The 61,456-nt window shown below is 48.5% G+C and overlaps 1 protein-coding gene across 1 annotated transcript; it reads left to right on the plus strand.

The window, feature by feature from the left end:
* The first annotated feature begins 551 nt into the window (after positions 1–551).
* On the plus strand, positions 552–52,336 carry LHX4 (LIM homeobox 4). The gene is made up of 6 exons (XM_067535173.1): positions 552–627; positions 19,186–19,357; positions 38,996–39,198; positions 48,913–49,067; positions 49,738–49,909; positions 51,883–52,336. The coding sequence occupies exons 1-6, from the start codon at positions 552–554 to the stop codon at positions 52,275–52,277; spliced, it is 1,173 nt and encodes a 390-aa protein (XP_067391274.1). The 3' UTR covers positions 52,278–52,336.
* The last annotated feature ends 9,120 nt before the right edge of the window (positions 52,337–61,456 follow it).

Genomic DNA, 61,456 nt, shown 5'->3' on the forward strand with positions numbered 1-61,456 from the left:
CGCTGTGCAAAGGCAGCTCCGACCGAGCCACCTGCTGCCGCCGCTTGTCTTTATAGCCCTCGGAGCGCAGGGGAGGAGCGGAGTGCCCGGCTCCTAGAAAAGGGCAGGTAGCCACGCCCATAACAGCACAGGCCGCGCCCACTCCGCCTGGTGGCCCCGCCCCTACATTCTTTACCTGGGCTCAAGCCTGTTGCAGTCCCCGCCCCGGCTTCCGACCTGATGTAAGGGGATTGGCTGGAGGGGGCGGGGCCTCCCTGCGGAAACTTACGTCACGCTCACTCCCTGCAGTGTGAATGAATCAAACCTGCCTTCAGGGGACCAGCATTCCAGCGAAAAGAGCTGCTGCAGCATCGCTTTAACCCAGGATACACTACCCCAGGACAGCAGGATCACAGGGATCTGAAGCAGACCAGGGCTAAAGCAGGGCCACGCCAGTCCTCCTGCACATGCAGAAGGATCAGCCCTGCTTGTCCGTTAACTTCATGCTTTGTTTTATTTTTATAGCGAGCTAAAATAGATCCGTTTATTTCATTTTTTTCGATTTAAATAAAATGATGCAAAGCTCAGCACTCACTACAGAAGGTTCTGTCAAGGGGCTTCCAGAGATCCTTGGTGTGCCAATGCAACGTAAGGAGTTTTTTTCCCTCATTGATTTAATAATAAAGAAAACCGGCAATGACAGAAGCCTAAATGGTGCAGGGAGGGTGGTTAACTGCGCTCTGAGATGGGGAGAGGCCAAAAAAAAAAAAAATTATGGACTTCAGAAATGTGAGGCGGGTGGGTATTTTCGTGGGAGGCGAATTCCTGCGAAGGGGGTGGATGGGGTTGTTTGCTTTCTTTTAAAAATAATCATGATATAGAGAGAATTAATAACCTCCACTAGGGAAGGAGAGCTTAGCAGAGGGTATGTGCAGGATGATTGTGCTGATTGGGGAAGTAAGGGGAGCCGCCAGGCAGCTAATGGGAAGTAAACAATCTTTCCAGATGAGAGCAAAATACTGATCCGGCAACCGGATCAACTTTAAACCGTCGTGCAAGAAGTTGGGAAACCCCCTTGTAGCTGCATGCTAAGGCAGAAGGAAGGGGGAACGCTCCGGAAAGTTCACACGTGTAGGGAATTTGTTGCGAGAAATGGGGAGCCCTCAATGCAAATACAGGTGGGGAAGCAGCCCCCCTACCCGGCCTCTCCTTGGGGATTGTTTTAGCATTGGTTTGTCAGAGTGGAATTCAGGGGAGCGTGGCTCAGAATAAGTTGTGAAATCGAATTCAGGAATATTTGGATATACGATATGCATATGTATGTTTATACACGTGTGTGTGTATATAAAATGTACTTGCGTGTGTGGTATATAATATTATAACGTGTGTGTGTGTACTGATATATACTGTATATATGTTTCTGTGCATGCATATACACTGATCTATACTATATAATATATATACTACTATATATAATAGCTATCTATATTATATTGGATGTATAACATAGACATTCATATTCCATAATATTCTTTGCTTGTCTTATGACACTGTATTTCTTGCTCTGTCCCCAATGCGGAGCAGGCTGAAGCTCCAGCCGTAGGTGCTCTGGCAAAGGGCTGGCTCCCTGCTCCGGTTTGAATGCGGCGTCTCTCTTCCGCACTCGCAGTCAGGGTGTTTTGATTAGAGAACGGATCTGGGGCACTTTCCCCTCGCGTGTCCGAGCCGGGTCAGACTCAGAGATGCCGCATTTGGCTTTGCCTGACTGTGCTTTGATAGGTTTCCAGGGAAGTCTCTGTGTGTGTCAGCTGAAATCCGGTTTCTTGAAATCAACCGGGCGCTAGGAAATGACAGGGGAACCAGTTCACGAGTTTTCTGCAAATGCGGCCACAGGTATCTGGTTCGCCGGCTGTCTAAGGGAGCGGGGAACCTTTCACACGGTGTGTGCGTGTTGTTATCCAGAACACTGTGTTGCTTGGCGTTGCATTGAGAAACCCCGCCTTGTGCTTTGAAGGATTTCGCTCGGAGATCCTTTTCCTTTTGCTAATTCACTCCAGGCCCGCGTCGCGTGTGCAGCAGTGAATGGCTGTGGTCACCCTGGGACTCCCCGGCAATCCCGGCCCCCCAGGTTAGCTCCTCTCGGCCGAGAGCTATCTGGAAAGTGAATGGAGCAGGCTGGAGAAGTGATAGGAAAAGTTAGGGACCTTGCTGGACTCTGAAGTCTTTGCTACGGGCTGAAGTGAAACCAAGCAGACGGCAAAGGGGGGTTAGTTTCCTGCGACAGCCAACAGGACACAAAAGGGGTGGTAAAAATGTCCGGGTATGATCGTGGGCGACGGAATAAGAAGCACGGGCTTTCAGCGCCTGGCCTTTTCCTTTATTTCTGTTGGATTCCTGGTGACCTTTCCAGATGTGGCTTTCTACCTGTGCTTCCCTCTCCGCCGCTAGAAAACGGGGGATTTCTTCAAATGCTGTGCAAAGCCCGGGCGGCCTCATTTGATTCCCCTTTTATGATCCAGTGGGGACATTTCCTCCTCTTGCTACTGAGTCTTAAAATCCAACTCTCCAACCCAATCTCCCGCATCCGAGAGAATTAGCTGGACCCGGCCATTCTCCCCGAGACAGAGCTGTCGGTCCGAAATAGGGGCCAACCTGTGTGCCCCGCATGTATAGCTCGGCTCAAGGGGTCTGTATGTATAATGAAGAGTCCGTTGGTTTAGTTCAAATACGGCGAGGTTATATTTAAAAAATCCCCCCTTGCATCCGCCTGTCCAAACACTGCGATCCAGATCTGGACATCTGGTTACTTACGCATGGACACAAATCTCCCTCATGTACAGATAGAAATACACAAACAGCTGGTTCGGCCTGGACACACAACGATTTGTATATCTGTATAGAGATTTGTCTCGATACGTAATTAAATACCTGCCTGGATCGATACCGTTATCTGTATAAGCACACAAATTGTTCTCCGTTTCTTTGCATACCCGTCCCGATGGTGTATGGAGATAGATGCGATATAGCCAGAGATACAAATGTATGTGTGGCTACAGATCTCGCTCTGGGTGTCTTCTTCTACAAATCTGGCTGTAAAACATCCGTGTATTGCCAGAGAGCGAGCCATACGCGCTCCGGGTAGATTCCCTTTGATCAGTTAATTCCCTTTCGATCACTTCCCATCTCTTTGTATTTTTGTTGCCTGCACTGTCCATGCCTCGGGTCAGTGGCTGGCAGAGCTGAAATTCCTGACCCCCGGCAGGCAGAAGATGCTATTTGCTACCCTCCGCCTGTCCAGCGGTTGTACTTGTGCATGGGGGTTGCTCCGGACCTGTAGATGGGGAAGGGCTCTGTGTCGGGGGGATGGGGGTGGGTGAGGGAGTGTCTCACCTGCTGCCCATTTTCTAAGGTCCAGCCCCTCTCTGCTGGGACAGGTCTTTAGGCAGCTCCTGGAACCCACCCCCCCTCCGCAGCTCCCCACTGGGCACTGGGGCGCAGGTGAAGGAGTGGGGGCTGCAGGACGCTCTGCTCCTGGAGGGGGCATTTAGGCCAGATTCTGGGGGATTCTGGCTTAGGCTGAATCTTGCTACTTCTCCGGCAGGAATCCCTCCATTCGGTCTGCACAAGGAAAGGAGGAGCGCTCCATGCCCTGAGCTCCCGGATTCTCTTTATTTGCAACAATAACGCCCCTCATGTTCCCCCCTCCTCCCAAAAAACCCCACCCCTCTTGCTTTGGAAATGTATCCAGAATAGCCCCGACACGGCGGCTGAATGGAGAGTCTGTGTCCAAGGTCTCCAAAGAGAGGAGTGCAGTCAGGCAGAGATCTGGCCGGCCGCTCTCCCCCTCCTGCTCTTGTCTCTCTTTTTTACCTTTGGAGGCGAGCAGGTGTGTTTGGGTTGGGTTTGGTTAAATAAACGCAAAAGCCGTGCGGAAAACCCCCTGGGCAGGGAGGAAAGATCTCTGCTGTCTTCACGCGAAAAGGAGGCGTGAGAAGCGGGTACCAATTCCAGCAGCTCGCGTTCTCCGTGTCGGCTGTAGACTGTTCACCTCTCACCTGTGTGCTTTGGTTACCGGCCCCAGGTTTTTTAGTTGCTCCTGGCTAGCGATATTATTTTTTTCTATCAGTGAGAAACCGAGTCCGATACCGATCTGCTTCGCTTTCTTTCGCTTCAGGGTGACTCTCCTGTTTTCTGTTTCCTCCAGACAGCGAAATAATAACAGGTTGTAGGCAATCGTCACCCTTGGTAATTGTGTTTTAAATCGGACTAAACAGGTACTAACCCATAACGAATAGGAGTGTTTGGTCGTGTCACCGTCCCCGCCGCCGCTCTCCCAGCACGGCTGAGAGAGGATGTTACAATTCCTTTCGATTCGAATTCAAGGAACCACCTGGCGCAGGAAGGAATTTCACTTCTCAGAGAGAAAAATCCTCCTTAACGGGCTGTAGGAGACACGGGGGCTGAGAACAGCGGAGGCCTCCGTGTGGGGTCTGATTCCTCTCTATGGCGGAGGCCCAGGACCTCCAGCGTCCCGGGCAATAGGGAAAATCACCCTGTGCTGTTTATGCCCGCTTTGTCCTGACCTGTGGCCAAACCCCAGGACGCCCCGGTCCTGTGCGCTGTCCCCTTTCCCTAGAGTCTTCACCAGCCCTGGCCTCCCGGTGCTGGCTGGGAGCTAATTTTAGCAGCTTTGTAGTTAAACTCCCATCTCTAGCTACCCGGGGCCCTTTTACACTGTGACACTAATCCGGCGGGGCAAGGAGGCAGGTCTTTTCCGGGTCTGGAAACCCGGGCTCCAGGATTGATTGACACCTTGAATTGCCCCATATGCAGCCCACCCGGAGCCACTCAGTGCTGGGGTCAAGGCCAAAGGAAAGGGCATTGCCCTACCTGCTTCCCAGCAGAGGGAACCTCCCCCCGTCTGTCCCTCGCCCACAGCCTTTCCATACCTGGGGCATGGGTTTCGTTCCTCCTGTTTGCGCAGAAGGACATTCCGCTCCGGCGGCAAGCGGGGTGAGTGGGTACTTAGCCGGGAGGGGAATCGACTGGCATGAGAAGAAAATCCGGGCATTAAGACCTTCGTTAGTTGATTGCGACGGGAGACCGAGATCAACAATTCCAGCAATATCTGTCTCCCCACAGAGAGCCAGACAGCTAGAGAAGCTATTTCTCTCTATAGATCTAATTGGGATTATTGAACCGATTTATCTCCTCACACGCACACAAATGTCATTGTTTTTATAGCCGGATCCGTGCAAAGAAAGAGAGTATTTGAATTGGAGATGCCTGGATAGGGTTTGTATCTATAGTCCTGCGTGTGTCTGTCGCTGCATCGTTCACCGGGCGGAGTGAATCGATATAAATGTAGAATTTGTGGTCTACAGACACACAAACTGCAGCTGGGTCGATGTGTATCGGTGCACGCCGGGCGAATTCTCCGTCCAGAAGAATGAACACAGATGAACTGCGTAATTTGCGAGACGCGCTGTGAAGGAAACCTCGTTATGCGCGTCCGGCTCTAGCCTGGTATCTGGGAAGTAGCGTTTAAAAGGCTAAACCGGTTGGTCTGGTTGGTAAAAGTCTTTATTCGCCGCCTTTAAAATCGTGCTGCCCCTGGTCAGCGCCTCAATCCGAACCGCCCCCGCCTGTGGGGTCAGCTCAGCTGCGGGAAGTCTTTGCACCGCGGAAACCTTCCTCTGCGTTTTGGGACAAGGCCGCGCCCCCCGGCCCCCGCCCGGGTTGCCTCGTGTTAATTTCGCGATTATCCCAGCGGGCTCACACCCTTCCCCCCTCCCCAGTCAGTCCTGTGGCCGGGAGGTTATCGACCGCAAAATCCCCTTTTCAAAGGGGAGGAAAGAAACGAAACCTGCAGGATTTCGGGAAGGGGGGAATGATTCCGCTCTGGCAATCTCCCGCCCGCCCCCACCCAGCCCGCTCGAGTTATTCTGTAGGAAGCAGCTCCCTGGCCCCCACTGCAGGGTGGATGGGGAAAGCCCCACGCCGAAGCGCTTTTCTGGGGTTGTGGAGTTTCGCCCTCGTATGTTTCCTTTCTCGCCCTCCGATCTCGCATGGCCCCGGCTCTTTCGGGCTGAGAGAAGAACCCCGCGTTTATTTCCTACCAACCCTCGGACCCGGATTTCGCCCCGGCAGCTGGAGAACAGGAATTGCCGGGCCCCCCACCCTAGAGGCGTGGGATTCCCCTCTCCTAGGCGTGCGCCGCCCCGCTTGCTCGTCGCGTGTCTTGATCGAGTTCCAGTTTAGTTCCAGAGGAGCCGGGCGCCGCGGGGCAGTTTTTAGGGCTATTGCTAAGGGCTCGATCCCGCGCGCGCTCGCTGCAGCACCTGAACAGGGGAAGCGTTTTGTAGCAGCAGGGACTGTTCTGCTCCGCAGTGACTTCCCCTGGAGTGGAGCCGGATCGGCCCCGAATTTGCCCCCAGCCCACCCGCAGCCGCGGCTGTGCTTCGCTTCGCTTCCTTCCAGCCCAATGCTGTCCCTTCCTCACCCGGACGAATAAACACAACTCGGGCTCCGGCTGATCTTGAGAGAGCAGAAAACCCACAGGGCACCAGAAAGTCCTTGTGTCAGTGTCAGGGCTGGGGTCAGACTCCCAGCTCCCTCCGCCTCCCCCGGGGAAGCTCCCCCTCGATCTATTTCCCTCTCCAAGGCTGCCTTTGCTACCTTCCCTGCCTTGCTGGCCGGCAGCTGTTCAGGGAGCCTCCCGCCCAGAAAAGGGCTCCCCGGCCGAAGGGCTGAGAGCGGCTAAAGAGGGAGACAAGCACGGGGCGCTGTGCAGCGCGGCTCTCTGCAGAGCGCTCAGGTCAGTGTCTGCTCACGGCCAGACCTGGGCGCTCACTGACGTTATTCCTCCACCTCCTCCCCGAAAACAAACTTTAACCAAACCGCGGGGCTGGGGCTAAGGGAAACGTCCCCAGCCGTTACTCTACATGTCCGCGATTAGCTCCCAGCCCGCACACACTCGTTCCCCGCCCCGTCTGCGCCCAAACATCGCGGCACTGAGAACCCGAGAAAACTGCCACAGACTGAGGGGAAGCGTCTGCACTGGTGCCGCTGGCCCAGCTGAGAGGAGTGGGAAGTCACTGCGGGGCTGAAATCGTTTTCAGTCGGTTTTTCCGGGAGGAGAAGAGCGGATTCGATGCGTTTATTCCGCACCGAAATGCGATCATCGCCGAGCGCATTTGAAGTGGCGCGTGATCCGAAGCTGAGCAAAACAGGCGCATCAGCTGTGTCTGACTTCTCCTTCTCGCACCTGCTCAGACCCAGGTCTGCTGCAGGCGTTGGCTGGTAAATTACCCAGTGTGGCCGTCCCGAGAGCCTGGGGGCTAAACTGGGGGCCAGTTTTTACTCCGGATTGCCTGGCTTTCGCCGTCTGTCTCGTTCACTTTATCTTTGGTTTACGGGAGGTTTTTTGGCTTTAACAATTGTGATGAGTCTCATTTTCCCGGGCGGGGGAGGCCGAGGTACTTGAGTTCACGGGCAGATCCCGGGACTAGCGATCAGGAGACTTGGATGTTCCTGACTTTGCAACTCCCTCATTCTTCGGGATTGGGAAAGTCACGTCAAAGCCAGATTGGCTCACCCCGCTCCGGGCTGCAGAGTGCGTTATTGGCCGTTTGCACGGCCGGCCCCAGGGCCAGGGTGGCAAAGCGTGGCCGGAACCCCTGGGAAGCGCCTGCAATCCCGGGGTGACAAGTGCTCCGTCGATGCAAAGCCGCTGCGGAATGTTCTGCTCCTGCCTCCGCTTCACTCCCTGCCGCGGGACGGGTCCAGCCGGGCTGAGACTCGGGGGCGCCTCGGCACGGATTGAAACCGGTCCGTGAACGCGCGTATCGTCAGCCCCGGGCCTCCTCGGGTGTGAGGTCAAAGGAAGGAGCGGGTGTGAGTCGGAGTGAGCGCGGCGCGGGGACAAAGCGAAGCACCAACGCGCCTTCGGACTCGGCCGGATTGTGGGTGTGTGTGTGTGTGTGTGTGGGTGGGTGTGTATGTATGCGTGTGCTCGGCGAGACGCGAAGCGGGCCGCAGGGCAGGTGAGGCGCGCCTAAAAAATAACGCCGAGTTGTTACTGCCCCACCCCGAGTGACTGGCGCAGCGATCCGGATTCCTGCGCTCCGGTCCGGTCCGCTTCGCTTCAGGGGCGCTACTGACGGAATGTGAATTCTCGGCCCCCGGAGACAGTATCGGTTTGACCCGTGTGAACACGGCGCTTTTCCCGTTCTCGTTAAAGGGTCAGAACGATCCGATTCTGAACGAACCGTTTCCACGGCTCTATCCTGGGAAGAGAATCGGGGGGCAAGGGGGCTGTTAGTTTAACTGCAAATTAAACCAAGCACAACACCATTTTCTTCTAATTTCGGGAAAGCAGAGGACTAATAAAGACCCAGCTGATTTAAACCCAATGTTCTTTTAATTGCTTTCAGCCTGTGAACTTCTAGCCGGAGATGACATTTTTAGGGTTGAATTATGAACCTCTCAGTAATGGAAATACTGACACCATCTTAACTAGCGAGGCACCCCTGCTCCTGCTCTGATAAATGGATACTAGGGCTGGGCTCTGACGTGCCGTCATTTCACGCAGAGCCCGTGGCAGCTTTGCGATCAAAGCGGTGGCAGCATTTGGCCCATTCTAGCTGAGGAAGTGGCTGGCAGCGCCTCTGCTTTTACCAGATCTGAATTTGTCCCTCTCTCTTTGCCCCCCCGCCACTAGTTTTTCATTCTATTTATCTTCTAGTCTCAGTCTTGGGGACAGCATCGGTGGGGCCTGATCCTGTGAAGTGGCGGGTGCACTCAGCTCCCCCCCCCCGGCTCTCACTGAAGGGGACTCAGCACCTTGGAAGAGAGGCGTTTTTCAGCCTGATCCAAACCCGATTGAAGGCAATGGAAAGAGTCCCGGTGACTTAAAGGAGGTTGGATCATGCCCTTTATATGGAATAGCTGAACAAACTGACTGTTGTTATATGATGTCTTAGGGGAACATGATACAAGTGCAAAAATACATGAAGAAGGTAAATAATGAGTAAAAATATGTTTAGGCTGGTGCCAAGGACATAGCCTGATGGTGTAGGGTGGGGTAATAGGATGACTCTAACAAAGGGGAAATTAAGGGTGAATCTCAAGAGAAAATCCTGCTTCTGAGATCTGTTAGGCTGTGAAATAGCCTCCCATGGGAAGTGCTCGAAGCCCCATCATTTGGAACTTAGGCTAAACCACAGTCCTGCACTGGTCCCCAGGGAATAGATTAGCTGGTCTTTTCTAATCCTCTTTTCTATTACTCTAGTTAAAAACTCAGCCTCCCCCAGATAAAAAGCGAGTGAAAGTGAGCACTATCTGGGCAATGTGTGATCTCAAATAGTTAAAGACAAAACACAGTTCTCAGCGTTATTAGACTAAAGCAAAAATTAGAATGAGAGAGGCCCTAAATCCTGGCAGCACTGGATTCCTATTCCAGCCCTAGAGGGAGGTGCTGAATGATGCAGAGAGAAGTCAAAGGAAAGGAGATGCACTGTTAATTGACCGATGATGTTGTCTACCACTGTGAGTGACCCTCAGACTAGTTCAGGGCTGGAGTCTGGAATCCAAATCAGTGTTTTGAGGAAATTTTCCTCTCCTTTAGACTGGAGTAACCCCACTGGGCAGAATTTGGGCCTTTCAGAAATTCATTCAGGCTGGCAGCGCTTCTAATGGGTCATCTGGTACAACCCTCTTCAACACGGCAAGACTGAAACAGTCTCCTCTCTGAATATGCAGGAGCATAGCTCCTGGACACCAGAAGCAATCCTAGTTTCTTCTGAGAGATTCCCATTTCCTCTTGGGAGAGCTTGCACAAAATCCATTGCTTCTGTGAAAGTTCCTTTCTCCACACCTATCTTACCAATACTCCCAGTGCTTAGGGGAACCCGGAATTGTCCATCTGCATGGCTTTTTGTAGGTTCAGGAATTCCAACTGGTTTTCAAAATCCTGGATGGTGAGACTCAGACCATATCCTAGTTAGACAAGGGTTATGAAATTTATTGTAACCAGACAGTTAAACCTCATCTATTTATCTACCTATCTAAACATTTTTGTAGATGGGCAGATATGAATATATACAACTGACTGTATGATAGATCATATTTTAATGTTTATTTAGGGTTGCTGAGAACAACAAGCCATGAAATGAACCTCAAACCCTTTGTGCATATCACCAAGATGCCCCAAGAGATAGCAGCCACATGCTATGAACAATACTATGCTATGGTCACCAAATGTACAATTTTAATTTGTATTTAATGATGTTAGTAGAGTGCAGAGCAATAGCTGTAACACACATCCCACCTTTCTTTCCAAATATTGTTTTTTGGGGTATTTTATCACCAAAGTTGAAGTCAATTCCATCTTAAAACACCCTACTTGGGCCAAGGGCAGCATACCAATCAGCGAACGAGAAACCAGTTGTATGGGATTCCTTCTGTCTTTTTTTTTTTTTTTCTCTTAGTGTCGTTTTCACTGTATAAAATTTTCCTTTCTGCTCTCCAGTCTGATTAATGAATCTGGGACTATCTGAAGACATTTTACTGCAGTACAGCACCTGAAATTCCTTTAAAAAAAATTAGGCCAGATCCTGAGCTAGTGTAAATGGGCATAGCTCCATTGACATTGGTGTAACTACTCCAGTGGAGCCAAGCTGAGGATCGGCCCATTCACTCTGTTTCTGACCTTATCTCATGTAACAATACAGAGCTTAATCTTGCAGTCCTCACTCAGGCAAAACTCCCATACACTTCATTCAGTACTTCTGGATGTCCCTAAATTCCATCCTTAGAAATTACATCACTGTTTCCGTAGTAACTAAGGCACTTCAAGAAGGAAAGAGCAGAGCAGCATTGTATTTTATTTTATTTTTTTTTTTCAAAAAAGGACAAAAATTAGAGGCCTAAACAAAATATGTGGGGGCGGTGCTGCTGCAGTAAAGTTTTCATTGCTGCTTATGCGGGTATAGCTACATAATTCACGCGTAGCTCAGGCAACCAAGCATAATGTGCTCACTGCAAACTCCTAGCAATAAATTCTTTACACTGCCCCACGTTATGGGCCCAATCCTGCACTAATTACATACACACAGTTCCCAGTGACGTGGGTTCCAGGTCTGCAAAGAAGGTAGGGTCAGATCTATCTGTCTATAACTATCTAAAATTTAGTTCCATGTAGTGTGTGTGTGTGGGGGGATCTTTCCAATGCGATATTAAAAACTGAGCTCCTGGCTGCTGTGCATGGACCTTAAGGATCCTCTAACATGGTCATTGGTCAGCAAATGTCATCTCCTCTATTGCTGTGCAGTGTGCTGTGCAACGGTCAGCCAGGCTCTCCATCCCCAGAGGTGGCTGCATGTCACTAGTGCTGTACGTATGTAGCCTGTGGAACTCTTTGAGAGTGCATTATCTTGTTTATTAAACCTGCATTTAAGAAACAAGACCACTTGATGACCAGACTGAGGGGCAGGTGGGATTTTGGCTTTTACTTTATTTATAATCATTTTAAAGCTGCACATTGGTAGAAGTATTGAAACCTTGTATCTGTTTGATTGCATCCTTCTCTCCAGGGCAGGGACCCTGCCTTCATAGGTGTTTGTGTGGCTTCTAGCACAATAGAGCCCTCACCCTCATTCAGGCTTTGGGGTGATACTGCAATGCACATGTTAAATAACCTCCCTCCCCAAAACTGAGATCCAGGTCGGGAGCTGGCCTTGGCATGCCTCAGATTTCAGGAACATTCATAGACGACGGGTTTGGTTCAGTCTATTAAAAAAAATAGGGATCATTTGTAAAATTCAGATTTGGATGACCGAAAGTTTGGGGGCTCTGTTGTGGGGTTTGCTTTGGGACCATGTCCATTTAGGATTCTCTTGGATTATCACTGCATTTTATTTCTGCAGCAGTGACACACTGATGTGAAGAATTTCAGGGAGTATTTCCCAATCTGTTTTGTTTCAATAATTCGGTTTGGTTTTTTATTCCTGATGGGGCTAGAGAGTGACATAAAGATGAAGCCGGTGTTATAAATCATTCCAGCCGCTGCTGTGATCTAAAACGTGCTGCTGGTGAATGGCACCCAAACAGACTACACAGTGTCTGTCAATCCATCACTCCAAAACCCTTGTGAGTCCAACGAGGACTGATACCACAATCTGAGAACTAGCTACGTTTATTTTAATGCTGATAATAGGGTAGTGCCACGTTCTGCCCTGGCTGGTGCTTATAACAGGAGCTGGGATATATGCTGAGCAGATGCATCCTCTGCTCCTCCTAAAAAGCTGCCAGCACAGGCAGAATTCCATTGGGCAGGCAGGACTGTGGGACACCTGGAGCAGGTCACGCACTCCTGTAGATTTTTAACAGTGAGGGTAATTAACCATTTGGACAATTTACCCAGGGCTGTGGTGGATTCTCCATCGCTGGCAATTTTAAAATGGAGATGGGATGTTTTACTAAAAGATCTACTCTAGGATTTATTTTGGGGAATTCGCTGGCCTGTGCTGTACAGACTAGATCAGTGGTTTTGCACCTTTTTACATTTGTGGATCCCTAAAACATTTCAAAGGGGGGTAGCGACCCCTTTCGAAACCTTAGACATAGTCTACGGACCTCCAGGGGCCCGTGGACCACAGGTTGAAAACCACTGGCCTAGATGATCACGGCAGATCCCTTCTGGCCTTGGAATCTATGAAAAGCCACAGCGTTTATCCGTGGCGCGCTCATGCTGTACATCACAGCTGACAGGACATCTAGTGAAGAGCTAATCATAAAGTACTCCCTAGCCACCGCTCCAAGACTCTTCGGTGTCATGGTGCATGGGCCTGTTCAGGAATCAGGTGTTGCTCTAAAGACCTCATTTGAGTGCAAAGGAAGGATCCTTCTCTGCTATGTGTCCTGGGCGATGTCTCCCTATGATTTCTTTCCCCTTCCAATGAAGCTGCACAGCAGAAGGACAGGTCCTAGCCCAGAGCATTCACTTACTCAGTAACAGGGTTTTCCAACAGAGTTGTGATTTGGGTGCCTTGATTTGTAGGTGCCCAATCTGAGTCACTTTAAAGCAGTCTTACTGTCAGAGCGTGGGTGCTCAGCCCTTTCTTGATATCTGGCCTCTTCATGCTGTCTTGGAAATGGAGGCAGTCAAAATCACTCTTTGCTTTTGAAAATCCTGGCCAGAAATCCATCAGTAACTCATTTCTGGAATGCAACATTAAACTACACTATTTCAGTTTTTTTCTTAACATTGGTTGAAGAGCATATTAAAAAATTCAAGGCACAGAGGAATTTTTAGATTATTTAAAAAAAAAATCTTGAGGGTTTTTTCCCTCCCAAAATAAATGCTTACATTAAAAAAAAAAACCCAAAGCAAAATTACTAACCAGCTTTTTAGCCAGTGGATTATAATGTTGTCACTGTATAATGAAGCCTGCTTGGGTTGCAGGTGGGCATCTTTGAACCAAGGACTTCTAGCAATAAGAACATGGGCTTTTTTCACTTAAGCTAAAAGAGAACTTTTCCTAGCTGCCAGCCGTAGTAGGCTCTTCTCCTTTTATGTTATCCAGCTGCTAGAGGAAGTGTGAGGCCTGCTGTGTGTTTTTATGGGTTACAAATGCTGTTGCAGAGAACTGGAGGATCACAGAATTTGGCCTGACCAGTGTGTAGTGATGCACACAAATCATGCCGTGCAATTGCATTTTATAACTCAAGCCTTGTCCTGTGCTACTGTTTATCTGTGTACTGTAAGGCTGATTTGTTTTTTTTTCCATACGGTATCGGAACCATCCTGGGCAGGTTGATTCTATGCTGAGGTTTCTTTCCTGTAGGTCTGAGGTTCATGCGACCCTGTCTCAGCCAATAGCTAGAGCCAGTAGAGTTTGCCTCTAATAACCATTGATCATCTGCTGTGGGAGAGCTTCCGTGCTAGGCTATTCTAGGTCACATAATTCTGTCTCCTCTTATTGGACACTGCTGTCTGCAGTCTAGAGTCATCATAAATAGATGGTTGGATGGACGGGTATGTAGATACATAAGGACAAGTGTAATGAATTTGTGAAGATAGATACACAATCAATTAAGCAGCACCGTTAATCTAATTATGTATGTTGTGGATAACTATCTGCCACTGAAAGACAAATGCTGAGGTAAAGTATTTATCAAAAATACTGTAAGCGCAGAGGTGAAGATGAGACATTTGTTGTTAAAGAGCTAGACAGTAATCTGGTCACAGATTATAATTCCATTAACATTATTCCTATTATGCCAAATAATTTAGTTCAAATAAATTAAATAAATGAAAGACATATGATGGCAGTGGGAGAGCTGACCCCAAGGAAGGCAATTCCATTTAAAAAGGCAAAACAGGCACATTGATTCTATTTAATATCTTTTTTTCTTTATTCTTTTGGTCTTTGACTGGAAGAGTATTTTTCCCCCTCTGATTCTTGTGTCACATGGACCTTCCGGAGGGTCTGGATAGGGCACCCCTTGTGACCCATAAACTCTTTGCATTTAGCAACATGGGATCACTCAATGAGCAAAGGCCTGGGATCAAGAATTTAAAAATAGTTTTTTATACATCTGAGAATGGGGCCCAGAGGCCGCTACCAAGGTTGTGCTAGCCGCTGTACGTACACATGATAGGAGACCATCTTTGCCCTGACTATCTTGTAATCTCAATAGTTAAAACAGTATTATCATCATCCCACTAGAATCATAGCCACGGGGGGACTGAGATTAAGAGATTTGCCAAAGGTTAAACCCACAGGCTGTGGCAGGGTTGGGAACCAAATGCAGGTCTCTTGACCCCTAGCTCAGTGCCTTAGGCTATGTCTACACTACAAGAGAAACTGGTGGCCCAAAGTCTCACAGCCCGGCTGACTTGGGGTGGCAGGCCTAAAAATAGCAGTGCAGACATTCAGGTTGGGGCTGGAGCCCAGGCTCTGAAATCCAGACAGAGGAGAAGGTCTCGGAGCCCAGGCTCCAGCCTAGCGGGAATGTCTGCACTGCTCTTTTCAATCCAGTGGGCCTGCGTCAATTGGTGCGGGCTCTGAGACTCGGTGCACAGGCTTTTCTTTGCAGCGTAGACATTCCCTAAACCACAAGGCCATCCTTCCCTGCAACCAGCCCCAGCCCTCCAAAGCAGCCCTGAAAACAAATGAGAAAGCTTCTGCACTCCTCACTGCCACCGCCTCATGAGACGCTGCATTCTGATTGGCTCAGGAGCTGAGTGTCTACATGCTCCTGCCAATCAACAAACAGCTTTATCAGAAGTCCGGTTTAGGTGGTTTGGGTTTTTTAATGTAACCAGTTTCTGAGAGCAAACTGGCTTCAGGCTGGCCAATGTGTGTGAGCTTTAAAAAGCATATCAAATAAATAAGCCAATCAGCTTGTCTGTTTCATTTTGGTACAATAGGGTAACTCTTTCCTGACTGGTCTCTGGATTTGTGGCAGCATAAAAATGCCCAAATATTTACTGCTAGTCAGTCGTCCGGATACCACAGAACTGCCCAATAGACGAGTGAAAGGAAGAGCTGATGCACAACCATCTCCTGTGATGTTACACTCCTGCTACTGGGCATATTTCTTTAAAAGCAATCATTTTTTTATGCAGACTTTCACAGCACTTTCTGCTTATTCTGAGCTGTAGACAGATAAAATGCAGATAAATATCTAGCTATCCAGAGCTATATAAGATGTCTGTCTATAGACAGACATTTTATATGAGTCTCGATAGCTAGATATATATCTTGCTTTTATACTGAGCCTCTCACCCCAAAACATTTCAGAAGCTCTTTACAAAGCATAAATACTGTACAGTGGGATAATTTCAGGCAATAGTGAAATGCAGCCACCATTGGTGTGGAACAAGGTAGCCATTTAACAGAGCCCAGGAACACCACACAACAACATAGGTCAGGAAGCGAAGGAATGCTACTGTATCCCACTGACCCGGCAGGGGCTGTGAGAATGGACGAACTACATGCCAAATGTATGCTCGGATTTGGTGGCTGCTGTTGGATTGCCGCCCAGATCTGTGTTGCAGAGGAGAATTTTTGCATAGCACTAGATAATGTCTCCCTTCAAGCCAAATACCTGGACCTACCATCCAAATCTGTTTCTGCTGGCAATAATGCGCCCCATGATCTTGGTGTGTTAACTCTGTACTGATGTCGCTCTTCTGTCGCTTCTCTCTCTTTCTCTGTTGGCATGATCCATTAGATACCCTGCTGATGGGCCTGGACTCATCAGCTATTAGCGTATTTCACCCTAGCACACTGTATGGCTGTGTTGCCTTCTGGTAGCTGCTCTATATAAGAGGATAAAAACCTTCTGTATCTGACAACTAGAGGAGTTACTCCTTTAACTTACGCTGTAGAGGCTCATGCTTTTAATCAAGCTACACACCAAGACATGTGGGTGGGTGGGTATATCAGCACTTACGTGCTCGCTGCTGAATACTCACATGTCATATTAGGATTCCTCACAGATTCCTTTGTTTTGAAGAATTACATGTATCCTGCCTTGTCCCTACGCCTCACAATCCATTGTCCCATTGGCAGGGACTGGTAGCACCACCTATTACCAAGGTTGCCTGAGAACTTCCATTAAAAAGACTCAGTTTTCAATTGCTTGTAACTTTCCATGACTTTGACTGGGTGGACTGAACTTTTCCATGCTGGGTGTCTGTCTCTGGCTGAATTGTTTTGGAAAATTTGAGCCAAAATGGTTCAACCATTTCCAAGAAAAAGGCTAGGGGGAAATATGTTGTTTTGCTCATGTTAAAAATATTTGGTGACCTTTCTTTTTTGAGCTGCTTGAGTGCTCCCATGCTTTGGATCAGGGACTTGCAGTTTGGAAGCGGGAAGGGCAGCCTTTTGTTGGCCTCGTGAAAAGCCACCTATGTTTGGCCACACAAGTTTTCAGCCTTTGAAAAACTGCAGTTTGCACATGCTCAGTAAAGACTTGTTAGAACTGTTCAGCTTAATTCCACAAAGACTTTGTCCATGGTGGGCATGCCCCAGCCTGGGGCTAAGCAGGACTTTCCCAGCATCTGCAGGTCCCAGGGCTTCAGGCCAAGCAGTGGCAGTGGTGGCGCAGGAAGCCTGTCTCTTCATGTGCTCTCACAGCCCCCCCTTGAGGGGACAAGAGCCAGACCTGACAGGATAGGGGAAGCACCTGGGAGGAGGAGCCTGGTGGGGAAGACCGGGACTGGAAGCCTGATGGTGGTGGGGGAGAGGGAAAGTAGGACTGGGAGTTGCTAGGGGAGATGGGGACTGGGAGCCAGGTGTGGGGGGACTGGGAACCATGGCGGTGGGGGAAAGAGGTGGCGGAAATGGGCCAGAGCTGATGAGAAGCCAGAGCATGACGGGTGAACTGCAACCGGGAGCAGGAGCCAGACTGCGGGGAGGGACTGTGCGATGGGAGGAGGCGTCTGGTAGAGACACTGGAACTGGGAGCCAGTGGGGACCAGGAATGTGCGTGTGAGGATGACTGCACGCCCGTGGGGGCAGGGGAAGGGACCGGCACCTTCGGTCTGGCACTTCCTCCCCTTTTTGTGCTGGACTTTATGACCTCAGCAACGTTCTCTGCGGGGGGTTATGTGCGTGTGGTAAGTACCTGTCACCTGACCTAGGCCTTTGTGTCCAATTCAATACAAGTTATCCACAAAGAGCCCGTAACTGCAGGGGAATGTCAGCAGGCCGGGTGTCCTCAGCCAGGCTGGAATTAGGCCAGGGTACTGGGGCGGCTGCTGATTGCTAGCGGACGCTCAGGAGCTCGGCTTTCAGCCCCAGCCAGGAGCTGGCATCTTCAGCCACACGCCGCTTTGTAGTTGGACCTTCTTCAGTGTAAAGTATTCCCGTAATCGAAGAGTCTGAGCCTGCCTGCTTCTGCGAGTGGAGGGCGTTCGTGCCCCACAGATATTACCGGAGCCTCTCCCACTCACTGCCGTGGGGAGCGAGGCTGGGATACGTGGGGGTGGGGATGGAGTGCTGGTTGGACTCTCGCAACAAACAGGAGGTGGTTCCTGAGAAGAGAGTTTGCAAGGACTTGTTCAATGCCCCCCTGCAGGCCGGGGAGTCACTCCCCGGGGCAGGGATGTACTGGGAGCCCCTGGCAACTTGACTCCTGCCAAAGCAATGCTGCCAAGGGGTGGCAAGGAGATGGGGACTGGGTGGCTGAGCCGCAAAGCACCTCTGCAGAGAAGTTCTTTGCCACCCTGGAGAGCCACAGGTTTATGGGATTACAGCCCAGATTCTTCTCTTGGGATGGATCTGGCGGGGGACCCCTGACTGAACAGTGAAGAGGGACTGCTGGGAGGGGAAACTTGTGGCACGCACAAGTAGAGGAGCACCAGACTAAGAGGCATTGTTCATCTCATGTCACGGGTGTCCATGGCACTGGGCAAAAGCAATACAAGCTCTGCCCCAAAGACGTTCGAGCCTAGAGGCGCCGGTCCAGTACGAAGCAAGGCTTGGGGTGGCTGTGCTGTCTCCGGGCACAGTGCAGGGATATGGTCAGTGAGGGAGGTTAGGGGCACTGAAGGAAGGGAGTTTTAAGGGAGGCTTTGAGGAAGGGAAGGAGGGGTGGTTGGTGCGCAGGAAGCAGGAGGCTGCCCTGAGCCTGGGGTGCGGCGTGAGAGAAGGCAAGAAGCCAAGAGTGGGGGAGGTGACAAAGTGAGCTGCAAGGGGAGAGGCTAGGGAGGAGGGGGTAGGAAGAAATGGGAGCTGAGCTGTGGCAGGGTGAAGCTGTGCAGGGCCTCGAGGGTGAGGATGAAGGAGACGGTCTCGATGAGGAAGGGGAGCAAAAACCACTGAAGGGATGTCTCCCGCTCTATCTGTGCAGCACCTAGCACGGTGGTGCCACGATCTCGGCTGGGGTCTCCAGGCACTCCGGAGGTAGAATTAGTAACACTGGCCAGAGCAGGCGTGGGCGGCAGAGCGGCGGGCAAGGGCCACGAGCAGGGAGCCCCGGGAGCATGCAGTGTGCTCACGGCTAGAGGGGACTGGGACACAAAGTGTGCTTAGCTCCATGGGTGCTTATCTTTAACTCGGTGCCTGGCTCCCTCCGCTCCCATGGAACAGGGAGATAGAGGCCTGGCCTCCAAGTCCCTTTCGCAAATGGACCGTCTTCACTGACGCTGCTCTTCTTCTCTCTCTCCCCCGCCGACTGCTGCCTTGCCAGAGATTCCCCAGTGCGCCGGCTGCAACCAGCACATCCTGGATAAGTTCATCCTGAAAGTCCTGGACCGGCACTGGCACAGCTCCTGCCTCAAGTGCGCAGACTGCCAAATGCAGCTGGCAGACAGGTGCTTCTCCAGAGCCGGGAGCGTCTACTGCAAGGAAGACTTCTTCAAGTAAGTGCCACTGTCTCCTTTGTATTGGGAGGGACGAGTGACCGTGGCCAGGGCATTTCCTGACCGCTCACGCCAGGCTATGGAGAAAGCAAGGAGCCCTTGCTCCGGATACTCCCTGCCAGCTCTCGCCAAGGGGTTTAGATCTCAGAGTTCCGCTCTCAAGAGCACATCAGAGGCCTGACAATCCTCCCAAGCTGTTTTTCATTAGAAATAAATCCCTTCCTAACTTAATATTTCTCCTAATCGAATCCTGACCTGCCCCTGCAGCTGCTTTGGCACAGTTTAGGGTTAGCTAAGACTAGGACACGGATCCTTTGGCCACCCCTCCTGGGATCAGCTCAGAGTAACTCAATTGCCCAGATCACAGGAGACGCCAGCTTGGGGAGCCCCCAGTTACTATAATCATGCCTCTAATTCTGGGTTTCATCAGAAGGGGGAACCCTTTGGCCTCCCAGACAGGCTAGCTGCTTGGGGATACAGTCCATGATGAGGCTGGTGGAAATGGAGAGAAAAAGGAAAACAGACAGCGGTCATGGAAAGAGAGACATGATGTTCCATAAGCAGACACCAGTACAGGCGGACATGGAAACAACTGGAGAAATTTTAAGCATAATTTCTCCAAAATCTTCTTATATATATATTTTAAAGCCCAAGTGTTTAAATAAAGGGAATTTTGCTGGTTTAGAACTGCCACAGGCTGAATGCTATTTGTGGGGATTTAACCTTCTTAGAGACCCAAATCTCTCTAATACTTCTCCCTCCCTATTACATTTTTAAGCCCAAATTGGACTACGGATTCAGTTTGTTAATCACCCTGCCTGCATCAAGCACATCTGTTCAGATCAGAGCTAGAGGGCAGGAGAAACCTGCTCAAACGCAAAGACTCCAGTTCCCTGCTGCTTGTCGCGATCTCCTCTCTTTGTGTGTGCGTTTTGTTGTTGTTTGGGGGTTTTTTTTGTTTTGTTTTGCTGCCTTCATTTCCCTGCATCTATTTTTTCCCCCCTGGTCTGGCAAAGTCTCATTTAATTCACACTTGGGTCATTTGCAATCCCCGTTCCTGCCTCTGAACTATCTGATGTGCAAACCCTGGCACTGTCCTTGGGTCCTTGCAGTGAAAAATGGACTTTTGGCAGCACCTTTGATCCCCTGATGGCAAAATTCAATCATGTTATAAAGGGCAGTTAATAACAGTGTGTGTACTGGGCCAGATCCTCATCTGGTTAAACTGGGGTAACTTTACTGAAGTCAACAGAGCAATGCTGATTTACATCAGCTGAGGATCTGACTAGATACATACGGGCCAGATGCTCAGTTAGTGGAAATTGGGGTAGCTCACTGTACACAATGCAATGATGCTGATTCACACCAGGAGGGAATCTGTCCCAAGCTATCTTTCGGTGTCTGAGAGGAAAAGGAATTAACAAGGGATATTTGGAGTACCTTGGATATTATAGCAGAGCTGTCCTGCACTACCTAAGACACAGGGCATCTTGATGCCAGGAGGCACAAAGATAGTCTATTGCAAATGGCTTCCTCTCAGAAAGCTCCATATTAATTCCTGCACATTACTGTGCTGCGTCCTAGCTGGGCCCCAGATCAGAGTGCTCCATCACATCTGACACCAGTGGTTATTTTGCTATAGGTTCCCCACTTGTAAAAGAGTCTCAGATCATGGCATTCTTTGCTGGCTCATGCCCAGGGTATTTCTATAAAAACCCCTTCTAAAGTAATCCTGGATCAGGTGCACGCCGGGTATGGGTGAGATACCTACCCTGTATGAAAGGAGCCTTGGAGAAAGCAAACAGGGTACAAAGGAGTCAGGAATATCTGATTTGAAAAATGTTAACAAAATTCATGCATGGTCCCGTGCATTTTTTGCCCAACTAAATCAGGTGGGAGAATAATGAAGCTGATACTTGTCTAGCAACTCATCCCTCAAATATTGTGATAAACTGTGACGTGAATAGTATCCCTCCAGCTGTAAACCCAGGTCGGGACTTCCCCTGTCACCGAGCCCCTGGCTAATGGGGTGTGGAATCTGCTGCCTTGCTTTCTTTTTGGATTTCTTTAAAGATGGATTTGACACCATTCCCAGGCTGGCCTGGACATCACTAGACACAGGCACTCAGAGAGCCCAGCGATGAAGGCAGTGTGAAGACCCCACTAGGTTAGATTAGGTAGGTTAGATCTCTGTGCAGTTTTGCCGGTATTGCTAGTTCCATGCCAGGCAGTCCAGGGCTGCTCTTTGCAGAAGGATGGCATGACAAGGGCACCGAGACGGTTCAGTCCAGAAGGCATTGGCAGTTCTTGGCCTGGGATGAGTCGTTTCCAAAGGCTTGGGGGAGCAGAATGAGGCCGGCGGAGCGCTCCCTCTACTGCACCCCTCAAAGAGGTTCCCTTGTGTCATCCTGTGGCTACAGTAGATCTAGACGAGCTGGGGAGCCCACCAGCTTTAATGGCAGTTGTCCCTGCATTCGTAAAGAAGTGATGCAGGGTGGCACTGTCTCCTCGTGGTGAAAGGATGTGGCCAGGGGATGAAAATAGGGAGAAGGGGGAAAATGAATCCAAAAGGAGATGTTGGCCCCCAGATAGACAGACAGACCAGCATCTGCAGGGACTGGGGGGAGGTTGATTAGGAACACACTACCCCACTCTATACCAGGATGGAGAATGAATGAAATAGGGTGAAATCAGTGATGCACTTTCCCGAGTTTTAGATGTCTAGTCATTGCCACAAAGATTTAATGCAAACTCTGACCAGAGGAGAGGGGGCATTAGCAACAGCGCCTCAGGGTGTCTTCTTCCTTCCCCTCCCTCCTGCAGGAGGTGTTGGGGTGGGGGAGGGCACAGATCCTCCTATAGAGGAGAGGCAGTGAATAGGACAGGAAGACTGGCTCCCTGCCCCCATGCAGCACAGCAGGGGCATGTCATCCTATTTGTGTTGCGTGTTGATAGTGTAACAAGCAAAGAGCAGCCTAGTAGCAGCTCAAGGAGGCAATGTCTATTAACTAGGCTGCTCAGCCTATTTCACTCATCTTATGGGTCTAGCAGGCCGGTGTCAATGTGCAGGGAAAGTGAGAGCACAGAGCAGAGATCTAGGTGTCAGGACTCCTGAATTCTAGTCCCAGGTGTGCCTGTGGGCAAATCACTTCTCTGTGTCTTCGTTTACCTGCCTGTAGAATGGAGATAAAAAAACCTGCCTGTTTCAAGGCTGAATTAATAATACTTAGCTATTGTAGTATAGTGCTCCTGTTATACTGTCTTGCATCAGTAGATCTTGAGGTGGCTCACAAGCTTGATGGTATTTGTAGTCACCATGCCCCTTTGCGGTAGAGCCGTGCTAGTATTCGCATTGTACCCATGGGGAACTGAGACATAAAGAGGTTAAGTGACTTGCCCAAGGTCACACAGGAAGTGTGTGGCAGAACAAGGAATTGAAACTTTCTCCCAAGTCCTTGACCAGTCCTTAACCACTGGACCATCCTTCGTCTCAAGTGGTTAATATCTACAATGCACTTGGAGTTCCTTGGAAGGAAGGTGCCATAGCGACGCTAAGTATAAGGAATGGCACCTTTTAGCTGGACTTGGATAACACAATGGGCCAGACCCTTGTGATGAGAGGTTCTGTTGATTCATCTCCATCACTATATCTGGGTGGCTGGGCTGTTTCTCAGTCGCTGTATGTTTCAATACCTGGGTGTGTGAAGACAGCCTGTAGAACAGCTGGATTCGCTCTCAGTGATCAGTCACCATCACCGTCCTTGTCTGTTTCAGTGGCAGAAACTGTAGTGACTTTGGTTTGGTACAGGTATTGCCTGCTTTCATAAGGCATGAGTCCATCTAGCCTCGCTAATAGATGTTTCCAGTTGTTTGGATCACTTGAGCAGGCTCCCCTCTGTGTTGGTATCTGAGGTAGCAGTGGCTTTGCTGGCATGCAGCTTTTACAATTATTATTATTACAGCAGCCACCTCCTGGCTCCAATCAGCAATCAAGACCCTGTTGTGCAAGGTGCTGTACATATATTTATTAAAAAGACAGACCCCGCCCCAAAGAGCTCACGCTAGAGCATCCCAGGTAAACAAAACTAGTGAGGGAGAGGAAGAGGTGGAGAAGGTGATAGCAGTAATTCAGTATTTGTTAGTTGTGGTTCACCACTTGCCCACCATTGGCCAATGTCCTAATTATACCTTCTCCTTGTGCCTGATAAGTGTCTTCTAATTTCTAACAACTCTTTGTCCAGGGGTGGTAATAGCAGTCCACTGGCACTTGATATCAATGTCTTGGTTCTTTTACGCATCAATCTTTGGACTGTCAGGCCCCATATTTCATCCTTTGTCTTTTATCTGTAGGGCAACTGGTCCAAGGTGGATCTTTTTCTTTTTCACCCATTCTTTAAAGCAAGCTTTTCACTCCCTGCAAGCACCTCTCTGCTAATCCACTGGATGGCAGATAGTGCATACTGGTTTGCGTGTTCCTTAGTTATTTGTATTACAATAGTACCTGGAGGCCCCAAATGAGATGAGGGCCTCATTGTGCTAGGCGTTGTACAGGCACATAGTGAGACAGTCCCTGCCCCCAAGAGTTTACATTCTGAATAGACCAGACGGACAGAGGGTGGATCACACAACAGGTCAGTGGCAGTGGTGGGAACAGAAAGCAGGTTTCCTGAGTTCCAGTTCTGGGTTCTCTCCACCTTTGCCTTGACAAGTTAATACGTCTCCACAGAAAAGGCTTTTACTCTTAGCTCTGCAATAGACAGCCTGCATGCTTTGGGCCAGTCTCGTAACTATGCTATGCCTCGGTTTCCCCAGGTATATGTGCAGTTCATCATAACCTACCGACCTTGCAGGCATGTTGTGAGAGTTAGTTCATGAATGTTTTGTAGCATGTTTTGAGGCAGATGGATGGAGAGTGTATAGAAGTATTATTATGGACAACATTCATCTGGGATTCTGTGATGGTGAAAATGTGATTATGCACCTGGAAATGACAATTCACTTTTGGTATTTTCCAAACTACAGAGTGGTTTGAATAGTAATCAAACAGGAGCAAGTAATCAATGTTAATTAGAGTTGAAAGATCAGCAACTGCCTTATACTGTGCCTGGTCTGGATTTTTGTGTGGCAACCAGTAGCTTTGTGGTACATACTCAGTTATTTATTTCCACTTATTTCAATTGTTCACTCATTACTCTGCTACGTACTTTACGTATACATAATGTATATGCAAACTGTGACATTTTATAAGGACCTCATTTGTGAGTTCTAGATACACAAGTTAAAACATCAGTTGCAGTCCTACATCCAGGATAAGTGTTTCGCTGCCTCTAATTCAGAAAAGGGTTTGACCAAGATTTTCAAAAGTGAATCACAATTTTCAATCTGGTTTTGATGTGCCCAGTTTGAGACATCTTAAAAGGGGCCTCATTTCAGAAAACATGGAGCTCTCTGTAAAAGCAAGTGTCTCTGTGGTGCCTCAAGGTGGGCACCAAAAATAGAGACACTGAACATCATCCGTCACTTTTGAAGATCTTGGCTTTTATCGATTTCCTTCAGATTTAGCAAACAAATCTGAATCCGGTTTAAGAACAGGTCTTCTTGCTGCAGTTATAAGGGTGGATGGGAGGTTGGGGGACAGTTGTGAATATAGGGCCATGGAATGGGGCTGTGTTTGCAGCCATATCTGTGGACTAGCTACCTGGGCCTGCCTCTCCATAGCATGTTATAAATGTTCTTCCTTTTATCCATTCCCAGGCATTAGGAATGAGAGGACACAGCTGAATAGAATTGCTTGTAAAATCACGAGTGGACATTGCAGAAAGGCATAACTGGCAGAGGAAGGGTGTGGTTAACGCAGTGGGCTAGGATCCAAAAAATATGAGTTCAGTTCTTGTCTTTGACACATACTTTCTGTGTAAACCTGGCCCAGTCACCTAATCTGTCCGTGCCCCAGTTCCCAATAGTCTGCTTGTACGTTGTATCCCGTTCTCCCACCTTTCATCTGTCTTCCCTGTTTGGAATCTAAGCTCTACAGATCAGATCTTACTATGTGTACGTACAGCCCTTAGCATGAAACGCCCTGTTGCTGTTTGAGGCCTATGCATACTGTTATATAATAATGCAGTGCTGGCATGCAACATGCCTCGTAGTACAATGAAAGCCTAGCACAATGGGGTTCTGGTGCCAGACTAGGGCTACAAGATGCTATGGAGAACCAGATAATGAAGAAGAAAAAGAATACCACACTCTGGTGTGGATACCGAAGTCTTGGGTGGCCTGCCATGGGAAGCTGACAAGCTAGCTCGTTGCAGCCTTGTCCTTTTCCTGTAACACGTGATCCCTTCCCCAGCTGGTGCGGCTGCACAAGATGCCATTTGCAGCGAGAACTCTCATGAACTGGCGGTGACAAAGGGTGGGGGGCATCTCTGACGCCCTGATTCTTCTGTTCTTCAAGGCACCGGCTCCACACATCTGCGCTGCAGCAATCGCAGGCCAGGTCAGGTGACTGCCTTTTAAAGCCGTGCTGGCCAGGGGATGGCCACACATTCTTTGAGCCCTGCATTCTGCAGATCAAGGCTATAAATAGCCTGCCCTCTCTCTTCCCCACCAGATAGTGAAACCACCCTCTCTCTTCCCGCAGTGAGCATCCCTTACAAAAACTGCTGCAGTTAGGGTTGGTTAATTTCATCCCTTGGTTTTTCTCAGAGCTGGCTCATAGTGGCTCCAGCTTCAGACTGTTGTAGCTCTTCTTTTTTCTCTAATCAAAGTCTGAACCAGGAGGAAGCCAGCATTTCTAGGTATTATTTTTTCAGGGGTCAGGGCAGGATTTTATAGACGTTTGTATTGATTTGGCGGCTCCAGGCTGAGAATTTAAAGGACAAGTCACTGTCATGGATTCCTTTTAACCCCCCACTCCTTCCCCCCCAAAGAACACCATTTCCACCAGTTGAACCGCTGTCACACACCTCGTGTCCCTCACTAGTCATGTCTGCTTTGTGCTGTTAGAATCAAGATGGGAGAAACAACAGAATTTGATTCAGGAGAGTCCATGTTCCTGCAGAATTTTCTGTGTCCCAGCGTCCACGTGGAGAAGCGCTTTGAAGCACAGGTGCCAGGGTGCAGTCAGACACAGACAAGTGCCAATGGGGACAGGTTTGATTTTTGGCATGTTCTGCTAGTGCGCTTTCTCTGTGTGCTTGTGTCAGAGCCTAATCTTGCTGTCATTGAAGTCAGTGGCTGAAAGTTAGAACCCACCTGTTTCTGGGCTGGTGGGTAGCTGTGCACTGCCCTGGAGGAGACTTGCTTTGTGTTTGCAATGCCAGTCTGTCATTCCCCACCAGCCACGTGGTGTCCACTCAACAAAGATCTGACCAGTGGCAATCATGAGCAGCTCATGGGCAATGCAGCCAGGAAAGGGATGAAAATGTTGGCTGTGAAGAGTTCATGGAATATCAGTAACCAGCTGTGAGTTGTGGAAATGGGGAAGAGGTTGCAAGTGCTTTGGAGAATAGGATTAAAATTCAAAATGATCTGAACAAACTGGAGAAATGGTCTGAAGTAAATAGGATGAAATTCAATGCAAAATACTCCACTTAGGAAGGACCGATCAGCTGCACACACACCAAATGGGAAATGAATGCCTAGGAAGGAGTACTGTGGAAAGGAATCTGGGGGTCATAGTGTACCACAAGCTAAATGTCAGTCAACAGGGTCAAACTTGCAAAAAAAAAAAAAAAAAAAAAGCAAACCTCATTCAGGGATGTATTAGCAGGAGTCTATAAACAAGATGTGAGAAGTAATTCTTCCCCTCTACTCCGCACTGAAATGGCCTCAACTGGAGTATTGTGTCCAGTTCTGGGTGCCACATTGCGGGAAAGATGTGGAACAAATTGGAGAGAGTCCAGAGAAGAACAACAAAAATGATCAAAGATCTTGAAAACATGACTTATGAGGGAAGATTGAAAAAAATTGGGTTTGTTTAGTCTGGAGTAGAGAAGACTGAGGAGGGATGTGATAACAGTTTTCAAGTACATAAAAGGTTGTTACAAGGGGGAGGGAGAAAAATTGTTCACTTTAACCTCTGAGGACAGGACAAGAAGCAATGGGCTTAAATTGCAGCACAGGCGGTTTAGGTTGGATATTAGGAAAAATTTCCTAATTTATCCGGGTAGTTAAGCACTGGAACAAATTGGTTAGGGGGGTGCTGGAATCTCCGTCATTGGATCTTTGTAAGAGCAGATCAGACAAACACCTGTTAGGGATGGGCTAGATAATGCTTGGTCCTGCCCTGAGTGCCTAGAAAACCTCTTGAGGTCCCTTCCAGTCCTCCAATTCTATGAAATCAGAAGTAGCATGTGGTGTGCTTCTCAAAGAGGTTTCACGGCTGGGATCAGAGTAAGTTTTGACAACACAAGTGGTGGAGTTTGTAGCCGCTCTGGGTCTCTCATGTGACAGTCCAATGGCATTTTAAGAAATGGGATTTCTTGAGTTCTTCACCCTCCCAAAATTGTCGCTGAGGATCCCAGTCCTTTAGAGCCCTAACTGTCTCACTCTTCGACTAAGACAGCGTTCCCAGTGGTGGCACTGCTCTGTGTGTGTGTGTTTGTGTGAACAAGATGTTGCTAGAGATCTGTGCCAGAGGGTGTTGCTGGGTGGGGTAGGTGGACAGCATCTGGTGTTGGAGATGGGATACTGGATTAGCTGGACCGGGGTCTGATCCAGTGTGGTAATTCATGTGTCCCTAGATGTGGTGTTGCTAGAAGTGTGCCTGGCTTATTTCTCCCATGCTGGTGGCCATATCCACTTGGGTTGGATATGGTCTTGTGAGGTTTTGCTGAAAAACGATGTCTGGTCTATTCAATGCTGGGATGGGAGACCAAGTGTCCAGGTTGTGAGAGGCAGGAGGTGATGTTGGTGATTTAATTAGTGGCTTCCTTCTCTGTGGGTTGGTATGCAGCAATGCCATGGCACGGTGGTAGGGGACACTGAGCTGCTGGCGGTGCCCTCTTTTGGCTGAAACATGAGACTGGAGTCCAGATCACCAGGTCCACTAGCAGTTTTTGCAAGAAGAGGTGTGTTAACCCTGCTGTCACAGCCGAACTCCAACTTGAGTGACTCCATTCTGGCTCCCAAAATCCCCTAGGCCAGTTACCATATTTTAATTAGTTTCTTGTTTGGAGAATTGTTGAACTGAGTTTAGTGCCTTTGATATGCCTGCTGCCTTCTACCCCAGAGGTGGCTGCATGTTGATGATGGATGAAGTGATACCTATATTAATAAATATGGGTTTTAATTCTGTAAAGCACCTAATGTTTGTGAAAGATGATGTATAGATCAACCAGTGATAATATAGAGCAAGGCTGGGGGTGTGTGCAGAGAAACAGCTATCTGAGTGTGAATGCAGGAGCACTACTGAATATGACCCCGCTGATGCAGGGGGCACTGCCGGAGAAATGTGTGTGGCAGCTCTGTTGGATGGAAGGGCAGACGCGAAGAGGGGAGGACAGCTGGTTGGGTGGATGTGCAGAGGCTGGGCCAGTGTGGAGCGCTGTGAGGGAGCAGGCACTGTTGAAGGGCCCTGCATATGGAGATGGTTGCAGGGCTGCAGGGACCTGGCCCAGGAAAGCAGGGCACTTGTCATTTGTTTATGGGCGTGGGAAGGCTCTCCAGGCACGTCTGTCTACGTATGCAGCACTGCCGAAGTTACAAGTGTCCAGTGGCAATGACACCCCATCATTTTATTTCTTTTAGAAGGGGCAGCATGTCACCGATTTATCTGCTCCACTGGAAACCTCTATTAAGCAGACTGATCTTGTGCCTTTCTTCATATGGCACTTTCCTGGTTGCTTGTACAAACGCTATACGTACATTGCGAGAGGCATTGGATACCCCCGAGACCTAGGCAGAAGACGCTTTCCATTGTTATGTCACCATTGTGAATACAGAGCGGCTACAAGTGACTCTGGGGAGATTGAAGAGGGACCCACACTGTATCCCTGAGCCGAAGGAATGCCCCCCTTCGTGCCTGTCTACCTTGCTGCACTGAACGGTGAAAAGAGCAGTTTTTGAGCCAGGCTGAGGGTGGGACAATGCTGTGGCTGTCTAGACCGGTGGGGACAATGGAGGTTGACCCTGCCTTTCTGTGAGCAGTGCTGACAGCTGTCACGGAACAGCAATCCACCTATATGGGAGGTAGTGCCCCCCTGCACAAGAGGGTTGCTATAGTCCTCTAGCGCCTGGCCATCAACACAATTGTTGCTCCCTGACAGAATTCTGTGGCACAGGGAAGATTAAAGAGGAGAAGTTGACCGGGATAAGAGTGTTACAGCTGAGCAAATGCTGAGCCACGTAATCAAGGTTGAGCTTTGAATTACCTCGGGGGTTCCTGAAGGCTGCTGGGGATGGAGGAAACTCACTTCTCAGCCTCTCTCTTCCCAATCAGGCCCAGGCGTTCTTCAACCATAAGCCATGCACGCTGTGTTAGTCACAGAGGGGGCTCCATGGACTGACAAATCCGCCAAGGATCATGATGCAAGAACACCGAAGAAGTCTAGTTTGCACAGAGGGGGATTGACAGGGGAACTATTTCCCCTGGCCAGCAGGAACATTCATGGTGATCACATCAGCTGGGACTTGCTTGACCCTGCTGGCCTTTGCTAGCCTGGCTGATGGAGCCGTGCTCCAGGTATGAGGGTGCTGCCAAACAGCTCGTTTAACCCCTCTCTGAGTCCTACCAGAACGGAATGGCAGGTGAGAGTGCAGTGCTTCTGGGAGACGGGAGGGGCAGGCCAGAGGCTGACAGAGGTACAAATTGGTGCTGCTGGGAACAGATGGGATAGAGCTACAGGGGCTGCTGGTGGTCTCGTGGACAAGATCGTGGCCCTAGGATTCAGGGTTCAGTCCCTGGCTCTGCTGCAGACTTACTGTCGAAATCTGTGCTTCAGGTTCCAATGGGGGTGGTTAGTATAGCTGGGCAGAAACCAGTTTTCCTGTCCTGTGAGACTTTTCCAAACTTTTTCCCACCGGGAATCGAGACAAAAAGTTGAAAGCTTGAAAACGTCCGTAAACCGAGAAGCCGCAAACAATTCCAACAGCATCCAGTGGAACGTTTCATTTCGATCACTTCAAAATGTTTCATTTCGGTTTTGACCTTTTAAATGTTTTAACCTTTTTTTTTTGCCCCAACTGTAAATTGAATACCCAACCAACCCTAATAATTGTCCTGCCTTTCTTCCACCCTTAGACCGTCAGCTCCTTCAGCTGAGGCCTTATCCCCTCCTGCTCTGTCTCTGTGTGAGCAGCATGCAACGCAAAGGGGCCCCTGAATTTGGCTGTGGCGTCTCGGTGCTATCGCAATATAAATAGTAATGTTCAATCTCAGCTTGTTTGGAGTTCTGCGATTGCCGCCTCTGTGGGAACAAGGCAGGCAAACCCTCCAGCAGATGCTCCGTGCTGGTACTTTGCTCACGCTACTGCTTGGGGAAGGGCGCGGGGAGATGGAATGAAAGCTCCCTGCTGATGTGCTTATGTCACATACCCATTATTAATTTGCCTTTTAAAAACGGATTGATCTGATGTCAGGCAATCATTGCTGCGTATAATCACAAATGAAGTATTTACTTAGCAGTGTTTCCTGGCCTTGGATATACTCCGACAAGTGCTATTAAAGAACATGACTTTTTATTAGAATTAGAAAAAGTGCAGAATGTTTGTCACACTGTCCAAAGGGGGCAAAAAACTGCATTAGAGTGCAATCATGCTTCGCGCTTTCAGGCAGTAGGTGGCAGCTGATTGAAGTTTTGTGTCTTCACGGTGCCCACGGGAGCCAGTTCTGAGCACCGGCACAGGACATCAGTGTGAGATGAAAGGAACTGGTTATCGTTGCCACTGCATGTGGGCAGGCCGCAGATGTGAGCTGGGGCTTGAGTGCCGGGGGGGGTTCTCATGTGTGGGTTGGGAGGAGCGGTGTTATTGATGCCATCATCATTTTATGGCAATGTCTCCAACTGATGGCCCCCTCATCTCTCCTGGGCCTCCATCTCCTCCTGCCTGCCTTCTACCTTCCCCTGCTCCCACCAGCTTTGGCCTCCTCTTCCACCTTTCTCTATTTCAGTGTGGCCTCCTACTGGTCCAAAAAGGTGAGCCTGTGCTCATCTCCTGTCCCCATCAGCGACCACATGGAGTCAGGGATGAGTTCCTCCATGGTCTTTGCTGTCTTAGGGTTGTTGGTGCCTCTGAAGTTTTGGCAGATCTTTCTCTTGAGCCAGCCACTGCAGTGGATGGTCCTTGTGCCTTGCTTGGCATGGTGCCATCATCAGGCTGCTCTGAAGGTTCTGTGGGCAAAAAACCAAAGCCCCGTTAGGAGTTATTCACCCCAATCAAAGAGGCAGCACAAGCCTAGACACCACTTAGGTCGCACTAAAGCCCTTAGGATCCTCTGCGCATGGGTGAATTTCCACCTGGGCAGCCTTATCTATGGGCTGTTGTTCCTCTGGTCAGATCTGCAACCCTGACTCTCTTTATGTATTCATTTTCTATAAAGACACTTCTCTCTAGAATACCGGCCATTCACTTGCTTCCCACCCAATTCAGCTAGTCAGAGCTATCCATGACAGCCAAGAAAGTAACCTGGGCTTAGTGCCAGGGAAGGGATGCTTGTTATAATGTGCTGCAGCCTACGGCTACCCTGATGTTACCAAATGTTCCTCTAGATGCCTGTGGCCTAATTTACTGCACAGCTACCAGGAAACCAGGGCAGTGTAGTTGGACTGCTCAGGGTTATGATAACCAATGAGATAAGCTGCGCGCAGAGGGGCTAGGTGCCCTGTTCAGGTTCAGCAGGGAAACATTCACTGCCTGTGACCCTAGTACATCTACTCGAAGAGTGGATGTCTGCGAAGTTCTGTGTGAACGCTGTTAAAGATCAGAGGCCACAAACTAAGGTCAACCTGTATGTCGATGAGCTCTCTGAGACTCAGAGTATGTCTGCACTGCAATCGGAGACGTGACTGCAGCACGTATAGATGCCGCTAGCTCAAACAGCAATATGCAGGGATGCCAAGGCAGCACAGGCTAGCAGCAAGACATGTGCAGGATCCTGAGCGGGCCTGTAAAGCGTGTACTACTGCAGCCTCACTGCAGCTACTAGGGCAAAGCTAGCTCAGGTGCTGTAGTCGCACCTCTGCTTGCTATGTCCACACAGCCATGGAAAGGAAGAGGCTGGCACAGCAGCAAGTGGCTACAACAGATAAGCTGATTCACTTGTTGACTATAACACATTCCTGGTCTGGTTTTGGTTTTTAAATGTGTGGCTTGAATTTGCCGGGATGGGGAACTGGAGCCAATCAGCTTTGTAGGATCCGATTCCCTCTTGGTCTGCAGTCTCTGACTGCAAAGTCAGCAAAGTGATGGTAAAACGCTGTGGAATGCGGATGGTATAAATGATGAAGTGAGGCAGGGGAGAAGCCAGTCTGCAATATTTCAGGAGATCTGACAGAACGTGTGCGCACTCAGACGCTGCTTTTGCCACCACAAGTGCTGGGGATGACAGTTGGTGTGGAGGCAATTTTCTAATTCTGTGAGCTTTGGTGAAGGGAGAAGGGGATTGTCACTGCACCTGAAAATGACTGCTCATTGCATAGCAATCTGGGGCCTAGAGTCGGGGGGGGAGAGGGGGGGGAAGGGTTTGCTGGTCTGTGCAGATTGCAGGGTGGAGATAGAAACTTCGAACCCCAAAAGAGGACAGGTCCACCAATAGTGTGCATGCACCAAAAGCCATGGCAACATTACTGCTGCCCACCCAGCACTGTCCTGGCCCAACCCCCTTACCCCAAACACAGACTAATAAAGACCTGGCACTATAGCTGAATCCAGAAGAGCCTCATCTTGTTGCCAGACCACTTCCTACCCCTTCTCTAACCCTTTTCTCCTCCACCACCTCACCTAGTTTGACTCTGTTGTCTAACAGGTTAAAGGCTCCGGTGGTCTGACTGGTCGTGACACCAAGTCCAGCTTAGGGCTAGCCTGTCTACTGGTGGCAGGAGACCTTGACTGAGTCTTTCAGCCAACTGTATTGCACATCTATGGACTTTATTTTCACGTTGTTTGCTGGATCTTGCTGTCAGCCAGGCAATCAGAGACCTGCTGATTCACCTTGACTGTATAGGGCTGGTTTCTGGATGGCCAGTAGGGTCTTAATCTCTCTCTTGGACCAGGCAACCTGTCCCAGCTTTCCTACGGTACAGAAGTAATAAATTTGGTTGTTCTGCAGCTCGTGGTGTTGAGATGTTGGAACAACGGTGTAAGCTCAGTGTCCAGCAAAAATATGCTATACATTTGAAACTGTGACTGATCTAGCCGGCAGCCCCTCCTGGAGTAGATTATGCTCAGCAGAATAGGACCCCCTAAGAGGCAAGGGCTCAGGCAACCAGGGGCATGATCCAGTGCCCACTGTGGTCAATAGAAAGACTTAAATTGACTCCAGTGGCATTGGCTCAGGCCCATGGAATGGCACTGTCATCACGGGGAAATGAGCAGTCTGGGCTGGCTAAGCAGAATTAGGGAAGGAAGGAAGTCCAGTGACTTGGGCATGAGGGCCAGTGCACAGCAAAATAACCAAGTGCCTAACACCCCCCTATGCCAGACTAGGTTCCCAGCAGGAAGAAGTCACCAGTCTTACCTGAGTGTTGCCATCATGCGGTGTATTTGGCACTATGTAAATGAGGCCTAGATGATGGCCCAAGGTGCCAGTCCTAGAGCTGGGAGTAGAACTAGTGTTTCAGTGACAAGCATATCTAGCCCTCAGGAAATCCTTTCAGCACCAGCATTTTCCATCCAGTTGGTGGCGCATCTTTCCAGCCAGGCACTGCGATTCTCACTGAACGTTTCAGTGCTCAGTGGGGCTCATAAACTCACCTTTTTCCACCAGGCTTGGAAATAGCAGGATACTGTTGGTCAGGAGTGACCTGCATTGGCAGCACTGGGGAGAGGCCCAGGACTGGGATAGCAATGGCTCCTGCTGGTCAGGATTTAGATGCAGAGCTGCATTGGGAAGTTAGCTTCTCCTCCACCCACCCCAGGACATGCTTCAGTCATGCCCACCAGCCCCTCCTTTTCCTGAGTACCGTACTCACCCTTTTAAAAACCATTTGATATTGCTCACAATATCCATCCTGAGAACAAGAAATCTTGGGTCAAATGTGGCAGCTCGATTAGCACTGATGGAGTTCCACCAGCGCCCTAGTTAGAACATCAGCCCAAGTGAAGCGACAGGCTCTGTTATTTCCCTGCTGACGTGGAGAAAACCGTCATTGAGCTGAATTTCTCTGGGCTCTGCCATCAGTTCATTTCAGTGATGCCACAATTCAGCACTTCACATATGAAGGGCTCAGTCTTGAAACTAAAGTTTTCTTTTATTTATTTTCACATAACCCACCCCCTTAAGAAAACAAAAGGCAGGGGAGCAGCGTCCCAAGGAACTGGAGTTCCCGCGCCCCAAGGGCCGTGTGTTCTACCTATGCATTCACTTAGCACTTCTAACCTGTAATCCCCCGGGTTCCTCTTTGCCTGTGAGCCAGTCTTTCCGACCTATCGCTGCACCCTGTCTTGGCATTTTGTAAGGCACCAGTCACTGTGCTCTCTCACCACGGGGTGCCTCTCTCTCACTGTCTGATGCTGCTGTTATGAGTTAGCATTTATATCGCAGTGGTGCATAAAGACCTCAACCAGGCTGTTTCCCATTGTGCTGGTTGCTGTACAATCCACCTAAGGCATGACTGTCCCTGCCCAAAGAGCTTGCCTCCCTAGGCAGCTATAGGCTTGTGGCGATGTTTACTGCCAAACCTGTGACTGACACCCAGGGCTAGATTGCAGTTCCCTGGAACCATCACCCTGCCTAGGGGATGGTGCAGAGCTGTGCAGCCTCAGGGGTGCCCCAGGCTAGGAGATGGTGCTTCAGGCACTTGCAGTAGGATTGATTCAGCCTTGTGTCCTGGACCAGTGCCGTGGCCCCAACACCTCCAGCCTCTTGTCCCCAGGAGCGGCTGCTGCAAGCGGCCCCTCTACCGCTCTTTGTCAGGATCCATAGACCTGGCCATGCTGGCTCAGACCCAAGGTCCGTTATCCTGCCTCGGAACCATGGTCACCACCAGCAGTTTCAGAGGAAGGTCCAAAAAACCCCACAACAGACTGTTATGGGGTAAACTGACCCCCCATGAAGGTCTGATCCTAATCCTAATAGTGCGGGATTGGCTTAACCTGTGCAGCATAAAATTTTATTTCCCTGTCAGTATCTTTGTGAGCATTAACTAAGATAGTGCAGGATGCCCATGTTCTCCATATACATGTCCATTCCTTTGGCCTAGTGGACGAAGCAGTGGACAGGGGTCTCAGGAGACCTGAGTTCCAGCCTGGCTCTGCCACTGGAATGCTCAGTGACCTCAAGCAAGTCATTTGTGCCTCAGTTTCCCCATCTCTAAAATGGGGCTAATGATACTGACTTCCTTTGCAAAGCGCTCTATGATCTATAGAAGAGCTAGGTTTAAATTAAAAAATCCCTTCTTAGGGTACTCACTAGCACAGACAGCCACTCACTAGCCACGCCCATGTCTGATGCAGGAACACACTGACCATAGTCAGCATGAACAACCATAAATTAGCATGAAAATTGAGATGGGGGGTGGGGGACTCAGTGACATTGAAACAACCCGGAATCCATTTAAACTCAAAGGACACTGTGAGATCAAACAAACAGTCCTTTCCAAGTAGGTAAGTGTACCAAGTCAACACTGGATAGTAACAAAAGCATGTGCAAAGTAATTGTTAGGTCCCAGTGTTGTGAAGGAGCTAATGTGAAAGTTGAAGACGCTTATGACCTTTTCCAGCTTTCCTATCTCTATATTGCCCATTTGTTCTGGCCTGGAAGGAATTTCTGTCTGCAGCCCCTTCACACAAGGTTTTGCCAGTCTGAGTGGCATTCTTACTAGGTCCTTGTCTCTTACTGTCCCATGGGCCCTGGGGGTCACCACCTAACTATGAACTCAGCTGTGCTGCCCAAGTGCTGTTTCCTAGTCCACTGGCTCAATATCTACAGTTTGGTGTCAGCTGTAGGCTATAAAATCTATAGCACATGTACAATGTGGCTGAGGTAATGTTGCTGTTGAAACCTTAGCTTTGCATTCCCTAGCCTTTTATTTTTCAAAGTGTGCATCTCTCTCACACACACACACAGAGGTAGGCGAGGGCGTCTTTACCCTGAGTTTAAACCTCCATAGAGTCTCCTGTGGCTGAAGTTGCACGGGGACTGCTTTGAATTAACACATCCTCCACATACCCTGGCCTCTCCCCTGCTGGCCATGCTCACTGTCTAGGCTGGGCTGGGCCTGCTAGTTCCAGAGCCCTTGGCTAGCATAACTGGGGTTACCAGTGTCCTTGGCTCTCCATCACTGGGGCTGAACAGAGCTGTGCATGTGTTGGAGGGCAAGCGAGAAGGAGACGTCTGAATGGCTAAGGTTGCCAGGTGACTCATGTTGAAATGGAGTGTATATGGGAGACAGACAAGAGCAGCCTTGTAAGAAGGGAAGCCTTATATCACCAGTGAATTGTGTAACGCCATGCAGAGGAGCTGCAGCACAGGAGCAGCCAGAGTGAGACTTTACTGAGCAGGCAGGACATGAAGGATGATCTGAAGCTGCTTTCACTAGCCAGTGGTGTAAATCTCACAATCAAGGAAATTGCTTCTATTGCTAAAAATTGTGCTGGTGAAGTCCATTTATTTTTCATTTTTCTTGTGCTCTCGCAACCCCATGGCATGAATCACTGTCTGTATGTAGATTATTAAACTTACTCCAGACAGTATCTTTCATGTCGCTAGTGCATGTATGTAAACTGTGCTTCTGGCCACTAAAATTCAGTAGCTTAGTGGTTCGCCCATTGTTTGCGGCTCAGATGGCGCTAGTCCTTTGCTAAAGAAATTCACCACACCTGCATAATCTGTGATGTTCATGAGTGCCTCACCGCTTCAGAAGCCAGAGTCACTGGAGCCATTCATTGGTTCAGGTCACTTTTTTCACCTCTTCAGGCAATGTTTTGGTTTCTCCACTGGTTACTCAAATGTTTGATAGCAATGTGCACATGAGGCAGTGTGGTCTAGTGGGTAGGGCGCAGGCATAAGCAGCTGGAGACAGCTACTAATCCTGGCTTCGGCCACTGACCTGCTATGTGATCTTGGACAAGTCACTGCTTTGCACCTCACTTTCCCCACCCACCCTTTGTCAGTGTTGTAAGCTCTTTGGGGCAGAGACTATCTCTTGTTTTGTGTATGTACAGCACCTAGCACAATGGGCCCTGGGCTCATTTGAGGCAGCAGTAAGTGCTATTGCAGTACGAGTATCATATACATGTGACAGTAAACAAGATCAAGTTCAGGCCTGCCATCAAACAAACCATTGGGATGTCCTCCTGCTAAAGGTTTTGTCTCATAAGATAACGTGCTACAACTGCAGAGCTGGCTAGTTCTGTGAAGTTTGTTAGATCTGCATCAGAGGGCTGGATTTCCATCTCACCTATTCTTGTGTAAACCAGGAGTAACTCCAGGGAAGGCAGCTGTACTGGTGAACTGAGATCAGAATCAAGCTCAGGGTATTTACTAATAGAGGGTGTTAACCTTACAACAGATGTGTTGTTTTAAAACATGTGTAACAAGCTGGTTTTAAAGACTATTCCGTATCAACATAATGAATGAAGCAGCTAAAGAGACAGAGTGGCGCACGCACACACGCACTCACACACACACACACACACACACACACCCCCATAGGTATGCACACATTCAGACACATATACCAGCTCAAACATAGACAGGCCCCTCCCCCCCCCTCAGACACCCTGCACACTTCCCCAAATGCACACTCTGAGTTGTACATGCACGTACCCTCAGCGACACACCCTCTCCCCGCCGACACCTTCATCTGCACTGTCGCAGGCAGACACAAACCAAAAGGACTCACACTCAGACACAGCCATCAGTTGCACACCTGGTGCACACTAACAGTGCTCTCTCAGGCACACCCACTGGCTTAGGTGCATCCCACAGGCATGCTGACACAGAGCCCCTCACTCAGATGCACACACACCCACTCCCTGCAGGGCGTATTTGCTGTCCCAGACACATGCATCCACCCTTAGACACACGCTTGTGGGGCAGATGCACTCTGCCAGTGCCATTACAGTGGAAGAGCCCTATCATTCTGAATTAATCTGGGATTCATCATGCTAGCAGTGAGCGTAATTAATTTATTTGGTATTAATGTGGATGAAATATGTACTGTCCTTGCAGGGGAAATCACACTGCCTATAAGCATTAGTTAAAAGGGCCATTAAAATCAAACCTTCCTCAGATCCATTAGGCCAGTCTTTCATGCTGAAGAAGATAAAGCTTTGCTATGTGAAATGTCATGCATAATTAGGCTGTTTTAAACTCTGCACCTTCTCTCCTACCCCGTGCCCCCCATGCTCACCCCCTTCTCAGTCTCCCTGCAACACGCACTCACCGGCTCCCGAGATCTCTCCCTAGCTATGTTGGTGCATTATGCCTCACTGTTGCTCCATCCGTGTCAGAGCTGCCACTTGTCCTCCTTGCAGGCGTTTTGGTACGAAATGCACGGCCTGTCAGCAGGGAATCCCCCCCACCCAGGTGGTACGGAAAGCCCAGGACTTTGTCTATCACCTGCACTGCTTTGCCTGTATCATCTGCAACCGCCAGCTGGCCACAGGAGATGAGTTCTACCTCATGGAAGATGGGCGCCTGGTGTGCAAGGAGGACTACGAGACAGCCAAGCAGAACGGTAGGTGTTGAGCCATTGGGAAGCTCACTGCAGAGAAGGGAAGGGCCTGGGCCATGCCTGACAGGTGACAATGGGGATTCTACAACTGCAGGGTCATCTGAGCCGGGATTACGGTTTAGCTGATTTTAGAGACTGGGGACCTCTGTCAAATTCAGGCTCATGTGAAGCTGTGTTTGGATGAAGATTTTGACTATTGGTTTGTCTACGATATTTGAGATTTTAAGGGGCCCCCTTCGGGTCCATTATTGAGTTAAGAAAATGTGAAATGTGAATCCAGATTCTGAACTGAATCCGGCTCCCAATGCCGGGGGTGTTTGGTTCTGGGGCTGAACTTCAGTTTTACTGTAAAATAGTGATGCTTGGTCCCTGGTTCAGCAATGCAGTTCAGCATTAACACACAGAGAGTCCCTTTGACATCAGCTGGGTGACTCACATGCATAAAGCTCCACACCCTCTGTACAGCTAAATCAAGGCTCAGCCTATTTTTCCTTGTGTTCATGTCCCCACATTTTTTTGTCACTCAGAACATTTGCAGGATCTGTGTATCTTTAAGTTCCTGCTGTCTGTTGCCCACTGGAAATCCTAATCCTGCTGTGGCAATGACAGTCAGGTCAAGAGGATTATAAACTCAGGTGGGGAACAGACAGCTGTTGCAGATTGATTCTTAGAAAACAAAGCTCCTGTTTCCACAGAAATGCACATAGGGCCAGACTTTCAAAGGCTTTTAGGTGCCTAAACATGTTGACAGGTGCCTAATGGGACTTTGGAAAGCACCATGCCATCTTGAGCTGCAGTCCGGTCACATCTCCCAAACTAAACAGAGCTAGGCCTGATGAGTATTTTGAGGGGAGACATTCAGGAAAAACCCAAGTCTCCTAGTAAGTGGTGGTGCTGACTGAGTAGCTGGCGTGACTTCCTCCGAGTTATTATAGAACCAACCCCCATCCTAACCACTTCCAGCCATTAAAGACCTGACGGCACTTTTGCAAGAGTAAAGGGGTGTTAGTTCAGAGGTCGTGGCCAAAACTCCTCCATGGGGTAATCACATCTCACTTTAAATTCTCCTTGTGTTTCAGTTGGATAGGGCATTTAGATTCGTTTCCTGCCCCCAAGACTCTTCTCCGTTGTGCACCGCTAAACAGCGCTGCATTTCACTGTCCGGGGTTGCTGAACTTCACTGTGTGCTGAAGTGATTCTTTATAGACAAGGCCAAGTCCTGCCCCTTCGTTACGCCCATGCAGCCCAGTGAGGTTGCCTGGGTGTAGCCCAAGGGAGAATTTGCCCCTTTGTTTGTAAAGCATTTTGAGGTCTTTTGGAAGGAATGGCACTGTCATCAGTGTCAGTAAAATAAGATAATGATTAACTGAGACCCAAATTTCCCTCCCCCAGATGTGAGTGATCTCTCAAGGGCACAGCTGAGGTATGTTGGCAGGACACAAAGAAGCCCTAGAGCTTAACATTGAGAGGACGATCCTAGGTTTGAGATTCAGGGATAAAGTGACAGCATGAGCCAAATTCAGCCCTGGTGTAGGCAGGCTCAACTCCACTAAAGGCCATCGACTTGCACCTTACACTAGAGCTGAATGTGGCCCTAAGTCCACAGTGCTTCCCACTGATCCATATGAAGCAAATGGGATCTAAAGAGCCAATGCAGAATGGATGTGAAAAACCAGGCTGGGGGAGGGAGGGTGAGAGCAAGACTATAGATCACAAACCAGTAATGAATCCACAGAGACTTCCCAATTGTGCCTGACTGAAATTAAAACTGAACTTGTCTTTAATGGATTTCTTGTTGACAAGCCCTGACTTCTCATTAATTAAGGACTCTATTTTGACCTAATCAATTTGGTTAGGGTGATGCAATGCCTATTTGTGCTGGGGGGCCATGAATTTAATGTTACTCAAATTCCATTATTGACTCCCAGAGCTATAGCTGGACTCCATGTCACAGAGTTTGACAGACCAATAGCCAGTAGGAAAGAGAGCGGGACAGGCACAAAGTTTCCTGTCTGAAACGCAGGTGCCTTTGTGCTGATTTCAGTGGAATTTCACCTGCGTATCTGAGAGGAAGGCTGGGCTCGTGGGTCTGGAGCCAGAGTTGTACGTGGTTTTGTTATCAAAGGAGAGAGGTTCTTCAGACAAGAGGCTTGTTCTTTGCCGGTCTCAGTCAATGCAGCTGAATGCTAATTCCCATCAGCCAGGTGGATCCACAGGCTGCTAGCATCTAGCTTTATTGTCAAAACCAAACATGGCCCCTCTGAGCTTGTAGCATTATTTCTGAGGGCCTCCACTGCCTTTGTTTGGAAAAACACACCACTGCAGTCTACCAGCCCGGCCATGTTTTGGGCACTAAGGCTAGAAAAAATTCATTGCCACCACAGGTTAGGCACATATTTGGTGGTCATCACCGGGGTGGATGGAGATGCTGGAAGTAGTGTAAAGTTTTTCTATATCACATAATGTTTAAATTTTATCAAGTATCGGATCCGAAAAAAATAAGAAAATCACCAAAAGGGCCATAGCGCATAGAAATGTAGTTTAATTTTGACCAAAATTGGCAGAAAGTTTCTTAATACAATGGATCATGCAACTAGGTACTCAAAATAGTACAGTTTTGGAAAGCATGGGAAATATTTAGCCTCAGGTGATATATTTTATGCATGTTCCTATACTTTTTTTGCCTTCAGTTAAAGCAAAAGTCTGTAGTCACATGACAGTATAAGCTTGTTTGTACCATGTAATACATCACAATATTTGTCATTATTTCTACAATGTACTGATTGGAGACAAGTTTTTCTATCTACTATTTTTACAACGTTATGCAGATAATAAGCCCTCTACCTCCTCATTATAAAACATATATTTTTGATGTTCTCCGCTCAGCTGGAGACATATGTCTAATGCCCACATGGTATAACTGTAAATATCTTCGTAATATCACTGAATACAATACACGAAAACTACTTATATAACAGTAATGACTCTTATTTGACAGTCCTTCTACTGTCTACAGTGAACATATTGTGTGAATGACAAAGTATACTATGTATTCTTATGTAAACCCTACCTATAACTATGACCTCCGGAATATGACCAACAAAATAGTCTCAGCAATTTGCAGATAGTTGACCCATTTCTACTCCCCCTCAGAATCTGTATCTGCTGTGCTCAATACTGTGGTGTTATGCTTGTCATTATCACAGTTGCATGTTTCAGAACAAACCCGCTCTTCCCGGCAGCATTTGCATCACCCTGTTGCAGAAGTACTTCCACAACAATACAGCACAAAAGAGGCTGGCTTCTGGAACAGGTGGCAGTAGCATCATTTGAGGAACATGATGTCTATCCTACCACCCATCCATCATTGGCAGAGGACACTTGAAGATACTGAGCTGTTGCATGATTCCCTATGTATGACTGATAATTCGCATATTTCAAATGCTGCCTCAAGGAGGCCAGTGTTGGTGGCAGTTTCGCACGTGTTTTGTTCTTTGCAGCAGACAACTGGTAGCACACGTTAGCCGGAGCTGCTTGCTGAGTGTGCCACCGTACAATAAAGATACTAGTGAGCCATGGGGTGCTGAATCTGAAAATGCTGTAGTGGGGTTGGCCTGCAGTTACCTGCCTTCCAATCTTGCTAGTGATACTGAGCAAGGGCTACTTGATTCAGCTCCGGCTGGGTTCTGCGTTAACTCTCGGATTACGTCAAGTCTGTCCAGGCTGTGAATTCAAAGGATTGTTCCTAATTTATAAAGCCATCACTAGGCAGACGCATAGCTACCTCCTAGACTGTTGTATTATCTTGAGTGTTTTCGCTTTTTACCCTCAGCGCTGCTCACACTCTAGGTAATAGGATCAAGTTTATAAATGACAGCATACAGGTAGGTTACTGACACACCACAGCTGATATTTCACACTTGTTCTTAAAATGGGGAAAAATACATTTTTCTTTTGCACATAGCTAAGGGGGAAATTGAGCAGTATCGCCACAGAAGGTATCTCAGCAGACTTCCTCTGATCTGACCAACATACAGCTCCAAAACCCACTAATCCCCAGCGTGCTTAGACTTTCACTGTGGTGACGTTGCTGGGAGCAGGGCCTAGAATGCCAGCAGGCACAAGAGATGCACGAAGACTGCAGTAGCATGTCTATTTAAAGTGCTCTAACAGACAGGCTGATTGGTTTGGATAGTTGTATGCTCCTAGAAGGACTTGGGTATGAATAGTGGTGCCAGTCTGGGGTCATGGTCAAGGGGCTCCCTTCCTCTCTTGGCAAATGACCTGTGTTAATTTTAAAGTGTTTCAAAATGCAAATGCAGAGCCAGACAGCCTGCTCTGCCAGTTGAAGACCCAGAATAGCAATGTTGGGGGTTTTCTGGTGAACAGTACCTTCCCCTGCCCCCTGACCTGGTTTTACAAGGAGGCGGGGGACTCTGCAGAGAACTCCAGCAGCACTGAGGCCCTCTATGGGGACTCAACTGGGATATGGGAAATTCCACTCTGCCTGAGCACAGCACGTGCCCTTGTCACTGGGCTGTTGGGAACAGCTGTGTCACTTTTCACTGGGGCACAGAAAACATGCACAGCACTCTTTTGTCTCCAGGGTCAGGATAATCACCTAGGCTGTGGGAGAGCCCCAGGTCAAATTCCTTCTCTGCAAAGGCGTTTGATCAGGCATCTCCCACCTCTCCGGGTAGTTACCCTGGAGGGAGAAAATGCCTGGTCAAACTTTGTCTTAACAAGCAGAGGGGGAGATTTCTCACAGCCCAGCTGAGTAGCCTAGCCACTACATTATAGCGTGATTTGGTGGCCCAAATGGTATTTAATGAATGTAGACCAGCTTCAGCAAGCAAGCAAGACTGAAAGCCCCCTAATCAGTGTATTCTTGTCACCTAAGGCTTAGAGCCAGGCTCCAGGGCAGAACAGCCAATGCCCCCCCCACCCCACCCAGAAAGGGATGGCTGAGGTTTACTACTTTTTAAGCCTATTGATAACACATTGCTTGATCTAGTTAACGCCCTCTCGTCCCCCCCTCCCCCATTTACAGTACCAATATTAAACAAATTGGAGTGGGTGTCTGCCGGAAGTTTATGCTTATTTATCATGCTCCATGCAGGTTCCCAGCGGCTGAAGAGGTGGTATGTGCTACTCAGGCTTCCCGGGTCTCTTGGACTCCCCAGGGTGATTACTAATGAACCTGGGAAGCTGACTAGCAGATATCTCCTCCTCAGCTCCCTGGGAACCTGCATGGAGCATAATAAATTGGCTCAGGGGAGGGGGCGGAGCGTGTGAGCTGTGGGGTTCCCAGGGGACGGGGATGTGGAGGAGAGGAGGGACAGGACAAGCAGTGGCCAGAAGGAGGGAGGGACGCATGCTGTGAGCAGGGGGGGGAGGGAGATGACAGTGGTAGGGCGGGGCCTGCGGCAGAACAGGGGATAGAGTGTGGTCAGGGCTGCATGGAGAAGAAGTGGGACAGGGACTGAGCCAGTCCAGGGCTTAACTACCCTTTAGTTAGAAAGTTTTTCTTAATAGCTAACCTAAATCTCCCTCACTGCAGATTAAGCCCATAACTTTTTGTCCTTTCTTCAGTGGACATGAAGAACAAATGATCACTATTCTCTTTATACCAGCCCTTCACATGTTGGCAGACTAGTATCAGCTTCTCCCCGCGTCTTCTTTTTTCAAGACTAAACAGGCCCAGTATTTTAAACCTTTACCTCAGCTTTCTTGATGTCATCAGTTATTAGCTCTCCTTCCCTGCTAAGTAGATGGGAGTTAGGCACATAAATACCTTTGAGGATCTGGGCCTTATCTTTCTTTCATCTTTTTCTTGCTTCCAATGTATTTAAAGAACCTCTTCTTATTGCCTTTTATGTCCCTTGCCAGATGTACTTGGTCCACATTGCAGGCAAACAGCGCTGTGACTGTAAGGAAGCTGAGACTGGGCATGCCACAAGCAGATAGCCCTGAGACCAGAGGAGGGATTGCTGCGAATGGGCATGCTTGGTTCATACCACAGACACATCAGTACAAGAGAGCTGAGAATGGGCTTTCTTTGTGAATGCTACAAGCATTGAGATCAGGGTGGGGGATGCAGAATCGACACCACCAGTGCAGGCCCCTGCCTCACACCCAGGACCAGGATGGAGAATTGAGAACAAGCAGTCTCAAGGCATGCAATAGACATGGAAGCCTGAGACTGGGGGTTAGGGTGTCCCAAGGGGGGTACGTGAGAGGTGTTCTGGAGCTCCCTTCCCCCATGCTCCTGCTACTTGGGGAGGGGATATGGAGAGAAGAGCTCTAAACTCCTTCTCCACCCACTGCTCTGGGTGTTCAGCTGCTGTCTTCAGCCATCTTTTTTCCCCCATACCACTGAAAGCTGAAGTAGCATCACATCCAGTGGCAGCATGACCTGGCAGCACAAGACACATGTCCCTTCCCAGTTCCACAGCCACTCCGTGCATGGGAGCAAATCTCTTCTTTTTGCCAACCCCAGTTTTGAAAAAGAATTAATCTACTCCAAGAATAGAGCAACGTTCTGAGCACACAGATGCAACATCTGAGTCCAAGTGCCACATCAGCACCTTATTTACTCTGGGTGTTTGCTTTGCATGAGCAACATGCATGAATCTGCTTCCTTGAGATCTGACTTGAGTTCTGTTATTGCAGAATGGTTGCTACGCACTACTTTCTCTGCATGTGTGATGTTGTGAAACCTACCAGCAAGGTATATTTCATGACGAGGTGCCAATCTCTGTCTACACTTCATGATCCTGTCACTGAGTAGAAAGATTGCAATGTTTGATTTATTCTTTGCATTTGATCGTATCTTCAAGAGTTGCTTTGGTAATGGTGTGAACAGAGTGGGGTTCCAAACATCTTGCACTTGGACATTCCCCGTGCAGGCTCTCTCACCAGATTAATTCTTCATTTGCAGAATTGTCACCAACAATAGTAGTGCATTGACATTTTAGTCCAAGGATAGTATTCAGCAGCTGATCAGCCAGCACCCCAAAAGTTTTGTAATTAGCAGTATCAGTGCACACCATCTGCAGGAGCATAATGAGTTCAATAAAAGCTAATGTTGGCTCATCACATGCTGGTAGCTGAACCAATGACAGATTTTTCTCCAGCCAAGATAGTGTGTGGCTCTTTTGTGTCTTTCTCAGAGATTCATCCAAGCTGAAGAGGGACAAGTGCCAGCTTATACTTCATCAAACCTTGGATATCAACATCTCTGGACTGGGCAATAACTGTCAGTTTGATAAATATCTGACAATCAACAGTTATTGATTGTGCTGTCTGCTTCTTCTTTTGTTCACTTGTTTTGTTGAGATTCCCAAATGATATGAGATTAGGCCTTTTTATGGGATCCAAGAGGTCAACATCACCCCTTTCCAGCTTCCTGGTTCCAAACTGCTTCATTTCTTGTGTGCCAGTCTCTCTCATCATGCACAAACCTTCTGCAATTTCAGGTGGGGCCTCAACAGACATGGCAGTGTTCACAAGTGGCTGTCTGTTGTGTGGGCTTGTTCCAGGTTCTATGCTAAAAGGATTTGTCATTCTTTTTGTCACAAAATTTAATATCTTGGGCAGCAATTTCATCTCCAGCCATGTGCTCTGTGGCAGCTTCTTTGTGGAGCTCTGTTGATGAAGGCTGCACCCACTCATTTGTTTTGCTATAGCTGTTACAGCTGCCTTAAAATGTGCCGTCAGGTAACCCTTGGTCAGGGCCTTATGTTTTGTACAAAGATGCCGATGATTCCTACAGTCTTTAGGCATGATATATATCTGGCGTCTCCTCCTCCAGAAGTCTGGCTTCTGCTCTATTTACACAACCCCATCTAGCATAATTCATATGACCACAATGGAAGTCAAGTGGGATCATCTCCGCAAATATCCCAAGCTCCATGGACTTGTTATCGTCTCTCTTTGCTGCTATGTGATCCGTCAGTGGTTGGGAGAAATCTGTTACATAGTTTTCCCAGGACGGAAATGTATCTGAACAGTTTTTTCCTTGGGTAATGCAAGTGCTTGGGCACTTGTTCATCAAGTCTGCCAGAGCATTCTGTGTTTTCACTGTTTCCTCTGTGTGCTTGTTCCACATCTTCAAATGCTTCAATGCGTGTTCAAGGTTTCTCCAAGATGTGTCTCTTTTCATCTTCTGTGAGAACATCATTGTTCACAGAATCACCAAGTGCCATCCACTTCAAGCGATTCATCAATGCATTCATGGGTTTGTGGATTCTAATGCCACGGTTATATGCTTTCCCTCAGAGCATGGCTGATGGCTGAAGCACCAGAGATGCTGGCTTCCACAAGGATGTCTTCAAACCCACTTTTCTGTATCACACTGCCTGTATCACCCACGAAATTAATTGCACGATGCATGCCTCCCATCTCAAGGTGGTCATCACGAAATCTGTTTTGATTCCTCCATTTAAACAACTGTACTTTGCAGTACTTTGCTTCACCATACACGACATAGGTCCAGTCTTGGCCCAGAGAGTGGAACATATCCTGAAAATGTTTCATCATGATGTACATTGTGTTAACATCAGTTGCCAATGAAGGAACCACAGGACAGTAGCCAATATTAATAAAATCAGTCAAGTCTACAAATAATGACAAATATTTTGATGTATAATATGGTACAAAAAAGCTCATACTGTCATGTGACCATGGACTTTTGCTTTGATCAAAGGCAAAAAAGTACCAGAAAATGTATAAAATATATTACCTGGGGCTAAATATTTCCCAAACTTTCTGAAATAGTACTAGTTTGAATACATAGTTGCATGATCAGTTGTATTTAGAAGCTTTCTGTCAATTTATGTTGCTTCAAGTTATGGCCCTTTTGGTGACTTTCTGATTTTTCTGGATGCCTGATAAACACTATGTGATATAGAAAAACGACATCATTTCCAGCATCTCCCTCCACACTGGTGATGAACACCAGATATCTGCCTAACACACGGCAGCAATGAACTTCTTCTAGCTGATGGGTTACCCTAACTCATTAATGAGACCCCTTTTTTAAAGCTGGCTGGTAGGCTACTGCACTTTTAAAATGAGGCAAGGTTGTTTATATTGGAAGGGAAGGGATTAAAATGGTCTCAGATTCATCCTTAGGATAGGAAGGATGGTCAGTGGTTAGGATTCAAGATGGGGACTCAGCAGACCCACGTTCAGATCCCTGCTCTGCTACGAAATTCCCATGTGGGCAAGTCACGTAGTCCCAGATCTTTTCATGCTCAGTGAAATCAATGGGAGTTAGGCACCTAAATACCTTTGATGATTTGGGCCTTAGCCTCTCTGTGCCTCAGTTCCCATGCTGTACAATGGGAATAATAGCACTGCCCGGCTTCCCAGGAGTGCTGTGAGGATAAATACGTCACAGAGTGTGTGGCACTCAGATACAAGGTAAATGGGGGTGCCAGATAAGGACCTTGGATAGATTCTCCCTATTGAGAGAGGAGCATGGCATGCCATGACACCATGTCCTTGGAGACTTGGCAGGCCATGTTCTACCAAGATAAAATCACTGATCAACAAGAGCTGAATTTTGCAAGCCTCCACCCCCAGCTGCAGCTAAAGCCAATTAAAATCAATTGCGTCTTGCTTTAGATGTTAACATTCCTTCTGTGCTGGTCATTGACAGGCTGCTATTTCACACTGTCTGTTCCAAACTGGTAAAAAATTGTTCTGTTCCAGATGATTCAGAAGCTGGAGCCAAGAGGCCACGAACCACCATCACCGCCAAACAGTTGGAAACGTTAAAAAATGCCTATAAGAACTCCCCCAAACCCGCCAGGCACGTGCGGGAGCAGCTGTCCTCGGAGACAGGGCTGGACATGAGGGTGGTGCAGGTGAGACCACGGCAGTTGAAGTATTTTTCCATTCCCTCCTGATCTGACCAAGCCAAGTTGCGGTGTGCACATCACGTTCCCCTTGCAGCGCATAATCTTTACCCTGAATTCCAAGGCAGCATGGAAGGAAGGCAGGCCAGGAAAGCTGGCTAAGCAGCAAGGCCCCCATCCTGTGACTGACAGCATGCGCACTCCCCCAGTGACTTCCATGGGGCTCCCATGGATGCCTCTGTCCACTGCCACGCTCACAGCACAGGATTGAGACCCACGAAGCTCAATCTCCCTTCTTATCGGCAGTAAGGCGTGAATTAGATGGGAGTTTGCAATGTCACATCACCAAGGCGACCTGCCATGGGGTGGGAGCAGCTGACCCACGCTGTGGGCCTGATACCGGTGCTGAGCCTGGGGGAAGTTTGGATACAGAACTGGATCCAGCTTGGTGGCTTCCATAAGATATATCCAGCCTCAGAGTAGGGCGAGGCAAGGCTCTGAATCCTCAGGCCTTGGCTTCCTACGCTGCTGGGGAACTGGGTGCCTGGGTCTGAACCATCCTGAACTTTGGGGAGGTTCTGATCCAGCCCTGAATGTTTCTGCCCAGGCCTGTCTTTTCTCCAAGCACATGCTCCTTTCAGTGCCTTCTGGGACTCTGTCTCTCCCTCTGTTGCTCCAGGTTTGGTTTCAAAACAGGAGGGCCAAAGAAAAACGGCTGAAGAAGGATGCTGGGCGGCACCGCTGGGGCCAGTTCTACAAGAGCGTGAAGAGGAACCGCGGGGGCAGCAAGCACGAGAAAGAGAGCTCTGCTGAGGACTGCGGGGTTAGTGACAGTGAGCTGAGCTTCCGAGGTGAGCCTGGCAGGAAGGGCTGGGAGCGTGAGGGTGGGAAGACGTGGATTGTAGCAAAGGGCAGGCCTCGGGGTCTTCCTGAGGAGTGGGATGACTTCCTGCACTTAAGCACAGCTTGGGATCCCCACATTGGGGATAAAAATGCCTGGATTTCTCTTGCACCAGAAATGGGAATGATCCTTGAAACCATTGTCCCAGCTGAAGACATCCAAATTCACCTCATGGCTGGTGGCTTGTTGGGGCTTTTTGCAATAGAGGAAAATGATGAATTGTTGTCCTGTGTCATGCACAGCTAGAAAACCTCTAGCACCGGAGTTAAGAACTGACACACACCTGTTAAAGGTGTCAGTAATAGGTGTGTGTCAGTTCTGAGATCCAGTGCAGCTCACAGGGGAACTTACCAAAGGAAGAGCTGCCGTGCTGGCCTCGACCAATGGTCCCTCTAGCACGGTGATGGTGGCCAGTGCACTAGGGGATGCACATCACTGTGTAACGTAAGATTATGAAGGGAAATGTTTTCCTCATCCCAGCTGGTGATCAGTCCATGCTTTGAGGCCTGATAGCCCATGAAATGTGCATCTTAGCTAATGTCACTGGCAATATGATTTGTAGCTGCATGAATGGCTGGTCTCTGCTGGAAACTCACCAGCCGCAGTAAGTTAATAAACTACCCCAAGGACCAACACACAGACACATTCAGGCTGGCCCAGCTCAGTGGAATTGGACCCTCTTCCATGATAGCGGGATTTGGCTGTAGCGTTTCAGCTCTTTAAGACTCCGTGGAGCAGCCTGACAGCTAATGGAGCGGTTTCCACAGAGACAGTGTACAGGAGGACTTGAAAAAGGAGGGTGTGACAGCCCCCACCTGGGCTGATACACTGGAAATTGAACCAGGATCCTCTAGAGCTCAGACCATAAGTCTCTACAGCTCAAACTAAACAGGCAGGCTCTGTGGGCTGGGCACAGAGGGGGACATGTGATCAATGGCTTGCACAGGCACCTCTGGCATCCCGGGCCTTTCTTCAGGGAGTTCTCCAGCCAGGTCCTAACACCCAAATAGGCGTTTGCAGTGTAAATGCAACAATCACTATGGACTGTTTAGACCACTGTTATACCATTAGTGGATAGGTTATATCTGATTAAAAGAATCATGGCTACTGTATAGGCCTGGACAGAAACCTATTCCCTGCTGTGCCCCTGTATTTCTGATCAGTCAAAACCCAGGATTTTAATGGAAACCATTTGGAAAATAACATTTAAGCAAATATTTAACCACAGTTTATCTTTAAAAATTATTCCTGTGAATTATCGCAGCAAATATACAAGTCACAGAAAATAATCTGATTATTTATGGTTTAGTGAGAGTCAGTTATGACTCCCAAACTAGTTTGTAGTGCCTTTGTATAAAGCCTGGTCAATAATTAGTTTACGATGCCCTTTGTGAGGGAGAATGCATCTGGCGTGACTCAAGAGACCTTCACAAAAAGTGGCTGTTATCTGCCACCAGCTTTCATATGACTGAAGAATAAAGATTTAAAATAATCATGTCTCGTGTTCAGCTGTACAAAAGGCACTACAAGCACAGAGGAAGGTTTGTGGGGTTAGCAAAAGGGTAAAAATAAGATGTGGTACCATTCAGATTTTATTCCTGACTGGTTGCAATAGTTACTATGGCTAAATGCTAATCAGAGTCAACAGAGCACACATGCAGCTGATGTAAATTGTCATAGCTCTATTGCAATGGAGCTTCCCCAGCTTGTGGCAGATGAAAATCTGACTCAGTATACTTTACAGCTGGTCTTCTGTGAGAGCATTTTCTTTTGGTGTGTGCTCTGTTGTCCCAGCTCGTTCCTGATGTAACCCCACTGACTTCAGAGGAATTACACAAGAGATGCATTGGGCCCTGAATGATGAATTACTGGTGATGTTACAGAATGTTTTACACTCATAAATCAATCTTCTTTCATTCACAGAAGATCAGATCCTCTCTGAGCTTGGCCACACCAATAGAATTTACGGCAATGTTGGGGATGTTGCTAGTGGACAGTTAATGAATGGAAGCTTCTCCATGGATGGGACAGGACAATCTTATCAGGACTTAAGGGATGGAAGCCCCTATGGAATTCCTCAGTCTCCATCCTCCATATCATCCCTTCCTTCCCATACTCCATTGCTCAATGGCCTGGATTACACAATGGACAATAATTTAGGAATTATAGCACATGGAGGGCAGGGGGTGAGCCAGACACTAAGAGCAATGGCTGGGGGACCAACCTCTGATATTTCTACAGGAAGCAGTGTAGGCTATCCAGACTTTCCAACAAGTCCTGCCTCTTGGCTTGATGAAATGGATCATCCTCCTTTTTAAGCATCTCCCACCACCCACCCCACCCCACTTGTTCTTTTGGCCTGAAAGTGTGCTCAAAATATCAAAAGAGACAACAAGCGACCTTCAAGAACCCTAAACATACCGCACTGAAAAATTTCCATTATTTTCAATGGGAATCCACCACTGGTTCCTGGAGGGTTGTGAGACGCTAACGTGGTATTTGTTTTCCTTTTTCTTTGGCGAGTGAGAAGGTAGGAGACAGCCTTCTGAACCCAGCACACTGGCATACAATATTCTAGTATTCGGAGTCTAGTTTTGCAGGCTCATAGTAAAAACAAACTAATTGACTCTCTCCAGGTCAAAGATTCTTTGCTCATGAGTGCTTTTGAAGCATATCTGGGCTGACTCAGCAGATCTTGGCCATTAGGAACTCCATGTCAATTGGCATTCTCTTACTTGGAGTTTAACAAATTATAAATGCCTCCAAAACCTTTGCCCTTATCAGGAATTGCCTGAGCATGGGCAGTTGACCTGACCTTGCCCGTAGATATGGAAATGCAGCATTTCCAAAGCCATACCACGCTTACTAAGCACTACACCTTTGCCACGGGCAGGGATCTGATCCTAAAGGGCAGAATAAATAATGACAACCATGGGGGGAAAGTTATCAAGATTGCTCAATATAAAAATGTGATTTTCCTCCCTTTCCCACTGAATATTAATATTGGCTATTTGTCTGGTTGGGTACAAAGGTTCATGAATGTGGTTGAATGGCTGTTAGGCCAAGGTTCAGTCCTACTGCAATCATGGGGTCAAAGTACTAGACAGGTACAATGGGTGAAAGCTGTCCATGTACAGGGGGCCAGCATGTGGGCTACATGCCACTTAAGCCCGCAACACAAGGCTAAGTGGTGCAAAGACTTTGTACTGGCCCCTCTGCATAAGGGATTGTGTTAGAACGTGTTATCCACTCACTGACTGTCACGTTTAAAACCACGTCACTGCTGACGACTAAACCCACTGGGAAACTGACCATCATCAGCTGGTATGATTCTAACCCCAGCAGTCCTTGTCCACACTGAGTGCTAACTCATGTTTGACATTGTTACTGTTTATGTTACAGTAGGTCCCATTATGCCATGTGCTGTACATCCAGACCCTGTCTCAGCAAGCTCTCAGCACAACCTGTGGGAGGAGAAGTAGGTGAAGGGATGTGCCCTAAGCCACAAGGGTAATTTAATAGCAGAGTCAGCATTAGAACGCAGGTCTCTTCACTCCTAGCTTCTGCCCAATCTACCACACCCACACTGCTGCACTATCTGAGTGAGGACATGTTATGATGAGATACATTGTCCCACTGCAGACAGTCCCTACGTGATTTCATTCTTCAGTCCTTGAGTAAGGTCAACCGGAGTTTGTCCCTGGGAGGTGATTCAAGACATCTCCCGATGTTCATTTTCCACCTGGCTGGTGCATAAACTAATATTTTTTTGCCTTTGGTAGGCGACCATGTGGTGCTCCCTCCCCACCAGAAAAAGCTCCTTGACCCCTGCTGATCAGCCAGCAAGTCAAACAGGGAGCATACAAACCATGGAGAAAGAGTAACGGCAAGACAATCAGTAAAGTTAAATGTTGGTGAGGACGAAGATGAGTTCTCAAAGCCAGCTAGTGCATGATTCATTTGGAGGCGCCTGCTGTACAAGAGACAGCCAAGCCATCTTCTATTTTCCAGGGTTATTTTCAGTGATGGGGTTTCAATGTGATTCCACTCTGCCAAGATCTCTGCAGTAGCAAGGTAAATACTGTAGAACTGTTTCTTTTAGTGCAAGAGAAGGTGGGTGCCTAGTCACAAGAGATTATTATCCTGCTTCCTGAGGAAATGGGACTGCTTGATTAATTTACAGCCAATATCTCCTCATCGACTGTTTAGTTCAGAAGCCTGGCTCTGATGAAGGGTGGAACTGGTTCTGCCTACTCCACCACCGGTGTGTTTGCCCATAGGCTTCATGTCACCAGGAAGTGACCCCCAAACTGCGTTTGTCTCAGAAATGCAGGAGAGCGCATGGATGTTCTAAAAGCAGCTGGCTCTGCAGATGTTACAGTGCTCTTTGCTTGGGGAAGAAGATGCTGAGAATCAAATATGGGGTGCTGCAAGGGAGAAGCTAACCTGAGAGGGGCCATGCACTTAACTCCACCCTCATCTGGAAATCTTGACACACACACTGATGTTTCCCCAGGTTCTGATAGGATCTTGCAAACACATACACGTCAGCAGAAGCCCTAGTGCCTCTTCTCCACAGCCTGCAGCGTTAGAGGAGCTGGAAGTAGGTGAGCTGTGGCTGAGCATCCCAGCCCACAACACACGTGCAACACAACAGGTCAAAGATGTTCGGTGACGCTTCCTCTCCTGGGATTTCTCTGAAACTTTGAGCTTTTATTTTGGATGAAGGTGGTTTTGTGTCCATTCCTCCTCAAACATCCTGTCTGGGGGCCGGTCAGGTAGGCTGGAATCATTGGAGACACTGACGTAGGTAAAGAGGAAAGGTCTTTATTGGTACAGTCTGGTTTATTATTATTAGATTGTAAGCTCTTCAGGGCATGGACTGCATCTTTCTATCAGTCTGTACAGCACCTGGCACCTGTGAATGATTAATAATAATGCTTGGAGGCAAATCCAGACCAGCTGGATCTTCTCTCCTCCACCATCATGGCCAGCCCTCACTGACTTTGCTGGATCTCACAGATCATCTGCCACACACTGAACATCCCCTGCTGGGTGGCCCCTGTCACCTGAGCATTGAAGTACACCCTGCGGTTTCACATATGCACACCTGCTGCACACCTTGCAAATGAAGCTCTCATGGCAGGAGAAGCCGTGGCAGGGATTTCCCAGAATGATCCAGAGCGCCCTTGTAGCTGATTTGGCGAGCTGGTAAATGGCTCTGGCTGCCCAGCTTTTGTTGTTGAAAAGCTTTTGCTGCCTGCAGTATTTCAGCTGCGTCGCTCGCAAGGGGATACTCTCGTTGCTGTAAACCCGACAGCAGCAATGCCAATTCACCTCTGGTCCTAAAGCAATCCTCTTGGTGGAAGCCAAAACGTGGCCTACCTAAACAACATGTAATGGCCGAGGGGGGAACCTGAATTGCCTTTGGATAAGTGTCTTTAACAAAACACATGTATTTGTGTTTCCAAGGGCCTTATGATGAGGAAAATTACTCTAAAAATGGCAGCTGGAGGGTCCATATCCAGAGGCAGATTCCTTTGTGCTGCCAGAGCAGCTGGATCTGGCCAGCTTTGAATTCCTCAGCATGGAGGGAGTTTTCCCTGATGCAGAGCTGGCGTTCCTGGCCCGGGGCATTTTGGGTGCATGGCTGAAGCATTCTGCACGCTGCTTATCCCCAGCTGGTGTGGGGTCCCTTGGGGGGCTGCTGCCTGGTGCACAGGGTACAGCAGCCCATGAGCTGATAAGATCTGCCCAAAGACTCAAAGTCTCTATGACCAGCTCCCTGATGGCCCTCTCCTATCCCACATCCCCTGCTGCAGCTATGATGACTAGATACTCAGCACAGCAAAGGGTTAGGAAAGAGGCAGAGGGTAGCTAGAAAAGCAGCTGGTGGAGGGCATGTATGTGTACAACATCCCATCCCCTTCTGTCACGTACCATCGCATATCTTTCTCTGGCTACTCAGCATTCGGGTTCCACCCGCTCGGCCTGGCATCGCAGTAACTTGTGCGGTTGAAAGGGTGCTAAGTACCCAACCCAGTTCCCATTGAAGGCAATAGAAAGATGCTAATTGACTGCAGTGGTGGTTGGCTTGGACCATGCGGCTGAATGGGAATCTAACTTATGCAGCACCTCTGGACTAGCCCCTTAGTCTTTCTGGGGCCTCCCCATGAGATTTGCTCAGCTGGAATCAAAAGCCAGCACTGAAAACTCAGCTTACCTCCCACAAGCAAGTATCACAACAGAGCTGGGCTTTTCCTGACTCTTCTAGTGCAATGATCCTGCTGGCTGAAGGGAGTGATCATGCCTCAGGAATCCCACACGCTCTCCCAGCTCAGCCGTTCTAAACGGGAACCAAGCATTATTCATCATGACACAATAAGCAGACAGGATCTAATGCCCGAGCATATGCAGATCGGCTGAGTGTGTTGGTGCCATTTTCACACTCAATTTTCTGAACGTGTCCATGTGCAAAATGGTTTCCTCATATCTCTTAAGGAACAGGGTAGATACAATATATATTCATTGTAATTTATTAAAATTAACTTTTGTGGCGGGAAAGGCGTGCTGAGTCACCCACCGTTATCACTGAATAACTCGTAGTTTTCATGTTAAAAGGGAACATTACACTGCAGTTGTTAGGACAATGATCTATTACTGGTAGGACAGTAGTGCTTAGGGTGCATTATTGCAGTTTTAACTTGGCAGGAATGAATTTAAAAAACAAAAGCCAGGGCTTCCCCAAACCACCAGTCTTCTGTCCTCCCTCTGGGGGCTACACAACCATAACTGACTACCCAACATTTTCAGCAGAGCTGGGATGGGATCACTCATGATGCTGGTGAATTAAAAAAAAGATGCAACAAAAAGGCAAGTCATTAGCAGAAATGGTGCCAGGAAAGAGAGGGGTACCATTTATGCCAAATAGGTTAGATCAAAATTAGAAAAGGAAAGACACTGTCCTTTAAATGTATTACAAGCAATAAAATGTGAGACTGGAGAGCTATACCCAAGAAATGGACAGTGCCACTGTACAATAAAAAGTTGAGCAGGTTAAAGCACGGAGCGGCTCCAGCCTGGAACATAGAAGTATCAGGAAATAACGGGGCTAAGATGTTCAGCCCTGGCTGGGGAATTTAACCACCCTCTATTAATGTTACATAGTGTCACCACCCCCTAAATGGCTATGAAAATCTCAGCCTGCCTACGTAGCATTGAGTTGCATTTGGCTGTAACATCGCATGTCTGCTGTAGTGATTCAAATGGTGCTGGAAGGTGGGTGTAGGGGCAAGTTTGACAGACAGGGGAAAGTAACATGCCAGTTTGGTACTCTTTGTGGATCAAATGCAGCCCTGGATATAACAGTCTCTGCAATCAATGGGAGCTGTGCGTGCTGATGGAAGGGCTAGCTTTGATCCTAGGAATGCCGGGGTTAGTGTGACATTCATGTGTTTGTGTGCGAGCACTGGGGTACAGCTACGCTGAAGTTGGAGGGGAGATAACCCAAGATAGCTTTCATCCACTTAGTGTGTGTAACAGTAGCAGGAAAGATGCAGTGGCATGGGTTTGCAACCCAGGTGTGCACCCAGGGCCCCTGGTGGGCTTTTTCTGAGACAGCTAGCCCGGGCCAAAGCCTACCCTGCCAAGTTGCCATTACCATTGTTCCCCCTCCCAGCTACATTAAAGCTGCCCGTACATCAATCGCACTTTTAGCTGTAGTGTATCCATACCCCTACATGCTCTGGTTAGTTGATGTTCCTGTGCCCCCTCTTTCCTGGGGGATTCAGTGGAAATGATGCTAAAATGGTGTAGAATCTAATCAGGAATGAGATCCTCTCGCTAGCTGATCTTTTTAAAAACCCTCCTAGGTCTTTTAGCGCCGGCATACAATTCTTTATTACGTTCCAAAGAACAGTTCAGACAAAACGATAGTAAGGTTGTCTTTGTCTATTGAATGCCTAGCGATCTCTGGGTGGATTTTCAAAAAGGCCTAGATTCTGAGCAGCACAGATCCCATTGCCTTTCAATAGGCTGTGTGCTCCTCAGGGGCTTTCAGAAATCCCACCCTCTGGCTCCAGCTTTTGTTTTAGGTGCCCCTTAGTGGCAGGTTGCAGCCCTTGTAGAGTGCGCCCACAGAGAGCCAGATGAGTGCAGCTTTCACCATGAGCCACTCGCGTGGCTTGTGGCCAACTGAAAACTCCCTGCGCATCGCAACTTCTTACTCCAGGCTCCCGGCATTGGAATTTGGCTGATGCCTATAGGAAGGATTACAGCCTGGTATAAATAACCCCTGCCCCTCAACCAGAAACTGCAGCAACTAAGCACACAATAATCTCTCCCCCACAAGTGGCCCCGGCATAGTCAGATCCTCAGTACAAGCACTCTGGTGCATTCTGGTCTAATGTAGGGCATCCCATTGTCCACAGCTCTGTGCTCTCCATCCGGCAAACACACACACCTTCCATCATGTTAGCCTTGAGCTATGGCACCATAGAACGAGCATCGCCAATCAGTGGAGGCAGGTGTGTGTGTGTGTCATTGGGGGGGAGGGGGGAGAGAGTGGATGCTCATGTTTAAACATTGCACTTTAAAAGCTGGAACCGACGGACTGAAGAAGAATTCAGTGAAGCAGAAATGGGCTGTTTTGTATTGCCTGCTGTTGAAGGATTCTGGGCATGCTGAAAACTAAGTGAAAAGCACCTCAGCAGCACACGCTCCCTCTTGTGTGGATTGCTCGGTTGGTTGTCTTTGCAATAGTTGCTCCAACCGCACTGACACAGCAACTGATGTAAAAACAGAGCTCAGCAACCCTGCTGCCACACCGCCAGGCATCAAGAAGCACATTGGCAACCCTCTGTGCTTGTGCAGGTGAACGAGAGAGCTTCCTGCCGTGAGCCGTGCCTGTGGCCATGAGCTCCCAGAGCGCCTCAGGCCTTCCCCCGAAGAGCTACACTGGCTCGCACCCAGACACCTGCTCCAGCTATGGAAGAAAGACCGAGATCAAACATAGCATCGTGGATCCCCTAGCATGGAAGCGGCTTGTGCTTTTTTTTTTTTTTTTTTTTTTATTTATTTAAAATGCAGTTTCCACCTTAGTATGGCTCCCCCGGCTCTTTTCCACAGCTCGATGCTCTGCCCTCTCCGTTCCACCACAGCCGCCCCTTGCAGTGTAAATTTTGTACAGTTCCAAAAGTGAAGTCTTGTTTCCTGGAAAAAAATAATTAAAAACTTACTTATTGCCATGTGTCTTTGGAAAACAAAACAGAACCTGGTGCGTTTCTTTGTATTATGCCTCCTGTGCGTTGGCATGAGATGTGTATGGTCAAAACAAAAATCTACATAAAATAAATACGGAAAGTTCTTTAGCAGCTGATGTACTTGCCTTTTCTTCTTCTGTATGTCTAGTTTAAATCAAGGTTCTCCTCCCCCCCTCCCCATGGACTGGAGATGAGCCATAATACTGTATTACCTTTCCCATAACACTTTTCACCCAAGGATCACAAAGAACTTCACACACACTAGTGAACTGAGCACCATCTTCTGAAGTACCTTTGGTGCTGACCACTATCAGAGACAGGATAACAGGCTAGATGGATGACTTATTTTACCCAGTCTCGCGATTCCTACGTTCCTAAGCCTCACGATACCGCTGTGAGGTAGGTGGCTATTAGTTGCCTCATATTACAGATGGGGAACCTGAGGCATGGAGAAATTGAACCTGAGATTTTCAAAAGGGAAAGGAAGTTAGGTGCCTGACTCCCATTGAGTTCCACACCTAACCTCCTGAAGTGCCTTTTCCAAGCCCAACCCCTTGCTGTCACAGTGCAATGAGAACAGGCCCCATGAATCCCAGCTTAAATGACTATTATTTTAAAACACTTTTTGTCACTGCCCAAGAGTAGCCCTACTTCACACAAGCCCCCTGCAGACAAGGCTCTGGCCAACAGGGGATGGAAGCATTGGCATGGCTGATGGGGGGAAGGGTTTGCTTGAAGAAAGGCATCTGAAGGACGGGGCGGGGGGGGAGGGGCGCGTGCACGGCGGCTGAGGACTTGGTGTCTCCTCCCGGCTGAGGGAAGAGAATGACCAAAGAACAGCATGAGTAGGGCAAGCAAGCTGAGTGCGTTGCGAGGGGCATACTATACCATACCCCTTTCTGCACCCCTCCGTCACTAGAGGCCATGAATAAATGGGCACTGACAAGCCACTGTGTTTGTAGTGCCTAGCGCAATGAGGGCTGGATCCAAGTCTGGGGCTCGTATACCTTTGCCGTCACCAACAACAGGCTGGGGCAACATTGCCTCCCTTCAACTGTCCTGCCTGCGGAGGGTCTCTTTTCGGGCCTCACTATTCACTTTAAAAACCAATCTGTCCCACATAACCCATAAAGTGGCGCATGTCCCTGCGGGCACCATCGAAGGGGCTGATGCACAGAGAGGGAAGCAAACAACTAGCAACCACATTGACCTCTGGTGTATTAGAATCGCAAGGATGGGAGCAAACAGGTAAATAGTAGAGACACTTCCCCTTTGGGCATCTAAGCTGGGATGCACAGCGAGAGTGGGGAATAAAAGTGCAAGTAAATCAGGAAGAAAATAAGACACACAAGCTATTTCATACAGTCCAAACAGCATCCTTTTCACTAGCTGTTTCCCCCTACTTTACTGGGAACATGGCACTTACTTTTGTAGCCATGGCTAGGTTTTCCCAGCTTTCCCAGCCAGAGTGGCCTTATGACGTTTCCAAATTTGTCTTGTCAATTGTGACTCCCGCTCCTTTCCCCGCCCCACCATTATCCATTCTCTCTATACAGCTCAGCTCAACTCTCAGGAGAGGGGGGATTTGATCCCCTCACTCATTATGTAACCTTGCCTGTGCTGAGAAATTAACTAATAGGATGGACATCACTGCAAACAGAAGCATCTGAGCAAGGTTCTCCCAAGCACACACTTGGAGTGCTGGTTATGAAGGGAGGCTCCTCTCTGCAGAGCTGCATGTTGCTTCCCGAGCATCAGGCAGGTTGCTTCCGCCTCCTCCTGGGCCAAACTCAGCCGTCAGCTATGCTGCTGCAATCTCACTGCCCTGAGTCGCATTTTGATGGATATCAATGAGGGCAGAGCTGGGCTGGGACTGGATATGCTGGGAAAGACATTTTGGAGGCTGGAATTTCATTTGTTTTCCAGATGGCCGTCAGTACATGGCTGGTTTGGTAAATAGCACAGAAGCAGGGGGACAAGGCCTTTATGTATCTGAAGAAGTACAAAAGATTAATAAAAATAGGCCCCGTCCCCTTCCACACCCTCCCCCCACTTCTCCCTGTCAGCTCTCTTTACTCTTATATACAGCCTCTTGCAGCCTTCCATCTCCAGCCATAGAGCAGAGCTGTACACTAAGCCAGGAGCGCAGCAGCCAGGAGCAAATAATAAATGACGCAGGAAAATGAATGCTTTGTCCATTTCAGAGGCCTGCCCATGGCAACATTCAGAGCTCACAC

The sequence above is a fragment of the Emydura macquarii genome, unplaced genomic scaffold (assembly GCF_026122565.2).
Source record: "Emydura macquarii macquarii isolate MOO-44397 ecotype Brisbane River unplaced genomic scaffold, CSIRO-AGI_Emac_v2 contig_3477, whole genome shotgun sequence".
NCBI classification, from domain to species: Eukaryota; Metazoa; Chordata; order Testudines; family Chelidae; genus Emydura; species Emydura macquarii.

Excerpts from the sequence above, each read along its gene's own strand:
- LHX4 (XM_067535173.1), top strand. The coding sequence starts at position 552 with ATGATGCAAAGCTCAGCACTCACTACAGAAGGTTCTGTCAAGGGGCTT. Across the intron at positions 49,068-49,737 it reads TGGACATGAGGGTGGTGCAG|GTTTGGTTTCAAAACAGGAG; the intron begins GTGAGACCACGG and ends CTGTTGCTCCAG. Across the intron at positions 49,910-51,882 it reads CAGTGAGCTGAGCTTCCGAG|AAGATCAGATCCTCTCTGAG; the intron begins GTGAGCCTGGCA and ends TTTCATTCACAG.